This window comes from Aotus nancymaae, unplaced genomic scaffold (assembly GCF_030222135.1).
Source record: "Aotus nancymaae isolate 86718 unplaced genomic scaffold, 86718_ANA_hifiasm-v0.15.2.pri h1tg000040l, whole genome shotgun sequence".
Lineage (NCBI taxonomy): Eukaryota > Metazoa > Chordata > Mammalia > Primates > Aotidae > Aotus > Aotus nancymaae.
The window spans coordinates 30446612-30518700 of record NW_026988454.1 but is presented as its reverse complement, the minus strand read 5'-3'; the positions used below and the strand labels follow the sequence as shown (position 1 = coordinate 30518700).

Below are 72089 nucleotides of genomic sequence, written 5' to 3'. Positions count from 1 at the left end.
CTGAAAGAATCTCCAGTGTTGTAGGCTACACACATATATTTTGAAAAAAGCTTCCCAAGTTTCCAAAATTTGAGAAGCCTGTTTGGAAAAAAAGTATTCAAAGTTTGAGAAACATGATTTAGTTAGTAGTAGAATACAGAAAGGCATACTCTCTCATCAGACTTCTTTTCACCTCTTCTGCACTTCTTCCCCTTTTCTTTCCACATCTGGCCACCCCAAAACCAAAGTTTTAAGAGAAACATTTAGGGGGTTTCCAAGTTAGTATGGCTAGTAACAATCTGTTTTATTACTCAGGCATTGCAAAACTCCTTAGCTGTAGTAGAACTTTATAAACAGTAAAAATTTGGGGCAAAAGCAAAAAATGGACATTTCTTGCATGTTAAAAAAGAAAACACAATGCTTCTCTTTAGGAAATAATTTTTTCATGCACAGTTGTACTTGTGTGTGCCTAGATATGCATACATTAGCATAATGATGTGTATGTTTATGCATAGCACACATAGACACATATACATTGGAATCGCCACTTTGGATCAAACTCATGATTTAGACAGTCCAGTATTTTGTCTTTAGTTTGTGTCCTGAGCCACCCTCAAACCCTTCATGAACAAGGAAATAACCGCTTAAACATCTGAAGCTTTCATCTCGATGTCAATCTCAAAGTTACAGGATGAGTCTGAACGATCCTACTGTTCCTTAGTACTCCATTGGACTCTGTTATTCATGAGTTTATTAGATCCTCTTTAAAAGTTACTTATATATTTTTCCTACTTTCACTCTACCTCAACATAGTGCAATAGGGTTCTGCTCCTAAAGACAGAAAACAACACTCCAGGTGATGCCAAGCAATTATTACACAAGCCCCTAAAGCAGCATTTATTTTTGTGTTATTTTCTCTCTCATTGCAGAAAATGTTTCAATACCACCTGAATTTCAGGCAAATGCTTATATAAATAAAAGAATTTTTCCCTAAATGTAAATAGATTTGATTTCCTAAATGAGGAGGAAAATCTTTACATGCTACACTGATGGCCTAGAATCTTCTTATGTGTGAATTAGAATTTCAAACAGTTTCATAACCTAAAAAGTAGAATTGAAGCATACCAAAAACAATGTAAGCGTTGCCTATGTTCCTTCGGCTTGGAGTTTAGAATTGTTATTTCCTTTCAAACTGTGCATTTAGTGCCAAAGATTCAAGGGACTATGTTTCATTTAACAGGTGCATTATGTTAGAAACAGTACCCTGGATCATGGACTTAATAGATTTTTCTAGAATTGGAATTATTATTCAGAAATAGAAATTAGGTGCTTCATAAGATTTCTAGGCTTAGCAAATGAGCTGTGGAATTTAATGGGCTGGCCATGGCCCCTCATTTCTGAGAATGTTATGTAAGTTCACTGTGTGGGCATTCTATGCTCATGCCCAGTTTGATCCGTACTCAGAGCTACAGATGATCCTGTATTAAGATGTCCTTTAAAAACAATGTACACACTGAAATGTTTTGACTTAATAAAATGAATATTAATTAATGTGATGGTTAATTTTAGACATCAGCCTGAAAGGGCTAAGAGATACCCAGATAACTGGCAAAACATTATTTCTAGGTTTGTCGGTGAGGGTGTTTTTGGAAGAGATTAACATTCAAATCAGTGGGCTGAGTAAAGAAGATTCAACCTCACCAATGTCGGCAGGCATCATCCAATTCATTGAGGGCCAGGATAAAACAAAAAGGTGAAAGAAGGAGAGGTTTGCTCTTTCTTGAGCTGGGACGTCCATCTCCTCCTGCCCTTGGACGTTGGAGCTTTCGGTTCTCAGACCTTCACACTCTGGGACCTAGACTAGCAGACTTTGACTGAGTTACACGGCTGGCTTTTCTGGCCTTCAGAGTCACACTGAATTACATCATCAGCTCTCCTGGTTCTCCACCTAGTATCGACCATATTTTGTGGAACTTCTCAGCCTCCATAATTATGTGAGCCAATTCTCATAATGAATCTCCTTTTATATATCTATATATATCTTATTGGATTTGTTTCTCTGAAGAACTAGGACTAATATAGTTAACATTTAAAAATCTTCCAGGTTTCAAGATTCATATTCCTTATTCTATTCAATACAGATTTAGTTTACCTGTTCATTTCAACCTTATGACATTTATTTCATCACTGATAATACCTTTTTTCCTAGTGTCTCTCTTCACTCATGTATATTATGCAAGTCAAAGGTTGGTAAACTATTACCCAGGGGCCAAATACAGCCTTCAGTTGTTTTTGTACAACCCGTGAGCTAAGAGTGATTTTTATATTTTTTAAAGGTTTTGTGAAAAAGAGAAGAATATGCAAGAGAGCCTATATGTCGTCCACAAAGCCTAAGATAGTTTCTGTCTGGCTCTTTACAGAAAAATTGGCCTACCTCTTTGCTACATCACAGTAGAAACACACACACACACACACACACACACACACACACATAATTACACATGAGGCATATTCCTATTTTATTGAATGGACTGAAACTGATAGGGATACAAACAAAAGAAGAAAAGGCTTTAATTGTATCCGATTACACTTTTATTTAAGCTATGTTGGATCTTCCTTCTCCAATCTTTGACAACATCTTAGGCAAATCCTGTAGCTTTCCAGACAACTTCAGGTATTAAAAACTCTAACTTATTCTCACATATATGTCAGTTGTCTTTTGACAAGGGTGCCAAGACATTCAATCAGGGAAAAGGCAGTGTTTACGACAAATGATTTTTGGGAAACTGGGTATCCATGTGCCAAAACATGGAGTTGTACTCTTCTTTCCACTGTATATAAAAATTAACTCAAAGTAGATTTCAGACCCAACTATCAGAGCTAAAACTATGAAACTATTAGAAGAAAATATAGGGAAAGTATAGGCAGCAAAGAAAAAATAAATACATTAGTCTACATCAAAATTAAAAACTTCTGTGCATCAAAGAACACAATCAACAAAATGAAAAGTCAGTCCACAGAATGGGAGAAAATGTTTGCAAATCCTATATGTGATAAATGGTTAATATTCCAAATATATAGAGAACTACAACTCAAAAACAGGAAAACTAAAAAACTTGATTAACAAGTGGGAAAAAGACCTGATAGACATTTCTCCAAAGAAGATATGTAAGTGACCAATAAGCACATGAAAATATGCTCAACATCAGTAATCTTTAGAGAAATGTCAATCAAAACCATGTAACACTTATATCCATTAGGATGGCTACTATTAGAAAAAACCAAAAATAACAAGTACTGGTGAGAATGTGAGAAATTGGAATGAAGCACTGTTAATGGGAATGTAAAATGGGGCAGCCTCTATGGAAAACAGTATGGTGGTTTCTAAAAAAATTAAACGTAGAATTACCATATGATTCAGCAATGCCATTTCTGGGTGTACACCCAAAAGAATTTAAAGCAGGGACTTGAAGAGAGATTTGTTCACCCATGTTCATAGCAGCATTATTTGTAATAGCCAAAAAATGGAAGCAACTCAAGTGTCCATCAACAGGTGAGTAATTTGTAAAGCATGTTAGTGATTTCTTTGCTCCTATAAGGCTATCTATCCTGCACAATTCCTTGAGGAATTATCTATCTAATCCACTTATCTATTGCTGCATAGCAAATGATCCCTAAAGGCAGCAATTTAAGACAACAAAAATTTGTTTTCTTGTATAATTGAGAGTTAGGATTTTGGAACAGAATTAGTTGGGTGGTTCTGGTTCATGAAGTTGCATTCAGGTTGAGCTGGGGATACAGCCTTCTTAAGGCTTAACTGAGGCAGGCGGATATAAACAGAAACCCAAGCTCATTCAGATGGTTGTTGGCAGGAGGCTTCAGTTTATCACATTATGGATTTCTTCACGGGGTTGCTCATGACATGGCAGCTGGTTTTCCTTAGAGGAGTGATCTGAGAGCTAGAGATAGAGATAGATAGAGACAGAAGTATAGATATGTAGATATACAGTAGTACCCTCCTATCTGAGTTTCCCTTTCTGTGATTTCAGTTACCACTGCCAATGGCAGGCCAAAATTCTTAAATGAAAAATTTCAGAAATAAACCATTCATAAATTTTCAATTGCATGCCATTTTGCACAGTGTGAGGAAATCTTGCACTGTCCTGTCATCCTGCCTAGAACATGAATCATTCCTTTGTCCAGTGGATTCATGCTATATGTGCTGCCCAGACATGATTCACTTAGTAGCTGGGTCAATTATCAGACAGAAGAAACATAGTGTATATAGGGTTCCATACCATGCACAGTTTCAGGCATCCACCAAGGGTTTTCCAGTGGGGGAGCAGATACTTGGTGGATAAACAGGGGTGGGGAATACTGCATACAGTGTCTTCTGTAACTCAATCTCAAAAGTGACATGCTCTCACTTCTGCTATAATGGTCAGGTCTTGTATAATAGGAGAGGGGACTACACAGGGTGTGAATAGCAGGAGGCAGGGATTTGGGGGACAATTTTGGAATCTGGCTACCACACGTACTGACGCTTTGTGATTTTTTAAGTTTCAGCCCTCAGCAGCCTACCCCCTACAGCAATTTCCTCCTGGAGTCCTCCAGCTCTAGTAGCCCTCTTGTGTTGAGTTCCTTCAAGACAGCTCATATCCCACTACCTAACTCATCTCATGAGAAAATCGCTGTCTTTGCCATATTGATTGAGTGATAGAATCAGACTTGTGCTCCTGCTTCAATTCTGCCCTTGTGCTGCCATCACTGGCTGCTTTAGCAGAGTCTAGAAAATTCCCATTGTTTATTTTCTTTAACTATTTTGCTATTATTTCCAGATAAGTATTATACTTGATTAAGTAGACATATAATATTACTCTCTTAAGAACATATCGGTGCTTTCTGTTGGTGTTTACTTGTCTTTGTTTAATGCTATTAACTGACTGCCATTTATTCAGTTTTTTCAGTTTAATAATTTTATGTGTGCAAGTGATGTGTCATGATCAGTAATTACTTCTTCATTTAATACAGAATGTGAAGTTGCAGGGATTCTGTCTGAACTGACTAAGCTGTACATTTGACAATAATCTTTCTCTTGTTTTCTTCAGTAATTAATTTTTTATGAAAGATTTTAAGGTCTAGTTTCTCTCATTGTTTTCAGATTTTGGGTTTAACCATTTATTTAAAGATGTTCTTATATATCTTTTTCTTTTTACCTCCCCCATCTCCTTATTTAAATTTAAATTTTAAGTTCTGGGGTACATGTGCAGGATGTGCAGGTTTGTTTCATAGGTAAATGTGTGCCATGCTGGTTTGCTGTACCTATCAACCCATCCCCTAGGTATTCAGCCCAGCATGCATTAGCTATTCTTCCTAATACTCTCCCTCCCACTAACCCACCCACCCCAACTGGCCCCAGTGTGTGGTGTTCCCCTCCCTGTGTCCATGTGTTTTCATTGTTCAGCTCCCATCCGCCACCGCTTTGATATATGTTTGATCAAGTTTTATCATTAGGCAGATGAAAAAATTGTATTAGATTTGTTTTATATTATGAAATCCAGATGATCAATTCCTACCATATTCTTGATTTGTAGTTATTCTCAATGATTTAGTATTAAACAATATAATTGTGTTCAGGGGAATTTAAATATATTTATATCTACCAATAATTAAAATAAATGAAATATAAAAATTATAATATTTTCAAAAAGTTATTTTTTTCACTAACATATTTGGGATATGTTGTTAAAATAACTGGTAAAATAAAAGTATAATAAGTTATACCTACAATTCATGAGATTTTAGAATCAAGATGATGTAAACTGAAACAACATTTTGTAATTTTAATTAAATTTTACCACAATTTTAATAAAAACAACACAGTTTACAATTCCAGTGTTCCTTCTTGCTTTAGTTGTCTGAGTAAGTAATTGAGATATTACATCCACACCTATTAGATACAATTTTAAGAAAAAAATGAATTGTTCAATATAGAAAAGTATTTCTTAGCTGCTACTATGTGCAACTGCTGCACATCTCACGCTAATTTGGAAAGCCTCTAAAACATGTTTTGGAGCGTGAACAGAAGCAAGTAAATGGAGTTTCTGGAACATGGTGCTTCGTGATGCAAACATTTATTAGTTTAATGCTGTAAGGAGGGAATGATTTGGAAATAGATTTTTCTTCTCTGTTTTTAAGCACTTCTATCTCTCAAGTCCTCCTTGATGTCTGAAGCTGTCTCTCTGGCATACTCCGTAACAGAACCCATCACTCTATCCCCTACTTTATTCCCAGACATAGGGCAACAGGTGTGAACCACAGTTATTACTGTGGTATAACTGGTATTGGTCAAGAGAGCAGGTGTTTTGAGTTATGGGTTACACATGCCAGCACATTGGATGTGGTGTACAATCTATGTTCAATGTATTTTTACTGAGTCAAATAATCTATAGTAATTAGGTCACCTTAACTGAGACTGGATCTAGTGCTGCTGAGGCCATGAGACTCAGAGCAGAAGGAGGTTGATAGACTCTTTAATGTCCTAGGAGCTTTAATGTTTGAAGAAACTATGTTCTTAATGGTTGTCAATTGTTTAATGTTCAATTAATAAATAATTTTAATTTATTAACCAATTGCCCCCATTTTTTGAGACGGAGTTTCTCGCTCTTGTTGCCCTGACTGGAGTGCAATGGTGCTATCTCTGCTCACTGCAACCTCCACCTCCCAGGTTCAGGTGATTCTCCTGTCTCAGCCTCGCGAATGGCTGGGACTACAGGCACACGCCACCACGTTGGGCTAATTTTTTGTATTTTCAGTAGAGACGGGGTTTCACCATTTTGGCTAGACTAGTCTTGAATACAGGTATACAGAAATACAAGTATACAGGTCTTGAACTCCTGACCTCAGGTAATCCACCTGCCTCGGGCTCCCAAAGTGCGGGGATTACAGGCGTAAGCCACGTTGCCCAGCCAATCAATTGCCATTTTAAAAAAGGCGGCATTTCCCTAAAGAATTCATGGCACTTATACAAGAAATAAAAAAGTCTTATGAGAGTTATCAATTAGATTTCTCCAAACATTTAAACGTTTATTAAAAATTTAATTAAAGACCTTTTACATTTTAATTAAAATGAAGATGTGTAAGTACTTTAAATCCCGTAAGAAACACAAATGTGTAAAATATTGCAAAGTTTACAAAACCAATGAAAGCTGTTATACCAAAATGATTATGAACAGAAGAGATAAAATATTACATTTTGTTCTTATCCTGCACATTCCCGGGGTTTTATTTTTTACATTTTCTAGGAGTTTCAATAATCCTGCCAGCCATTGTTTTATTATTAGCTTGTGATTTTTGTAACCGTACCAGACCTAATATTGCAGCTTCTTGTGTAGAAATCACAAGTTCTTGGGTGGCAAAATCCAAGACAATTCAAACCCAAGTGCTGATAACAGGCTGAGTCTGTTTTGTAAAACTATTTGTACTCATTTTATTATGGGACTCCTAGGTCCTTGCCTTTTATGAAGGTTCTCAGTTTTTGAGATGTACCTTTCTTCATATGGGATATTCTTTAAGTTTTGTGAGAATAACTGTACATTTTGGTATACAGACATAGATTGCTGATATTTTAAAAAATATAAGTATTTATCATTAATATTTTATTAAAATTAGTAGCTGTAATTGGTAGAAATTTTCCTTTCCTAGAAAATGGGAGATTGAGTTTGTCTGGGTAGTTTCCTTCTTTAGAACATTTGGTGACTGTGTCCTTTCGGAAGCCTCCTGCTGCCTGTCTTTGTAACTGATCTTACTATGAGAACTCACAGGTGCTGGGCCTTCCTCTCCTGCCTGTTGTATAAAATCAGCAGAGCCGATCAGACCTTCCTGTCCTTGGCATAGCTCCTACGTTTCCTGGGATTGTTTGGTTCACTCACATGTTTTTGTTCACCCTTTCCGTTTACATAGGCAAAAACAAATCCATATATACAGTTTGAAATATATAGAGATGCTTAATTGAAGAACAAAGTCTCCATGAATATCAAATTTTCAAATATTCATGGAGATTTCTTTAATATTTTATGTTTGTATTTAAATATATATTTAATAAATATTTTTATATTTTATATGTTATATATTTAAAAGTCATTAAAAATTAAAACAATCAATTATTTTCATTTTTATTATTACAACCAATTTGTTGTGCATGTTATCTTGACTTTTCTCTTTTGAGCTTTGTTTTGAACTCATTCTCAAATTGGCATAACTTGGCTGATGAGAAGCTGCCTTCTACTTCATCCTTTTAAGCTCTGCCCCTGATTTTTTTATGACAAAAATCGTGTGCTCCAGATTCATGTAGGTTTTTTCTTCCATATGGACTCTTTGGAGAGTCCTATATCTTTGAATCTTTGAATTGGAGGTTAGTGTTAGAGACCTAAATCTGAGGGTGAGGAGGCATCTGAGAATTGTGAAGGGTGAGAGCTGTCACTGCTACTATGGATTGAAAAAGAGGTAAAGATATTTTTAAGGTTATGGCTCCACATTAATCTTCCAAATTTATCATAACGCCATACCTCATTTTCATTATAGTAAATGGTTTTATGACCCATCAAAATATCCTTTAATAGGCTGGGCACAGTGGCTCACACCTGTAATTCCAGCACTTTGGAAGGCCGAGGTGGGCAGATCACCTGATGTCAGGAGTTTGAGACCAGCCTGGCCAACATGGAGAAACCCCGTCTCTGCTAAAAATACAAAAATTAGCCGGGCATGATGGCACACGTGCCTGTATTCCCAGCTAGTCGGGAGGCTGAGGCAGGAAAATTGCTTCAACCCGGGAGGCAGAGGTTGTAGTGCGCTGAGATCTTGTCATTGCATTACAGCCTGGGTGACAGAGCGAGTCACTATCTAAAAGCAAAAAAAAAAAAAAAAAAGGAAAAAGAAAAAAACAAAAATTAGCCGGCATGGTGGTGCACGCTTGTAGTCCCAGCTACTCAGGTGACTGAGGCAGGAGAATAGCTTGAACTCGGGAAGTGGAGGTTGTAGTGAGCTGAGATTGTGCCATTGCACTCCAGGCTGGGCAATAGAGTGAGACTCCATCTTAAAAAAGAAAAAGAAAAAAAAAAAGAAAGATCCTTCAACAGTGACAAAGCAGAGCTCAGTGAAGAGTGTGCTTTTTTTTTAGGGGTTAGTGAGATCCTCTATCTGGGTCATCTAGAGGAAAAGATTTACATATGTATGCTGTGTTTGTATGTGATATGTGTGTGTCATGTGGTCTGTGGTCTGTGTGTAGTATGTGTGTGTGTTACGTGGTATGTGAGTATATGGTGTGCATTGTGTGTGGTGGGTGTATGTGTAAGGTATGTATGTGGTGTGGTATGTGGTGTGTGTGTGTGTGTGTGTGTGGTGTAGTGTGTTGTTTGGTGGGTGTATATGTATGGTTTGTGTAGTGTGGGGTGTGATATGTGTGTACAGTGTATGTGTGTATTATGTGTGTAGTGTGTTGTATGTGTGATGTATGTGCACGGATATGGTCCGTATGTGTTGTATGTGTGCGGAGTGTGTTTTCTGTGTGTGGTGTGTGGATGTGGTGTATGTGTGTGTAGTGCATTGTGTGTGGTGGGTATATATGTATGGTATATGTGGTGTGTGTGTAGCATGGTGTCTGCATGTGTGTGTGTATCGTGCATTGTGTGTGATGGGTATATATGTATGGTATATGTCGTGTGTGTGTAGCATGGTGTCTGTGTGTGTGTGCAGTGCATTGTGTGTTGTGGATGTTTATGTATGGTGTGTGTAGTGAGGGTGTGGTGTATGCATATGGTACATATGGTATATGTGTGTGGTGTGTGCATAGTGTGTTGATGTGTGTGGTGTATGTGTGTGGATGTAGTGCGTGTGCGGTGTGCATGTAGTGTGATGTGTGTGTGGTGTATGTGTGTGGATGTGGTATGTGTGTAGTGTGATGTGTGTGTGGTGTATGTGTGTGGATGTGGTATATGTGTGGTGTGAGTGTAGTGTGATGTGTGTGTGCTGTATGTGTGTGGATGTGATGTGTGTAGTGTGAGTATAGTGTGATGTGTGTGTGGTGTGTATGTGTCTGTGTGGTGTGCGTGTAGTGTAATGTGTGTGTGGTGTATGTGTGAGGATGTGTGTGTGGTGTGTGTGTGGATGTGGTGTGTGTGTGGTGTGTGTGCAGTGTGTTGATGTGTGTGGTGTATGTGTGTGGATGTGGTGTGTGTGTAGTGTGATGTGTGTGTGGTGTGTGTGTGGATGTAGTGTGTGTGGCGTGCATGTAGTGTGATGTGTGTGTGGTGTATGTGTGTGGATGTGGTATGTGTGTGGTGTGAGTGTAGTGTGATGTGTATGTGGTGTATGTGTGTGGATGTGGTATGTGTGTGGCGTGCATGTAGTGTGATGTGTGTGTGGTGTATGTGTGTGGATGTGGTATGTGTGTGGTGTGAGTGTAGTGTGATGTGTATGTGGTGTATGTGTGTGGATGTGGTATGTGTGTGGTGTGTGTGCAGTGTGTTGATGTGTGTGGTGTATGTGTGTGGATGTGGTGTGTGTGTGGCGTGTGTGTAGTGTGATGTGTGTGGTGTATGTGTGTGGATGTGGTGTGTGTGTGGTGTGTGTGCAGTGTGTTGATGTGTGTGGTGTATGTGTGTGGATGTGGTGTGTGTGTGTAGTGTGATGTGTGTGTGGTGTGTGTGTGGATGTGGTGTGTGTGTGGTGTATGTCTGTGTATGGTGTGTGTGTATGTCTGTGTATGGTGTGTGTGTGTAGTGTGATGTGTGTGTGGTGTGTGTGGATGTGGTGTGTGTGTGGTGTGCATGTAGTGTGATGTGTGTGTGGTGTATGTGTGTGGATGTGTGTGTGGTGTGTGTGTAGTGTAATGTGTGTGGATGTGGTGTGTGTGTGGTGTGTGTGCAGTGTGTTGATGTGTGTGGTGTATGTGTGTGGATGTTGTGTGTGTGTGTAGTGTGATGTGTGTGTGGTGTGTGTGTGTGGATGTGGTGTGTGTGGTGTATGTCTGTGTATGGTGTGTGTGTGTAGTGTGATGTGTGTGTGGTGTGTGTGGATGTGGTGTGTGTGTGGTGTGAATGTATTGTGATGTGTGTGTGGTGTATGTGTGTGGATGTGGTGTGTGTGTGGCGTGTGTGTAGTGTGATGTGTGTGGTGTATGTGTGTGGATGTGGTATGTGTGTGGTGTGAGTATAGCATGTATGTATAAAGTTTTATTTTCTCCTATCTTTTGAGGTTGATTGCCTAGTTCCTTGCTGATCCTGGTTCCTTGCTGATTTGACTGGGGGATGGGATGGCGGAGGCAAGGCGTTTCTTTCCTTTTTCTGTGTGGTCATCCTCGGTTTTTGTGTTCCACGGGGTTTCTGCTACTCCTCTGATGTACTCTGGCATTCTCCTTTAGTTATTTTTATCATAATGTAGTTGTTTATTTGTTGTTTTGGCTGTCTTTGTTGGGGGAATGAGTGGGAGGGGCTTCTAATTGGCCATCTTGCTAACATCACTCTCAGCTACTTTTAAGGCTAGTGTTAATAATTTTTATGGCATCTTGACCTATAAGCAAAAAAAAAAAATCATAAATTTATTTTGTAAATTAAGTTCCAATGCTTTCATGGCAAAAAAGAAAAAGAAAAAACCAGCTTGATAAGATGAAACCTGATTTAGAATAAACTCTATCCAAGCCTTTTAAAATCATAACCATCTTGAAATTCTTGCATTAAACTATATGATTTCCTTAACTTAGGCCATTTACCCAGAGAAATAAGTGAACTAGGTGAATAGAACTTTTCTTATTGTTGTTCTTGTGGAGTTCCTTTTATTTTATCCTGCTGGTTGGGATTATATTGCCTGGAAAGGAAATTAGACCTTTGTGTCTAAACAATGACAAAACCACTACATAGTCAATTGCTAGATGTTGCTTAAGCTGAATGACAAAAATTGATATCTACAAAGTGAGGGCTGCCAAGGAGAAAAACCTTGCCTCTGATGCTTCAAAGGTATCATTTTTTTTTTTTCAGCTGGGATCTCAATCTCTTCTAATACTTCTTCGACAATAGCTAGCCTCTCTTTACCCATGGTCCTTGGCCGGATGTGGGGCAGGGGCTGGCCCACTGACATTCTTCCCTCTGGGGAACCATTTGCCTTCCTTCTTTCTGACTCTCAGTCACATACAGAAAGCAGCCAGTTACGCTTGACTGACATTCTCACAAATGAGCCCATCCTGCCAGATTTTTACATTTGGGGCTTTTTAGCTGTAAAAGGTTAATTTGGAATGAATCGCTTTGCCCTGAGGGAAATTGATTCCAGGCAATGCTGTGTAACTGGAAATATACGTTTTAAGCAGAAAGGCCCTTCACCCTTCAGCTGAAATGATACTGTGCCCAAAGAAGATGGTCCTGGAGATGAGTCTGCTTATTCTTTTTAGGGGTCTGAGAAGGAGAGAGCTGGGTGAGAAGAGGCAGATGATAGATCTACCCTGTTTCCATATGCCTCCCTCATTTCATTCACAGCCCCAAGATTGAAACATGATAGCCCGCAGAGCTTTGCTGACTCTTTCCCTTCCCTGGCCCCGTTTGCCACCTTGTCAAAGGGGTCTTCCCGCCTCCCAGCCCACCACACATGCAGGGCAATCATCTGATGGGACTTGACTCAGGTGGGTCAGTTAGAGCTATTTCAAATATAAACGTTGAGAAGAGCAGCCAGCTGGCTCTCTCCTCTGGAGTCATGCACTGTAAAAATCTGTTAGGCTCAGAGCTGCTGCAGGCAACTTTCCCAGCAAATAGAGAGAACCCAGTAGAGGATAAAGCCAACATGAAGGAAAGCAGAATAAAGACAGGAAGAGACAGGTTCCTGACAACATTCAATTAAATCAGCTGTGCCGAAAACCAGCTCACCTTCTGAACTTTGACTTTAAATGAACATATAAATTACTTTTTCCCCTTACTTTACTTTGACTTGAATTTCTATCACTTTCAACCAAAAAATCCTTGACTAATGGAACAACAACAACAAAAATAACAATTGTGTGTGGCATGAATTATGTTTTGTATTAACAAAAGTGAATTTTCTGTGTTCAATTTGCACTAATTGTATCATCTGCAGAAAGATACACTTTCCAGCAATGTTCTTCTCAATATTTAAAAGTTACACTTAGACTTTTTAAAAAACTTTCCCAGCAGTTGAAGAAAGCCCAGTAGAGAATGAAGCCAATGTGAGTTATGAAGCCCAAGTTACAGTTTAAACTTTTTTAAAAAACTTTGAAATTCTGACCTTTAAATATTAAGAACATTGCTGGAAACAGCATCTTTCTCCAGATGATACAATTACTGCAAACTGAGCACAGAAAAGCTCTACAGAAATATGCTTGGTTATTCTGGACAGGGTTTTATCAGAGACTATGTCAGCCAACATCTACTGTTGTCAGCAAATTCTCATTTTGCTTATATCACATGGTTCAATTCACAACTTCCTGGTACTAAATACAATTTTATTTCTACTCATTTTTACAGCAGCAAATCAATGTCCCATCTGATATTCTTTAGAAGTCATATGACTGTATGAATACTCTTTTTTTTTTTAATTGCATTTTAGGTTTTGGGGTACATGTGAAAAACATGCAAGGTTGTTGCATAGGTGCATACGTGGCAGTGTGATTTGCTGCCTTCCTCCTCTTCACCTATGGCATTTCTCCCCATGCTATCTCTCCCCAACTCCCCACCCCCCACTGTCCCCCCCACTCCCCTGCAACAGACCCCAGTGTATAGTGCTCCCCTCCCTGTGTCCATGTGTTCCCATTGTTCAATACCCGTCTATGAGTGAGAACATGCGATGTTTGATTTTGTGTTCTTGTGTCAGTTTGCTGAGAATGATGGTTTCCAGGTTTATCCATGTCCTTACAAAGGACGCGAACTCATCGTTTTTGATGGCTGCATAATATTCCATGGTGTATATGTGCCACATTTTTCCTGTCCAGTCTATCATCGATGGGCATTTGGGTTGGTTCCAGGTCTTTGCTATTGTAAACTGTGCTGCAATGAACATTCGTGTGCATGTGTCCTTATAGTAGAACGATTTATAATCCTTTGGATATATACCCAGTAATGGGATTGCTGGGTCAAATGAAATTTCTATTTCTAGGTCCTTGAGGAATCACCACACTGTCTTCCACAATGGTTAAACTAATTTACACTCCGACCAACAGTGTAAAAGTGTTCCTATTTCTCCACATCCTCTCCAGCATCTGTTGTCTCCAGATTTTTTAATGATCGCCATTCTAACTGGCGTGAGATGGTATCTCAATGTAGTTTTGATTTGCATTTCTCTAATGACCAGTGATGATGAGCATTTTTTCATATGCTTGTTGGCCTCATGTATGTCTTCTTTTGTAAAGTATCTGTTCATATCATTCGCCCATTTTTGAATGGGCTTGTTTGTTTTTTTCTTGTAAATCTGTTTTAGTTCATTGTAAATTCTGGATATCAGCCCTTTGTCAGATGGGTAGGCTGCAAAAATTTTTTCCCATTCTGTTGGTTGCCGATTCACTCTATTGACTGTTTCTTTCGCTGTGCAGAAGCTGTGGAGTTTGATAAGGTCCCATTTGTCTATTTTGGCTTTTGTTGCCAATGCTTTTGGTGTTTTGGTCATAAAGTCCTTGCCTACACCTATGCCCTGAATGGTTTTGCCTAGGTTTCCTTCTAGGGTTTTTATGGTGTTAGGTCTTATGTTTAAGTCTTTAATCCATCTGGAGTCAATTTTAGTGTAAGGTGTCAGGAAGGGGTCCAGTTTCTGCTTTCTGCATATGGCTAGCCAGTTTTCCCAACACCACTTATTGAACAGGGAATCCTTTCCCCATTGCTTGTTTTTATCAGGTTTGCCAAAGATCGGATGGTTGTAGATATGCTGTGTTGCCTCCAATGCCTCTATTCTGTTCCATTGGTCTATATCTCTGTTTTGGTACCAGTACCATGCTGTTTTGATTACTGTAGCCTTGTAGTATAGTTTGATGTCCGGTAGTGTGATGCCTCCTGCTTTGTTCTTTTTGCTTAGAATTGACTTGGCCATGCGGGCTCTCTTTTGGTTCCATATGAAGTTTAAGGTGGTTTTTTCCAGTTCTGTGAAGAAGGTCATTGGTAGCTTGATGGGGATAGCATTGAATCTGTAAATTACTTTGGGCAGTATGGCCATTTTCACAATATTGATTCTTCCTAACCATGAACATGGAATGTTTCTCCATCTGTTTGTGTCCTCTCTTATTTCGTTGAGCAGTGGTTTGTAGTTCTCCTTGAAGAGGTCCTTTACGTTCCTTGTTAGTTGTATTCCTAGATATTTTATTCTCTTTATAGCAATTGTGAATGGCAGTTCGTTCTTGATTTGGCTCTCTTTATGTCTATTATTGGTGTATAGGAATGCTTTGATTTTTGCACATTGATTTTGTATCCTGAGACGTTGCTGAAGTTGCTTATCAGTTTCAGGAGATTTTGGGCTGAGATGATGGGGTCTTCTAGATATACAATCATGTCGTCTGCAAATAGAGACAATTTGACTTCCTCCTTTCCTAATTGAATACCCTTTATTTCTTTTTCTTGCCTGATTGCTCTGGCTAGAACTTCCAGTACTATATTGAATAGGAGTGGTGAGAGAGGGCATCCTTGTCTAGTGCCAGATTTCAAAGGGAATGCTTCCAGTTTTTGCCCATTCAGTATGATATTAGCTATTGGTTTGTCGTAAATAGCTTTTATTATTTTGAGATACGTTCCGTCGATACCTAGTTTATTGAGAGTTTTTAGCATAAAGGGCTGTTGAATTTTGTCGAAGGCCTTCTCTGCATCAATTGAGATAACAATGTGGTTTTTGTCTTTTGTTCTGTTTATGTGGTGAATTACATTTATAGACTTGTGTATATTGAACCAGCCTTGCATCCCCGGGTTGAATCCTACTTGATCATGGTGGATAAGCTTTTTGATGTGCTGTTGTAATTGGCTTGCCAGTATTTTATTGAAGATTTTTGCATCTATGTTCATCATGGATATTGGCCTGTAGTTTTCTTTTCTTGTTGAGTCTCTGCTGGGTTTTGGTATCAGGATGATGTTGGTCTCATAAAATGATTTGGGAAGGATTCCCTCTTTTTGGATTATTTGGAATAGTTTCAGAAGGAATGGTACCAGTTCCTCTTTGTATGTCTGATAGAATTTGGCTGTGAACCCATCTGGACCTGGGCTTTTTTTGGGTGGTAGGCTCTTAATTGCTGCCTCGACTTCAGTCCTTGTTATTGGTCTATTCAGGGTTTCGACTTCTTCCTGGTTTAGGCTTGGGAGGAGGCAACTGTCCAGGAATTTATCCATTTCTTCCAGGTTTTCTAGTTTATGTGCATAGAGTTGTTTGTAATAATCTCTGATGATGGTTTGAATTTCTGTGGGATCTGTGGTGATATCCCCTTTATCATTTTTTATTGCATCTATTTGGTTATTCTCTCTTTTCTTTTTTATTAGTCTGGCTAGTGGTCTGTCTATTTTGTTGATCTTTTCAAAAAACCAGCTCCTGGATATTGATTTTTTGTAGGGTTTTTCGTGTCTCTATCTCCTTCAATTCTGCTTTGATCTTAGTTATTTCTTGTCTTCTGCTAGGTTTTGACTTTTTTTGATCTTGCTCCTCTAGCTCTTTCAATTTTGACGATAGGGTGTCAATTTTAGATCTCTCCTTTCTTCTCATGTGGTCACTGATTGCTATATATTTTCCTCTAGAGACTGCTTTAAATGTGTCCCAGAGATTCTGGTATGTGGTGTCTTCGTTCTCGTTGGTTTCGAAGAACATCTTTATTTCTGCCTTCATTTCATTGCTTATCCAGTCAACATTCAGGAGAAAGTTGTTCATTTTCCATGAAGCTGTGCAGTTCTGGGTTGGTTTCTGAATTCTGAGTTCTAACTTGATTGCACTGTGGTCTGAGAGACTGTTTATTATGGTTTCCATTCTTTTGCATTTGCTGAGGAGTGATTTACTTCCAATTATGTGGTCAATTTTAGAGTAGGTGTGATGTGGTGCTGAGAAGAATGTATATTCTGTGGATTTGGGGTGGAGAGTTCTGTAAATGTCTATTAGGTTTGCTTGTTCCAGGTCTGAGTTCAAGTCCTGGATATCCTTGTTAATTTTCTGTCTCGTTGATCTGTCTAATATTGACAATGGTGTGTTGAAGTCTCCCACTATTATTGTGTGGGAGTCTAAGTCTCTTTGTAAGTCTTTAAGAACTTGCTTTATGTATCTGGGTGCTCCTGTATTAGGTGCATATATATTTAGGATCGTTAGCTCTTCTTGTTGCATTGATCCTTTTACCATTATGTAATGTCCTTCTTTGTCTCTTTTGATCTTTGTTGCTTTAAAGTCTATTTTATCAGAGATGAGAATTGCAACTACTGTTTTTTTTTGCTCTCCATTTGCTTGGTAAATCTTCCTCCATCCCTTTATTTTGAGCCTTTGTGTATCCTTGCATGTGAGATGGGTTTCCTGGATACAGCCCACTGATGGGTTTTGGCTTTTTATCCAATTTGCCAGTCTGTGTCTTTTGATTGGGGCATTTAGTCTGTTTACATTTAGGGTTAATATTGTTATGTGTGAATTTGATCCTGTCATTTTGATGCTAGCTGGCTGTTTTGCCCGTTGGTTGATGCAGATTCTTCATTGTGTTGATGCTCTTTACCATTTCGTGTGTTTTTGGAGTGGCTGGTACTGGTTGTTCTTTTCTATGTGTAGTGCTTCCTTCAGGAGCTCTTGTAAAGCCAGTCTGGTGGTGATGAAATCTCGGAGTACTTGCTTGTTCACAAAAGATTTTATTTTTCCTTCACTTATGAAGCTTAGTTTGGCTGGATATGAAATTCTGGGTTGAAAGTTCTTTTCTTTAAGGATGTTGAATATCAGCCCCCACTCTCTTCTGGCCTGTAGTGTTTCTGCTGAGAGATCTGCTGTGAGTCTGATGGGCTTCCCTTTGTGGGTAACCCGACCTTTCTCTCTGGCTGCCCTTAGTATTTTCTCCTTCATTTCAACCCTCGTGAATCTGATGATTATGTGCCTTAGGGTTATTCTTCTAGAGGAATATCTTTGTGGTGTTCTCTGTATTTCCTGGACTTGAATATTGGCCTGCCTTGCTATGTTGGGGAAGTTTTCCTGGATAATATCCTGAAGAGTATTTTCCAGCTTGGATGCATTCTCTTTGTCGCATTCAGGTACACCTAGCAAATGTAGATTAGGTCTTTTCATATAGTCCCATATTTCTTGTTGACTTTGTTCATTCCTTTTTACCCTGTTTTCTCTAATCTTGCCTTCTCGTCTTATTTCATTGAGTTGATCTTCGACCTCTGATATCCTTTCTTCTTCTCCGTCAATTTGGCTGTTGAAACTTGTGCATGCTTCGTGAAGTTCTCGTGTTGTGTTTTTCAGCTCCATCAATTCACTCATATTCCTCTCTAAGTTGTCATTCTTGTTAGCATTTCATCAAGTCTTTTTTCAAGGTTCTCAGTTTCTTTGCATTGGGTTAGAACATATTCTTTTAGCTCACAGAAGTTTCTTATTACCCACTTTCTGAAAGCTGATTCTGTCATTTCATCACATTCATCCTCCATCCAGTCTTGTTCCCTTGCTGGTGAGGAGTTGTGATCCCTTGTAGGAGGAGAGGTGTTCTGGTTTTGGGTGTTTTCATACTTTTTGCACTGGTTTCTTCCCATCTTTGTGGATTTATCCACCTGTCGACTTTGTAGTTGCTGTCTTTCTGATTTTGGTAAGTTTAAGTCTGCAGCAGCCGAACTCATAAACCCCCTTTTCTTCCCCCCAGGTGTTCTGTCCCAGGGAGTTAGGGCTTTATGAATTTCCACTGTGCTGCTGCCATTTTCCCTGCCCACAAGGTGGCAGCCTAGTCACACTCAGCCTGCAGAGGCTTCACTGAGCTGCTGTGGGCTCTGCCCAGCTTCCGTGTGAACTTCCCTGCAGTCCTGTTTATATGGGTGTAGTTAGAACTGCTTCTGCTATGTTGGCCCGCCCCTGTAGTGACGGAGTCTCTGTAGTGGTGGGTTGCCTTGGTTATGGCAGATTGCCCTGGGAACTGCAGGGTGCCTCCGTAATGGAGGACGCCCCTCCTCCACAGAGCTGGACCGTCCTGAGTTCAGTTGTGTTTGCTGTGGTGCTTTTTCTGCCTGGGAATCTCCTGGCTTGGCTCCCAGTTTCAGCTCCCCTTGCTGGCTAAGAGGGGACACCGTCTCGTCTGCTCTGCCCCAGGAGCCGCTGCATCAGCTGAAGCCGCAGCTCTGAGATTCATGGCGCTTTTTTGCCCGGGAATCTCCTGGCCTGGCTCCCCGTTTCAGCTCCCCTTGCTGGCTTAGAGGGGACTCAGTCTCACTCACTCTGCACAGGGAGCCGCTGTGCCAGGGCACAGGCCAAGCAGCCGTGCCAGTCAAACCAGTGGCGCTGGTGACCCGTGGGGCTCCTCCGCCTGTGAATCTCCTGGTCTGTGGGCAGTAAAAATCCGTCTGGAAATGTGGCATCCACTCACCCTCTGTGCTTTCTCTCGGAGCTGCAATCCCGAGTTCCTCCTAACCGGCCATTTTGGATCTCCCCCCGGTTTTTTCAGATTTCAGATTTTCATAGATAGTTTACATAAGTGTTTTTATGTCTCATAGGCACCTTCAATGCAGAGCTCGGAAAAAAAGCTAGCAGCTCATGGGTTTTGATCTGGAAGTTCTAAGTGTTGCCTTGTGTCTTCCCCTGGTCTGGCCACGCAGTGAACGGCAGGGCGATCCCTGGGACCAGCACGTATACCTCAGGAGCTGTATAAATACTCTTAACAAAGCACCAATATCTCCCTTTTGTCCTATTAATATAAACTTCAAGGACAAAAGGCAACTTTAGAATGCTCCAAGTTCAGGCCAGGAATATTTACTGACATCCTAATACATGGTCAGTGCAATGCTAGTGACCAAAACTCTATTAAATGCACTGCAACTACAATGTCTTCAGTACTTGTTTCAAATGCTTGCTGCTTTTGCTCTCTTTCCCTTTCTATTTCTTTCTCTCTGTTATACACACACACACCCCCCATACACATACAGAGTTAGCATCTACCATTGTAGTCTCCTAGCATGCCATCTCTACTGTTTTGAGAACAGGGTTTTTAAAAAATAAAATAAAATAGCCCTGCCTCTAAATGTAGAATAATAAGGGCGACTGCTTCTTTAGTTGACTCCTTAATCTAAATGCCCACTAAGAACAGGCTTTCTTTCCTGCCAGTCAGGCCAATACCTGATTAATCATTTCCCTTTATATTTGTGCGAAGAACAACATTTTACATCATTTAAAATTAATCTGCTTTTGTTTTCTGTTTTTTTCTCAAAATAAGTGAGTTTCATGCTAGGGATAAAGGGATGGTTTAACATTTGCAAGTTAATAAATGTGATATACCATATAGATAAAATTAAAAACAAAAGTCATATGATCGTCTCTATAGACACAGAAAAAACATATGACAAAATCCAGTATTCCTTTGAAAAAAGGTTTGGCGAAATGCTAACAAGAATAGACAATTTGGAGAGGAATTTATGTGAATTAATGGAGCTGAAAAACACAACACAAGAACTTCACGAAGAATGCACAAGTTTTAACAGTCGAATTGATCAAGCAGAAAAAAGGATATCAGAGTTCGAAGACCAACTTAACGAAATAAAATGAGAAGTCAAGATTAGAGAAAAAAGGATAAAAAAGAATGAGCAAAGTCTCCAAGAAATAAGGGAATATGTGAAAAGACCTAATCTACGTTTGATAGGTGTACCTGAATGTGACGAAGAGAATGAATCCAAGTTTGAAAATACTCTTCAGGAGATTATTCAGGAAAACTTTCCCAACCTAGTAAGACAGGACAATATTCAATTCCAGGTAATACAGAGAACACCACAGAGATATTCCTCAAGAAGACCAACCCCAAGGCACATAATCATCAGATTCACTAGGGTTGAAATGAAGGAGAAAATACTAAGAGCAGCTAGAGAGAAAGGTCAGGTTACCCACAAAGGGAAGCCTATCAGACATACAGCAGATCTCTCAGCAGAAACCCTACAAGCCAGAAAAGAGTGGGGGCCAATATTCAACATCCTTGAAGAAAAGAACTTTCAACCCAGAATTTCATATCCAGCCAAACTGAGCTTCAAAAGCGAAGGAAAAATAAAATCTTTTGCAAACAAGCAAGTACTTAGAGATTTTACCATCACCAGGCCTGCTTTGCAGAAGCCTCTGAAAGAAGCACTACACATATAAACGAACAACCAGTATCAGCCTTTCCAAAAATATATCCAGCTAGCATCAAATGGCAGTATTAAACTCATATATATTATTAACTGGATAAAAAGCCAAAACCCATCGGTACGCTGTATCCAGACCCATCTCACATGCAATGATACACAAAGACTCAAAGGGACAGAGGAAGATTTACCAACCAAACAGAGAGCAAACATAAATAAATAAATAAAAAGCAGGAGTTGCAATTCTCACCTCTGATAAAATAGACTTTAAAGCAACAAAGATCAAAAGAGGCAAAGAAGGACATTACATAATGGTAAAAGGATCAATGCAACAAGAAGTGCTAACAATCCTATATATGCACGCACCCAATACAGGAGCACCCAGATACATAAGACAAGTTCTTAATGACTTATAAAGAGACTTAGCCTCCCACACAATAATAGTGGGAGACTGTAACATCACATTATCAATATTAGACTGATCAACAAGATAGAAAATTATAAAGGATATCCAGGACTTGAATTCACATCCGGAACAAGTAAACTTAATAAACATTTATAGAACTCTCCACTTCAAATACACAAAACATACATTCTTCTCAGTACCATATCACACCTATTCCAAAAGTGACTACATAGTTGGAAGTAAATCACTCCTCAGTAATCTCATAGCATTTCATAGGTTTAAATGAAATATTGGTCGGCTGCTTGTTTGTTATTTTCTTCCCTTATTCCTTCCTGTCTCCATTGTTAAGCACAATTATTGGCATAAAAGAGGTTTTCAATTCCCATTTTTAGACTGCATTCTAGCCTGGGCAATAAAGCAATATTCCCGTTCTCTCTCCCTCTTTCTCTTCCTTTTTCTTCCTCTTCTTCATTCTTTTTTTTCTTTTCTTTTTTTCTTTCTCTCTTTCTTTCTTCCCTTTTCTTTAAAAAAAAAAAAAGAACAAAATCCAGTATTCCTTTATGATTAAAACCCTCAGCAAAATTGGCATAGAAGGAACATACCTTAAGGTAATAAAAGTCATCCACGACAAACCCACAGCCAACATTACACTGAATAGAAAAGTCGAAAGCATTCTCCCTGAGAACTGGAACAAGACAAGGATGTTCACTTTCACCCCTACTATCAAACATGGTTTTGTAAGTCCTAGCCAGAGCAGACAAGAGACAGAAATAAAGGGTATCGAAATCAGTAAAGAGGAAGTCAACTTGTCTCTGTTCACTGAGGATGTGATTGTATATCTAGAAAATCCTAAAGACTCATCCCAAAAGCTCCTAGATCTGATAAATGAATTCAGATACAAAATCAATGTACACAAATCAGTAGCACTGCTATACACCAATAGCAACCAAGCTGAGACTCAAATTGAGAACTCAGCTTTTTACAGCAGCTACCAAAAAATACATACATATATATATATATAGAATACTTAGGAATATACCTAATCAAAGAGGTGAAAGATCTCTACAAGGAAAACTATAAAACACTGCTGAAAGAACTCACAGATAACACAAACAAACAAAAAAAACACATCCCATGCTCTTGGATGGGTGGAATCAATATTGTAAAAATAACCATACTACCAAAAGGTAATATTTAGGATTTCCATCAAAATGCCATCATCATTCTTCACAGAACTAGAAAAACAGTGCTAAAACTCATATGGAACCAAAAAAGAGCTTGCACAGCCAAAGCAAGACTAAGCAAAAGGAACAAATATGGAGGCATCACATTATCCAACGTCAAACTATACTACAAGGCTATAGTTACCAAAACAGCATGGTACTGGTATAAAAACAGGCATGTAGACTAATGGAACAGAATAGAGAGCCCAGAAATAAAGTCAAATGCTTACAGCCAACTGACCTTTGACAAAGCAAACAAAACATAAAGTGGGAAAGACACCCTATTCAACAAACGGTGCTGGGATAATTGGCAAGCCACATGTAGAAGAAACTGGATCCTCATCTCTCACTTTATAAAAAAATCAACTCAAGATGAATCAAAGACTTAAGTCTAAGACCTGAAACCATAAAAATTCTAGAAGACAACGTCAGAAAAACTCTTCTAGACATTGTCTTCTTAAGGAGTTCATGACCAAGAATCCCACAGGAAATGCAACAAAAACAAAGAAAAACAGATGGCACTTAGTTAAACTAAAAAGCTTCTGCACAGCAAAAGAAATAATCAGCAGAGTAAGCAGACAACCCACAGAGTGGGAGAAAACATTTGCAACCTATGCATCCAACAAATGACTAATATCCAAAATCTACAAGGAACTCAAACAAATTAGCAAGGAAAAAACAAATAATCCCATCAAAGAGTGGGCTAATGACATGAATGGACAATTCTCAAAAGAAGATATACAAATGGACAACACACATATGAAAAAATGCTGAACATCACTAAGTATCAGGAAAATGCAAATCAAAACCACAATTTGATACTACCTTATTCCTACAAGAATGTCCATAGTCAAAAAATAATAGATGTTGGCATGGGTGTGGTGAAAAGGGAACACTTTTACACTGCTGGTGAGAATGTAAACTAGTACAACCACTCCGGAAAACAGCGTAGAGATCCATAAGGAACTAAAAGAAGATCTACCATTTGATCCAGCAATCCTACTCCTGGGTATATACCCAGAGGAAAAGAAGTCATTATACGAAAAAGACACTTGCACACGCATGTTTACAGCAGCACAATTTGCAATTGCAAAAATATGGAACCAGCCCACATGCCCGTCAATCAATGAGTGGATTTTTTTTTTTTTTTTATGAGACGAAGTCTCGCTCTTGTTACCCAGGCTGGAGTGCAATGGCGCGATCTCGGCTCACCGCAACCTCCGCCTCCTGGGTTCAGGCAATTCCCCTGCCTCAGCCTCCTGAGTAGCTGGGATTACAGGCACGCGCCACCGTGCCCAGCTAATTTTTTTGTATTAGTAGAGATGGGGTTTCACAATGTTGACCAGGATAGTCTCGATCTCTCGACCTCGTGATCCACCCGCCTCGGCCTCCCAAAGTGCTGGGATTACAGGCTTGAGCCACCGTGCCTGGCCAATGAGTGGATTTTTAAAATGTGGAATACATATACCACGGAATACTATTCAGCCATTAAAAGGAACAAAATGGCATTTGCAGCAACCTGAGTGAAATGAAGACCATTATTCCAAGTGAAGTAACTCAGGAATGGAAAACCAAACATCATGTGTTCTCATTCATAAGTGGGAGCTAAGCTGTGAGGACACAAAGGCCATACGAATGATACAATGGACTTTGGGCACTCGGGAGAAAGGATGGGATGGGGGTGAGGGATAAAAGACTACACACTGGGTACAGTGTACACTGCTCGGGTGATGGGTGCACCAAAATCTCAGAAATCACTGCTAAAGAACTTAGTCATGTAACCAAACACTCCCTGTTCCCCAAAAACCTATTGAAATAAAAAATAAAAAATTTTAAAAGTAATAAATCTTATTCTTTTAAGGAAAAGGTAGATGTGATTGTGTCTCCTGCTTTTTAGTAAAAGAAAAAGTAAATCCACATCATTCTGCAAGGAAAATAATTAGTCAAATACTAAGATCTGAACCTATTCTCTCAGCAACTACACTCAGAATGAGCATAGATTCCTTTGCCCTCCCCCAACTGAGTGAGGAAATACAACCAATCTGATAGGAAAGCAACTCTTAAGAATTTTCTTCACTACCACAGTGGCCAGTACACTATGGGCATGCTTTAAGTATTGGTTACTTGTTGAATTACCTCACCTCTACAGACATTTGCTATTCTTCAAGGATGCTTCATATCACAACCTCTGCTTGATGATTGAGTCATCGCCCTGGTTTATGAAATAGTAGCAGATGTTCTCTCTCTCTCCCAACCTTTCTTGCAACTAAGGGCAAGTATTTGCCAATCAGATACTCCTGGCCCAGACTTTAAATTGCAAGCTGGGTCACAAGTGAGCTGTTCTCTGCAGAATTCATTCTGGCAGGGTTCAGGGAGCGGGGGTGGCTCAGATACAGCTGTGGCTGTAGTTTAAGTGGTAGATTCTGACATCTAGTGTCAGAGCTCTATGGGACATAAGTTGCAGTGCTGTGGCCAGTGGCAGCAAGGGGGTCATCCACAGCCTACTCTGTAACACAACAGAAATGTTTTTCCTGACTACTTAGCCTCAGGATCTGGTCTTCTGTGCCACCCATCCTCCAGAAATCCTGTAAATTACCCAAAATTGATTTTAAAAATTAAGTTATAATTCACACACAGAAAAGAGCACAAGTCTTAAGAATGTAGGTCAATAATATCTTACATATCTACTTCCCTCTGTAACCACTGCCTATATCAAGATATAGAGTATTTCCAACATGCAGAAGGCTTGTTCATAGAGGGCTCTCTCAGTATTTCCTCAGGAATGGCAATCCTGACTTCTTTCCCAGAGACAAGTTTTTCCTGTTGTTGAACTTCATATAAATGGAATTACACAATATGCAGTCTTCTATGCCTAGCTTCCTTCACTCAACATTGTGTCTGTAAAATCCATCCATTCATGCCTCTATTGAAGCATGTATCCGTAGATCAGTTTTTAAATTGATGTCTAGATTTCCATTGTGTATTTATAACACAATTTATATAGTTTGTTGATGAACATTTGGTTGCCCCCAATTTTGGGTTATTACAATTAAAGTTTCTACACAGCTTATTATGTACGACTTTTGGTAGACAAAAGTCCAGATTTCTGTTAGGTATACCCAGGAGTAGGTCATTGGGTTTAAGTATGTTTAAATTTAGTGGCTACTCAGATTTTTCCAAAATGATTGATTTATATTCTGACCAGCAATATGAGAGAATTTTAGTTGTTCTATGTTCTTGTAAATATTTGACATTGTTAACATTTTAACTTTAGCCATTTTGGTGGGTATTAAGCCATTGTTCATTGTGATATATTTGCGTGTGTGTGTGCATGTGTCTTTGACCACATATTAAAGAAACTTATGAATGAGGAATCAAAAGAAAGATAAAGCTTGTTCAAAGGACTAAAGGAAAGACAGAAATACTTATAGTAATTAAAAGAAAAAATGTTACTTTAGATAAAAACTTGCTTAATGTCCAACAGGTAAATGAAACCATAATCTTTAGTGTTATCTTTTTTACTGAGACTCATTTACATGTCTACAGAAAAAAATCAATTGCATTGTTCTAGAGAATAATTTACATGCCATTCAGTTTGCTAAAAATTAATGTCGATCTGGATGTACAAATTTAATTATTTTATCCCTGCAGAAGTTGTATGTTGGAACCCTACTACCCATGTGATGGTATTAGGACGTGGGGCCTTTCAGAGGCAAATACATAATGAGGGTGGAGCCCTCATGAATAAGATTAGTGCCCTTATAAAAATAGACATGAAAGAGATTATCTTCCTCTCAGCCATTAAGGCTACAATGAGAAGACAGCCATCTGTGAACCTGGAAGTGGGCTGTCACCAGACACTGGATCTGCCAGCACCTTGATCTTGGACTTCCCAGCCTCCAGAATTGTGAAAAACAAATATTTATTGGTTAAGCCACCCAATTTATGTTTTCCTGCTATAGCAGCCCAAACTGACTAATATCTTAACAAATAGCAACTACTGAGTCAAAGAAGGACCTATTTGACAATGAAAGGACATGCAGTCATCCTCTTCTCTTTACAAGTTATGGACATTTTTCATTAATCATTCTTTCATTGCTATTATCAAGGATCTCATGGTGGTTTAGCCTTGTACACTTACATAGATGCAGCAAGAAGCATTAATTAATATTTAGAAAACAACTTGTGGTGTATAACCAGGAAATTTAGAGCTGTACCTACTTAAGACCAGAAGATTAACTTCTATCTAAAGATGTCGTAGAAACAGTTTTTCAACAGTCTCCATTACTCCAAGATGTTTTTAGTTACTCTTCTATTCTAATGTTAGAAAACCAAACCCAATAAATTCATCTCCATTAGATTTTACCTGCAGAACCTATAAATGTGGGTACATTCCTTTGTTTTCAAGGTCTCAAAAATCTTCTGAAACCATGGGCCCGCAAGAAAGTGACCTTACTTCCTTTAAGGCTAGGTCTCTATAAACCATAGAATAGACACAATACCGGCTTCCTAGGAGGTTTTTTTTTTTTTTGAGACGGAGTTTCGCTCTTGTTACCCAGGCTGGAGTGCAATGGCGCGATCTCGGCTCACCGCAATCTCCGCCTCCTGGGTTCAGGCAATTCTCCTGCCTCAGCCTGTTGAGTAGCTGGGATTACAGGCACGCGCCACCATGCCCAGCTAATTTTTTGTATTTTTAGTAGAGACGGGGTTTCACCATGTTGACCAGGATGATCTCGATCTGTTGACCTCGTGATCCACCCGCCTCGGCCTCCCAAAGTGCTGGGATTACAGGCGTGAGCTACCACGCCCGGCCCCTAGGAGGTTTTTTAGACATTGGTTTCACATGTGAAGTACGACTCTTGTTTTTTTAATGGTGGACTAGTCATAATATTTAAATAAATTTATTGGCACTCTAAAAAATAAAATAATTTTGTATTTGTCAATTAATTTGTAAAATTAATTGTTTGTTAAAAAGGCTTTGTTGAATCTATGTAAGTAACTACATTGCCACTAAAAGAAAAGAAATTCAGTAAAAATAATTGTTGCTGATTACTGAAGGATCAATGAGAATAAGATATCCTTTTTAAAATTTCCTACTAAAATAAGATTAGAGATAAGAGTTGAGAATAGATTAAGTAGCAATATCGATTATATACCTATCAAAAATATAACATTGGTTGGGCACGGTGGCTCATGCCTTAATCCCAACACTTTGGGAGACGGAGGTGGGTGGATCACCTGAGGTCTGGAGTTCAAGACCAGCCTGACCAACATCAAGAAACCCCGTCTCTACTAGAAATACAAAAAAAAAAAAAAAAAAAAAAAAATAGCCCAGGGGTGATGGTGCATACCTGTAACTGTAATCCCAGGTACTTGGGAGATTGAGGCAGAAGAATCACTTGATCCCGGAAGGCGGAGGTTCCGGTGAGCCAAGATCGTGCCATTGCACTCCAACTTGAGCAACAAGAGTGAAACTCCGTCTCAAAAAATAAAAATAAAAATAAAAAATATATATAAAACATTGACATGTAACACTTGCAGGGAACTAAAAAAGAAGAAAAAGATATAATATCAAAACTAATGCTAACATTATTTCAATAAAAAAATTGCAGTTTTGTATTCTCATCAGTTCATCATTTTTCTTAATTAAGTTTTGCTTCACTAGATATTGGGGAGCAGTCTAGTTTTCAAGAGTTCATGTCTTTCTGGACTGGAGGGAGTTCTGGAAATCTTGTCCCATGGGACACTCTGACAGTTGCCTAAGCAATGTCCGCTCAGAAGCCATGTATGCATGAGTCTTTTCCAGTAAATTTCTGAAACTATCTTTGTTTGATAAAGATCCATTTTTAGAATTGTAGCTTATAGCAGAGCCTTTGGGCAAGTATAAGACAAGGACTGAGCCCACTGGTTTATGAGAAGACAGACTGGCTGCAGTTATTGTAATAACTAACAAAATCAGAATGAAGGAAAGTAAAAATTTTCAGTAGGGTATGGTATATAATTACTTTCTGAGGATTTGATCAATGTTTCCCCTGAAGGTAAGAATAGCCTATGAACAGTTAGAGTTTTTAACGAATATCCAGGGCTTTCCAATCCCTCCTGCCAAATTGTAACAAGCTCTGAAATACACATCAGTAAGACTTTACCAGCACAGAACTAACCTAGGAAAACTGAGCCTCATTTATTTGACCTTTTCCCATGTAGCTTTATAATAATGTTGAAAGAGTTAAGAAAAATAGATCAACCTGAAGCTAATTATTTTTAGCCTCCCTCTTTTTATAAAGTTAAAGAAACAAACAAATCAATTTTTAAACTGGGAAGAACTTCAGAGGAACCACACAGTTTGTTTAGGTGCAAAACATTTTAAGAAAAGAAAATTATGAATCTAAGATCTGATCTTGGGAAAGAAAACTGAATCAATTAACACAGGTACATGGTTTCTTGGTTCAGAGCACAACACAGGGGCTAGTGATCAGTGAATAGTTGTAGTGGGTGGTGTGGTCACCTATTAATAAGGGGATCCTGTAGCATTTAAAAATAAACCCAGTAACACCCTTGTAGGAAAATTTAGCTTATTCAGAAGTAACTTTTATTCTTTGTTTGCTTGCTTACTTCTTTGTTTAATAATCAAGAACAGGATGGGTACAATGACTCATGCCTATAATCTAAACACTTTGGGAGGCTGAGGCAGGAGGATTGTTTGAGGCCAGGAGTTCACGGTTACAGTAAGCTATGGTCATGCCACTGCACTCCAGTCTTGGTGACAGAGCAAGAACCTGTCTTTTTTTTTTTCTCTTTTTTTTAATTTATTTTTATTTTTTTTTATTTTTATTTTTATTTTTTTATTTTTTTTATTTATTGCATTTTAGGTTTTGGGGTACATGTGAAAAACATGCAAGGTTGTTGCATAGGTGCATACGTGGCAGTGTGATTTGCTGCCTTCCTCCCCTTCACCCATATCTGGCATTTCTCCCCATGCTATCCCTCCCCAATTCCCCACCCCCCCGCTGTCCCCCCCACTCCCCCACAACAGACCCCCATGTATAGTGCTCCCCTCCCTGTGTCCATATGTTCTCCTTGTTCAACACCCGCCTATGAGTGAGAACATGTGGTGTTTGATTTTGTGTTCTTGTGTCAGTTTGCTGAGAATGATGGTTTCCAGGTTCATCCATGTCCCTACAAAGGACGCGAACTCCTCGTTTTTAATGGCTGCATAATATTCCATGGTGTATATGTGCCACATTTTTCCTGTCCAGTCTATCATCGATGGGCATTTGGGTTGGTTCCAGGTCTTTGCTATTGTAAACTGTGCTGCTATGAACATTCGTGTGCATGTGTCCTTATAGTAGAACGATTTATAATCCTTTGGATATATGCCCAGTAATGGGATTGCTGGGTCAAATGGAATTTCTATTTCTAGGTCCTTGAGGAATCGCCACACTGTTTTCCACAATGGTTGAACTAATTTACACTCCCACCAACAGTGTAAAAGTGTTCCTATTTCTCCACATCCTCTCCAGCATCTGTTGTCTCCAGATTTTTTAATGATTGCCATTCTAACTGGCGTGAGATGGTATCTCAATGTAGTTTTGATTTGCATTTCTCTAATGGCCAGTGATGATGAGCATTTTTTCATATGCTTGTTGGCCTCATGTATGTCTTCTTTTGTAAAGTATCTGTTCATATCCTTCGCCCACTTTTGAATGGGCTTGTTTGTTTTTCTCTTGTAAATCTTTTTTAGCTCGTTGTAAATTCTGGATATCAGTCCTTTGTCAGATGGGTAGGCTGCAAAAATTTTTTCCCATTCTGTTGGTTGCCGATTCACTCTATTGACTGTTTCTTTTGCTGTGCAGAAGCTGTGGAGTTTGATTAGGTCCCATTTGTCTATTTTGGCTTTTGTTGCGAATGCTTTTGGTGTTTTGGTCATGAAGTCCTTGCCTACGCCTATGTCCTGAATGGTTTTGCCTAGGTTTCCTTCTAGTGATTTTATGGTGTTAGGTCTTATGTTTAAGTCTTTAATCCATCTGGAGTCAATTTTAGTGTAAGGTGTCAGGAAGGGGTCCAGTTTCTGCTTTCTGCATATGGCTAGCCAGTTTTCCCAACACCACTTATTGAACAGGGAATCCTTTCCCCATTGCTTGTTTTTATCAGGTTTGTCAAAGATCGGGTGGTTGTAGATATGTTGTGTTGCCTCCGACGCCTCTGTTCTGTTCCATTGGTCTATATCTCTGTTTTGGTACCAGTACCATGCTGTTTTGATTACTGTAGCCTTGTAGTAGAGTTTGATGTCTGGTAGTGTGATGCCTCCTGCTTTGTTCTTTTTGCTTAGAATTGACTTGGCTATGCAGGCTCTCTTTTGGTTCCATATGAAGTTTAAGGTGGTTTTTTCCAGTTCTGTGAAGAAGGTCATTGGTAGCTTGATGGGGATAGCATTGAATCTGTATATTACTTTGGGCAGTATGGCCATTTTCACGATATTAATTCTTCCTAACCATGAACATGGAATGTTTCTCCATCTGTTTGTGTCTCACCACTCCTATTCAATATAGTACTGGAAGTTCTAGCCAGAGCAATCAGGCAAGAAAAAGAAATAAAGGGTATTCAATTAGGAAAGGAGGAAGTCAAATTGTCTCTATTTGCAGACGACATGATTGTATATCTAGAAGACCCCCTCATCTCAGCCCAAAAGCTCCTGAAACTGATAAGCAACTTCAGCAAAGTCTCAGGATACAAAATCAATGTGCAAAAATCACAGGCATTCCTATACACCAATAACAGACTTAAAGAGAGCCAAATCAAGAACGAACTGCCATTCACAATTGCTACAAAGAGAATAAAATACCTAGGAATACAACTAACAAGGAATGTAAAGGACCTCTTCAAGGAGAACTACAAATCACTGCTCAACGAAATAAGAGAGGACACAAACAGAAGAACCTGTCTTTAAAAAACAAAAAAACAAACAAACAAATCAAAGTCAGCATAAAGCATAGAAAGTTATTTTGATTAGCTATATAATCTCTGCCATTTGGGATAACACAAAGGTAAAGGATAATTTACTATCACTTATTAAGCACAGATTGAGGACTAAAAGTCCAACTTGTCATTTTTAAGAGGAAAAATAATTATAGTCTTGCATTAACACAGTATTCATGAGTTTTCTTTTTTTAAAAAAAATCTTACAAATAAAACCGTCAAAATTGAGCCAACTTTGCCAAAACTTTTAGCAATTTTATTGCTTCTTTTCAGATTCATTTATCTTTAGGTATTAATCCAAGGCAAATAAAATTCTCTTTCTGTAAACCTTCTACAAACTTTAAATATTGTATCAGTTTTTTTTCTGTATTGCTTCTCTAACAAGATGCTCTCCTTTAAGAAAATCTAGTCTTTCTCTTCCTTGCTAAATAATAACTCATCCCATTATTACTAGCTTCAACATTCATATCTCTGTCTCCATTGTACTGAGGATAGTCTCAACCACATAGAGTTATTATAACTTTTTAAACGAAGTAATTAATTCCTCTTTCATAGAAAACTCTAGAAGATAGGACATTGAGAACTGCCTTTCATACACTAGCATTTTAGCAGACCAGCAAAGCTCACATTGTATAGAAATGCCTAAAAAGAATAGATCCTTGTCATCCCAACAGAGGTGACAAAAGTCAGTGCATAGAACCAGATCTCCATTCACTGCTGCCACGAAAGGAGAGTAACACAGTAGCTGTGCACCAGCCAGACTCATATGTACACAGGGTGGCGATCTCAGTAGAGACAGGCCAGGTATGTATTAATACTAGTCCCTGAACTTCCATGAAAAAATAAATATGGACCACATTTAAATTAGACAAAGTATACTTGGACAAATAGATGTAGCCCAGAACCAGAAACAAAAACAAAAAAAGACTCCAAGAAGGGAAAAGAACAGAGAAACAGAACCAGCAGCGGTTAAGTGTGTACTGCTGTTTGAGATTGTCTCCAAAAGCCCAAGAAATACCTGGCATCCATCAGTGCAAAATTCGGTGCAGCCTAATTAATTTTAGAAGGGGGTTTACTAAGACATCTATGTGGACTCTCCAAAAATTGTCAAAGTACAACATTCAGTCAAAACAGATCTCCCAGCCTCATAAATTTAACACATTAAAGACATATTAAATTCATTATTATGAAGGAATCAGCAGAAAGGTAAAGCTGGTTTCTTTCCGGCTTATGGTTTTAAATTGCTTTTCTCTAATCAACATCCTTTTAATACCTTCCCTTTTCTGTTCAAATTATCTAGATTTGGTTTCTGTTGCTTTCACCTAAGAAACCAGCCTACTACATAAATTAGTACCATCACTGGTTCCAAATAACAGACCTTGAGAGAAGAAGAAAATTTGTGTGTATTTTTTAGCCTTGTTAGAGATGAGAGCAGTGAAAATATAGCTAAGAGATGGGATACTAGAAGCTAATGCTTGCCTTTAATCAACTTTCCTCTATCGTACCTAGAATAAAATCTCCCTTGAAGTCAAGGCTCTAGGGGAATGAAGAGAGGTATTGTCTCTAGAAGATTTAAAAGCCTTCATACAAACAAATATAAGTTCATTTGAATTTTATTACCATGTGCCTGCACACCCATTCACTAGCTTTTCCTGGCTTGCAAAAAGCAGGTGGGTTTTGGAAAATGCCAGTAATTGATTGTTATAGCTGCTGTTGAAAAAACACACATTGGCTGGAAAAAGCCAACGCAGCTCCTGGAAAGCAGTATGCAGCTTTTCATCAGGCAAATCTATTTTTCTCTATTTTAATCAATATAGAACACCAGAACACACCTTCAGCAGGAAACTGGAATGTTCTACCATCCACAGGACACAGCACTGTCTACTGCTCGGAGGAGACTGGGCTGACAGAGCTGGAGAGTCAGAATTAACCCTCACCCAACATGATTTAGTAGGATACGTGTGTGCCAGAGTGTAGGAAATAAACTTCATAAAATTCAGGAACCTACCCAATCAGTCAAGTCCTGGGGCATTCAGCACACTTGAGATACCTTCTGAATTAAGTGACATGTTCTATCCTTTTTACCATGTACCATTAAAAGAGGTCACTTGGTGGACCTCTTCAGGGTTTGGAGGCAATATTTGGTTTACTGTCCCTCTCATTTACCAGATGTATTGAAAATTTTTGTATTTGAATTCAGCCCACAAAAGGAGATGGCTTTTCTAGTTCATGCTGCCAACAAGCAGCTCAGACACTTGATTCTTAAGGCCCAGAAGAACTAATTCACTGTATTCTGTGGACAAGTTAAAAATTAACAACTGCCAACACACCCTATAAAAGTGTTGAGGTAAGAAATAGAAAAGAAAATTAAATATCTATATCTTATATATTCAAACATATATAATGTTATATATATATTTATATAGATTTTATATAGATTCCTGTAATTAATTTTTAATTCTCTTTTTACGCTTAAAAATATATATGTTTACATACACATATATGTGTAATATTAGATTGGTGCAAAAGTAATTGTGGTTTTTGCCGTTACTTTTTATCTTGGTCTCTGCTGAATCCTCAAGACCTGAAACCAGCACGTAATTGTGCTTATTAAATATGTGCTGAAGGATTGTGATCGAACAAATTAACGTTCAGATTTTAGCCAGGGCCAGATTTCAATTTTAGAAAAATCACTCTGGCTGGACTATGAAAGTCTGGTGGAGGAGGTAACACTACGGAAGAGACCAAGCGGGAAGTCGGTGGCGAGCCCTGACCAGCAGACACACAGCCACGGCTTCCAGGGTTCTAGACTAAAATCTACCCTCTTCAGCAAATAACTAGACTCATTCTGGAAAACGTCTATTGGCTTATTACTCAACCAGAGGGAGGCTGAAAGCCTGATGCGGGGTTCTCTGTGACCATATGGCCTGCACTTCTCATGAGGAATGGGTCTTCTCTGCACCATCGAGCCATGAGGCAGGAGGAGCATAGCAAGACTGGATCCAACCTTACAGCACAAATAAGACTGCAGGATGTCAGGATCAGTGGACAAGGTGACCCGCTCTGTGGACATGTGACCTACTCAGTCTCTTTCCCAGACACCCTGGTGTTTTCTCAATGTGCTTGAGAACAAATGTCCATGCAGTAGGGACAGGGGTCGCACATGGCTTGGAAACTGGGCCTCCTCTCACTGAGGCTGACCTGGCTGCTGGAGGCCTGAGTGTCCCATCAGGAAGTGGCCTGTGAATACCTTGGATGTTAGCATAACTTGGAGGTGGCAGTGATCTGTCCCCAATGGGACAGACACATCCAGATTTGGGTTCACCAGCCTAGCTCATCGTGTTTCTGTCTGGGCCAGGTCCTGTGGACTTACTGAGTGACTTATTGGCCACCATGATTTACCACGCATCACTGCTTCTAATAAAAGAACTCTTACCACAAGGAAGAAGTACAGTAATATATCTAATTGTCTACTGGACATCTCCTTTTGGATATTTAGGAGGCACCTCATGCTCAACATAACTAAACCCGTGTTCTCCCAAAACCCAATCCCCTAAGTGAATGGCACCATCACCTATCCAGGCACCCAGACCAGAAATCTTGACATCATCCTTAGCACCTCCCTCTCATCCTTCATATCTAATTTGTTTCCAAGTCCTATTAATTTTCCCTTCTAAATATTTCTTAAATCCATCCAGTTCTCTCTATTTCCACCATTTATCCTGGGTAGAACTTTCAAGAAGATTTTAATTACATTTTTAAGTAGGTACTGCCACAACTTTCACCCTCACCTCTTCCCCATAGTTCCTAATAGAAGAGTGGACAGAAAGCATCTTGTGAGGTGCAGAAAGCATCTTTTAACCCTGAGGCAAAAAGAATAAGGACAAAAGCCCCTACATGCCGGAGAACGTCAGAGTAGAAAGACAAGATGTGCCCGGATTTCCAGGGCTTGTTGCACTGCCAGGATGTGCCTGGCCCGCCTGCCTCCATGCACAAAGCCCTCCTTGTATAAATTTCTGAATGTGTGTAAGTAACTTCATTGCCACTTAAACTAGTCTCACCTTAGCTCCCCTCTAACTTCTTCTCTGACTTGTGAAGCAGTGGTCATGAGGGCTTATGTTTTGCTAATTCTTAAGGAATGAGAATTTTGTTTTTGCTTCAAAAGAAAAAAAAAAGCTGGTGAAGAAAGCATGTTGCTGGTACACTGCTTGTTCCTTTGACTCAAGCTAAAATGCTTCCAATACTAACACACTCAAAAGCAATACTAACCACTACCCTAATCAGCAAGTCTGTTTTTTCCATCTTCTTCTGCGTGCTTTACTCTAGCTGCACTGACAGCTTAGACAATGCCCACCTAGATTGAGGGTGGGTCTGCCTTGCCCAGTCTAACTTAAATGTTAATCTCTTTTGGCAACACCCTCACAGACACATCCAAGAATAATACTTTGCATCCTTCAGTCCAATCAAGTTGACACTCAATATTAACCATCACATAAGGCATGCTGGTTTTTCATGCTTTTATCTACTTGCCTCAACCTTTTTAGAGGAGACTCTGAAATTCGTTTTTGTCGATATGGATATGTCTTTTTTCCAGACCCAATCTTACTCCCTCTCTCCTTTTGAAGAAAATCTGGGACAGGACTTTTGGACTTGACCACCAGCCAGGGAGAAGAAACAATACCTCGGAAGTGACACTCTGTTGGAGGAAGAATGATGATTCTAGAATAGCCCCCTGCTGTGGCACCAGGACTGCACAAAATCTGGTCTCTGCACGTCTTGGTTTCTGCATCCCGGTAAAAAATGCCTCTTTCTCACACTTACCCATGGAGGAAGATGAGGCAGCAAGTTGTAAGAAATTACAAGAAAAGCCTCCCTCCGGGTCTCCTGACCCACCCCTCTCATGCACTCAGTGCTTCTACTCTTCATTAATTTATCCAACAAATACTAATTGTCTACTAGGTACCAAGTTCTGTTATAGATAATGCAGATATGGCTATGGAAAAAGAACCAGAAACCTGCCTTTTCATTCTAGTGGAAGAGGAGGAAGATAATAAACAAGGTCAACAAGTAAACTACAGCATGTCAGGTGATTTAAGTTCTGGGAAGGAACCTGAGGGGTATAGATCATTGCAAAGAGTAGGTTGCAATTTTAAATTGAATAGTGAAGGTAGCCTCACTGATAAGGCAGTCTTCCTTGAAAGATCTGACAGAGGTGAGGAAGTGAATCTATGGAAACATGGGGGTACAGCCTTCCAGCAAACAGCAGGTGCAAAGACCTGGAAGCCTAGGGCATTTGTATCTGAGGGCGAGCAAGAGCTCTGTGTGCTGGAGCAGAGTGAGCAAGGTGAGAATTAGGGAGTGAGGTCTGGGAGATTATGAGGAAAGGAAACAGATCATACAGGGCCTTGGAGGCCATTATAAAGACTTTGTTTTCTTTTACTCTTATGAGATGGGAAGCCATTGGAGGTTTTAGAGCAGAAAAGTGACATGATCACATTTATGTTCCAATGCTCACGCTGGCCACCCTGTTAAGCCTAGACTGGAGGGAGGCACGTAGAGTGAGGACACACCAGTGAGGTGGCCACAGCGACCATCCAGGGGAGAAATGATGGCGGCCTGGAAAAGGTAGTTCTGAGAAGTGTTGTGTTTTGGAGGTAGATCAATAGGATGTATTGGTGCATTGAATATATATGACGTGAACGGAAGGAGGGAGACAAAGATGACCTCAAAGCTTTTGGCCTGAGCAGCTCTAAGACTGGGATTGCATTCTATCACAGGGCAAGCTCATTCCGGCTCAACACTGCTTCTTCCTGATTGGAACTTCACGTGGACCTGAGATGTTTACTTGGAATTTCATCCGGTGGACTTAAACATTGTATCCTTCTTTTAAAAGCTCAAATAACAAACATTCCAAAATGCAAAGCAAATAATTAAAGATTTATTGAAATAGTGTGAAAATATATCCCCAACACAATGAAGAAGATGACAATGATGATTTTCACAGAGTATTTTGTACTTGCCTAAGCACAAAAGCAAAAGCAAGGCAAACAACATGCGAACAAAACCTGATGTTATCTAATCACTTTCATGAAAAAACTGTACGTGAATTTTGGTTTTTTTTTTTAAGTCAGGCTTCAGGACTCCTGAATTGCATTCACTAAAATGCTGTTTGAAATTTTACTTACTCCCCACCCACCCCACTGCTCTTGATTCATCACCCTCCCCACAAAAGGCAAAAAAGGTAGTAAGTAAAACATAAATAATAAGAATTCAAAAACAGAGATAAAAGTAAATTTTTTTTTCAGTCCCCGCATCTGTGCTCAAATCAATGTTTTTTGACCATACAGGGAAGCAAGGAAACCAGTTCTCTAGCTCTTGCTCCTCCGCCTCTTATTCTCCCCTACCCCCCAGTACATTTTGGAATATTTTTTAATCCACTCATCACTGAGTACTTGTATATAACTGGAAGCACCGACTACATTGTTATCACACTTTGGAACAATTTTCATGGGGAATTGTATAAATGTTCCCTGATATGTATCTCCGCCCTAGAAAGACAATCTTAAACATATACAATGACTAAGTCTCAAGTGAAGGAGGCAGCTTTCTGTTGACCATGTTGAGCCTTAGGCCACCAGATAGCTACTCAGGAGAGGCAGATGGGCAGGAGGGGCCAGTTTGGAGGGCTTTGTCTAGCTCTATAGTCTCTGTAGGCACCTACCAACACCAGTTCTTCTCCTGCTACCCCTGTGTGCTTCCAGCTTCAAGCTGAGTTCTCTGCTTAGACTTCAGCAGTTCCCAATAACCACCATTCATGGGATCTTCCTATGTAGAGATGAGGAAGGCACCACGAGCAAGATAGTCTTGGCCAGAAGGGTTGAGTAATGGGGTTTCTTTTCTTCTTTGTCGCTAAAAAGTATTACATTTAATTTTGAGAATAAAGATAAATTCTTCTAAGACAGGATTAAAAACTAAACAAAGCAAAAATAGAAAAGAAAATCTTAATGTAGGTCTTAAATGAGGGACAATTGTGTTGCGTAGACTTCCTTATTGTTGATAGTCTTAATTCAGCTATCAATCTGGAAATCATGAGTTTTTTTAGCCCAAAATCTGTTCTTATTTAGATAGAATAGAATTTGAAACAAAATTTTGATTTATTAAGTAGAAATATTTAATAATAATAAATACATATATAAAAAGTATATTCATAGAAAATAGAAATATATGAAAAATATTCATCCATATAGAAATTTTAAATTGGTATAACAATGCCAATTTAACTGGCTCTATAAGAGAGTGAAAAATGATTGCTTCGGGACTGCCTCAGTCTGTAATGCTATTTTCAAAAAATTATTTCAACATTTTCTTAAATACTATTCCTTGGTTGTTAAATTTTTATTTTGCTGTCTTAGAAGAATGAAAGTTGTTATTAGGGATGTTACATTCAGAAATAAAATTCTGAATTTCATAGAACCCTTTATTCTCTGCCTCGTCTTTTAAATTTTGATTTTTGGAGAGAATGTTGCTCAAATATAGTTTATAAATGAAATATAAAGGATGAAAGAATGGATAAACAAAGAAGTCCCCAAGGTGTAACAGTGAATATTGCTTTAAGAAAATACAAAAACAACTTTAAATAAGATCCTTCAAACATAGTCATCCCATTCTCAGGGAGCTTGAGCATTTCCACATTGTTGAGTGCCCACAAGTCATGGAGTTTCCACACATCTCTCTTCGCTTCTCTGACTTCTGTCTAACATGGGCTGATATATTTCAGCCACTACACAGTAGCTGGAGTGTGGTGTTAGAGCTTCAATTTCAACAACTCTGTGAGTCCCTTCATAAACCTTTTTCTCCTACACACAAGAGAGAAAAAAATCAGATGACAAGTGGTTGCCATTAAATCAGAGCTGTATTTTTGTATAAATTAACAAGTTGTATATGGTCACAGTTGTGGCTGGGTTGTGGGATTTCTTCCTAGACACACCCTTCTTCCCTAGAGTCCTAGGCCATAGCTTGGTAAAGGGACAGGGCAAGTAGCTGTGTAGGTGAACTTGACTTCTCTTTGAGGGCTGGGAGCTGGTTGACCCCGTGGTTAGAGTCTTCTTTTTAAGAATTTTGTTTGTTTTTTTGAGACACAGTTTCAGTCTGTCACCCAGCCTGGAGTGCAGTGGCACTATTTTGGCTGACTGCAACCTCTGCCTCTCAGGTACAAGGGATTCTCATGCCTCAGCCTCCCGAGTAGCTGGGATTGCAGACGTGCACTACCATGCCCGGCTAATCTTTGTATCTGCAGTAGAGATGGGGTTTCACCAAGTTGGCCAGGCAAGTCTTCAACTCCTGACCTCAAATGATCTGCCTGCCTCGGCCTCCCAAAGTGCTGGGATTACAGGCATGAGCCACCCTGCCTGGCCATCTTTTTAAGAATTTGAAGTGTGAAATGAGAATGGTGTAGATGAGCAGAGCTGACTGTAAGCATGCAACTGTGGCCGCAGAGAGACAGAAAGTCTGAGAGACAGAGCAGAATCCCTTAGGACTACTTCCGTTTCCCTTCTCAGTCACCGCTAAGCCTGCGGGCACTCCATGTCCTGCTTCTGTCCCTGAGATTGTTTGCCTATCTCCTAATAATCCCTCCCCTCCTCTTTTGTTTCTAAACAAGTTGAACTGGGGTTTCTGCACCTTACAATAAAAAATCCCTCATCTTAGATGATGCCAAAAAAGGAACAAATTCAATTATCCACCAAATCCAGACCGAAGTACTGATGGTGGATTAGAATACCACAGCAAGACAGGGTATGGTGGCTCATGTTTGCAATGCCAGCAGTTTGAGAGGCCAAGGCAGGTGGATCAGTTGAGCCTAGGAGTTCAAGATCAGCTTGGCAACATGACCAGAACTTGTCTCTACTAGAAGTACAAAAAACATAGCTGGGGATGGTGGCGCACACCTGTAGTTGGTGTGTTACTTGTAAAGCTGAGGTGGGAGGATCATTTGAGCCCAGGATGTCAAGGCTGCAGTGAGCTGTGATTGCACCACTGCACTCCAGCCTGGGTAACAAAGCCAGACCCTGTCTCAAAAAAAAAAAAATAGCAAAAATCACAGCAAAACACATAAATATATAATCATGTGATTCAAAAAGTAAGGTGTGAGGCTGGGCATGGTGGTTCATGCCTGTAATCCCAGTACTTTGGGAGACCGAGGCAGGGGTATCGATTGAGGGCAGGAGTTTGACACCAGCCTGGGCAACATGGTGAGACCTTGCATCTCCAAAAAAAAAAAAAAAAAGCTGGATGTGATGGTGCAAGTCTGTGGTCCCAGCTACTCAGGAGGCTGAAGCAGGAGGATCACTTGAGCCCAGAAGTTAGAGGCTACAGTGAGCTGTGATTACCACTGTACTCCAGCCTGGGTGACAGAGTGAAACCCACTCTAAAAATAAATAAATAAAATAAGGTATGCAAAGTCCATACAAATAAATATTTGTGACAGTCACATGGGATTCGATACTGTTAATACCAGTCTTTAGATGCGCAGGGAAGACTGTGGAGACAAACCGAAGGACCAAAAGTGCACTCACACATTCTAATGGTGATGCCAGCACAACCACGGATTAATGCTGGTTGAGAGCAAGAAGGAATTAAAGATAAGAAAAAATAAGAGGAGGCAGAGTAGCAGAAGAGGACATCTACTATGACCAAAATATTGGCTAAGGAAACAAGAAAAAAACACTAAATAAATCTATTTATCTGAACTTACCTTTTCTAGTGAATTGTTAATTATAAAAACTCGGTATACTAATTCATAGTAATCTTCTATAGATACATTTTTTTCCTTTTGGTATCTATATGGTAAATTTGGAGCATGGAGAATTACCAACAACGATCCATCGACTTGAGTTATATTCATAACTGGAGGATCTATTTTTGCTGGAGAAAAATAATAAAATTTTGACAAATCGTCAAAGGAATGTATTATATACAGACACATTATGTATAGTGACAAATCAACATTAATTCAGAAATCTGACTTCATAAAAAATTATTATGAAGAGATACTACTGACATCTAAAACACAAATATCTGAGAAGTTTCTTTGAAGATAATTTTTTATTTGCAAAGACTAACACTTTCTGTTTCAGCTTTAGAAAGACATTTATCAACAGTTTCCATAGCTCTCAGTTATTGTTTTGGAAAGTGAAATATGAAAATCTATTTGAGGAGAGGTCATAGACTAAGGCAAATATTATATAGGTCTTCAAGCATGTAAAATTTCAAAGCAGCTCTAAAACCATTTGAAGACTTGTAGCTATAAAATTAATTCAACAGGATTATGTCTCATACTCTGGAATAGTGTTGGAAGAAACAAAAGAGAGAAACTTTGGCTCATGCATTTTATTACCAATAATCAAAATCATTATAAAATAAGAAAGAGAATTAGATAGTCACTTTAATTGTCCCAGATTCACTATAATACTGCTAAGTATGAATCTGTGGTTTTCTTGTATGATATTTATTGTACTTTCTATTTATAGATTCACATCTTTTATAATTCTTTAAAATGAACCATTCTTTCTCCTCTCTGCATCTCTGCCTCTTTCTCTCTCTATGTGCATGTGTGTGTGCGCACACGAACACACACACATACACACATGTGTAGATACATGCTTTTCTTTTGGAATTTCAATTCATCATCTGTTAGAATTTCTTATTCTGTTTTCCATGTGTCTTAACCTTTTTAAAATTTGTTTCATCTGTCTTCCTAGTTGTTGCATTTTGACTGATTTCTTCGGATCTGCCTTCCAGCCCACCAATTTGTTCCTGTTATGAAAATAAATATTTTAAAAAACATTTTAATAATTATGTATTTTTCATTTCTGTGGGATTTATTTGGATCTCTTTCAATCAACCTGGTCTTGAAACCAATAATATTTTGTCCTTTGATTATGATTTTATTCCCTCTGCTATAAGTTTAAACATATTCATTTCATTATCTGATTCTAAGTTTGCAAATATTTGAAGTGTTGTTCAGGTTAGTGTTTGTTTCTTCCAAACTTGCATATGGTCTTTGTGTTTTTCTTGTAAGCACACGTTAAAAGTTGATATTTTCTTTTTTGTAGTTTTGGTTTGAATTTTTAAGTTTTAAATAATTTTTGTTGACCTATAAGATAGATACAGACAAATAAATATAGATTTGACTCAAAAATCTTTACAAACAAATACTCCTGTATAGGAAACACCAAGATCAAGAAAGAACATTACAAACAGCCAGAAGCCTCCTTTATGTTTTCTCCAATTACTCAACTCCAGGAAGGTAGCCATAGTTACTCCACTGAACTGCACCATGGGTGTAAATCAAATGACCACATATGTGCTGGCTTGCTCTGAACTCTGGTTTAAGAATTTGGCTTTGCTTCCGCAGGGTGTTCTGTGGCACCATCAACCTGGAACAATCTTAAGTTGATGTTTTCTGAAACATGAAAATTGTATATGTAGGCTGGGTGTGGTGGCTCATGCCTGTAATCCTGGCACTTTGGGAGGCCAAGGTGGGCAGATTTCATGAGCTCAGGAGTTTGAGAGCAGCCTGGGCAACATGGATAAGCTGCATCTCTACCAAAACAAACAAACAAAAAAAAAAACAAAAATTAGCTGGCATGGTGGCATGCATGCCTGTAGTCCCAGCTATTCGGGTGGCTGCAGTGGGAGGCTCACCTGAGCTGAGGGAGGCTGAGGCTGCAGTGAGCTATGATCATGCCACTGTACTGCAGCCTGGGCAGCATAGTGAGACCCCATGTTAAAAAACAAAAACAAACATAAAACATAAAAAAAGAAAATTGCCATATACACCATGGAATATTATGCAGCCATTAAAAAGGAGGAGTTCACATCCTTCGTAGGGACATGGATGAACCTGGAAAACATCATTCTCAGCAAACTGATACAAGAACACAAAATCAAACACCACATGTTCTCACTCATAGGCAGGTGTTGAACAAGGAGAAAACATGGACACAGGGAGGGGAGCACTATACACGGGGGTCTGTTGGGGGGGAGGGGGGATAGTGGGGGGGTGGGGAGTTGGGGAGGGATAGCATGGGGAGAAATGCCAGATATAGGTGAAGGGGAGGGAGGCAGCAAATCATACTGCCACGTATGCACCTATGCAACAACCTTGCATGTTATTCACATGTACCCCAAAACCTAAAATGCAATTAAAAAAAAAAAAAAGAAAAAAAAAAGAAAATTGCACATGAATTTGAATCTCAAACCTTTATGAATTTAGGGGGCATTAGATTCTTAGCAGAGTAAAGATGGAAACACACAAATGACTTTTCTCTCTTTATTGGAAGGGCTTTTTTTAGTCTCCCTTTTTTTGTTTGTTTGTTTGGTTTTGAGTTTTTTTTTGAGACGGGATCTCATTAGGTTTCCCAGGCTGGTCTCGAACTCCCGTACTCAAGTGGTTCTCCCTCAGCTTCCTGAGTAGCTGAGATTACAGGTGCATGCCACCAAACCCAGGCTAGTCTGCCTTTTTATGGACAGGGTAGCCCTTGGAGGTTCTAAGATTTTTGTTGGGGTATTTGTTGTAACTAACTCCCTACCTTGTGCTGGCCTAAAACCTTGTCTTTTGTCCTAGGAGTGGATGTTACCACTCAGGGTCTAGTTCCCACGTCCAGCACATGCCCTCAGGGCAGCTCGGGCTTCACTGTGTTTATCCTCTTCTTCCCCTTTATTTCCGTTTACTTTGCTTTGGCCCCCGAGAATTCCCTTTATTTTCATTTTTGCTTCTCTGTGGAGTTTGGAAAATATGTTTTATTTTATCTGGAATTTCTTAGTGTTTTAGAAGAGGAGAGTTTCCTACTCCCAGGCTATTTAATTTAGAACCACAGCTTTTTAAATCACTTTCCAACTATATTGGACATTTTCCTAATTGCTCGAAGGAAAAGGAATTCTCCCTTTGTTTACACTAGAATCCTCCGAACCGGTGGGTATTTAATCTCGTTTGTGCTTCCCATGCTCCAAATTCAGCAGACCACCATAGAACACTTACCTACCACTTGTGAGGTGAGATTGAATCACTGCTCAGTTTCGTAGGAGAATATCATGTGTGATCAATTTTCTCCCAGATAAAAACATACTTCTAACATTCTTGTCACATATTTAGCACCCAAAAAACTGCCTTTCTTGTGTGTGACTCAGGTGTTTAGAACTCAATTGGTAGAAATTCGCTGAAGATAACTATGACAGGATTAAATACTATTGTGTATTTTTTTTCTAAAATATTTATATTTAAGCCAGATAGCATCTTCCCCTTCTGGCCCAAACTATAATTACTGAAAATTTTTCTTTTATTATTTTTTAAAAAAATCATTTACACATATTTTATTTTCTTGTTTGATATCACTGGGGAACTTCCTAATTATGCATGGATTAGGATAATATTAAAAAAAGTTTTTAAAGACCAGGCATGGTGGCTTGGTGTAATCCAAACACTTTGGGAGGCCAAGGGAGAAATAGAATTGCTCAAGGCCAGGAGTTTGAGGCCAATCTGGGAGAGGCCCGGGCGAGACATCATCTCTACAAAAAATTTTTGAAAATTAGCTGGGCAAAGTGGTATGTACCTGCAATCCTAGCTACTTGGGAGGCTAAAGCTAGAGGATCACTTGAGCCTAGGAGGCTGAGGCTACAGTGAACTATGACCATACCACTGCACTCTAGCTTGTGCAATAGAGTGAGACCCTGTTTCTAAAAAAATGATAATTGGCAGGGTGTGGTGGCTCACTCCTGTAATTCCAGCACTGTGGGAGGCTGAGGGAGGAGGATTGCTTGAGCCCAGGAGCTCAAGACCAGCCAGGGCAACACTGTGAGAGATCATCTTTTGGATTGGAAATGTTTCAAGATCTTTTTAATATTACCAATTCTACTGCAGCTACAGCCACAGTCTTTCAAGATGTTTATCAAGTAGTATGAAAAAAGACATTCTGAAGAGAAATTGCTTTTAAAATTTGCTTCTAGGCATACCAATTTCCATTCCTTGACAACTCCTCACTGCAAGCCTGCCATCTTGTTTCCAAGACTTTTCTTTTAATCATGTGCATATGGAACCTGTCTTTTGAATGTATGAATTCACGATCTTACATTTCAATTGTTTAAATATGATAGTTTACTTTAAGTACACATCCCTTTTGTAGTGAGGCACACATTTTAGACGTTGACCTATCAGTGAGTCAGCCTGTGGACATCACAGGGTTCCTGGTTTGTGATCTGTGATGCTAGATTTTGCAACTGATTGCAAAATCAGTTTTGCAATCAGTTGCAAATTTCTTGACTCATTCACCGGATTGTGATTGTGTTACAAGACCAAGTCAGAATTATTTGACCTCATAGCACTTTACTCTTTAACAGCTCTCTCCTTGAAATATTACCTTTTCACACTATTCATGGACATATCAGCCCACAGATTTCCTCCCACATCTTTGGCTATTCCTTCTCAGCCTTCTTTTAAGATTTTTCTTACTCAGGCATCTTTGGGTGAGAGTCCCGCAATATCTGGTCTTACTCAAAACTATCTCTCACTCAATACTCTCTCCCTAAGCAGTCCTATCAATGCCCACTGTGCTATGTGCATGAAATGACTCACAAATTTTTGTCTCTAATAGAGACTTTACCTTTGGGTCTTGGATCTGAAGAGATAAGTCCAAAAAAGCATCTTAAACTTAACAAACTCAAAACCAAGCTCATAATCTCTATTACCTTGCATTCCACCAAACTGGTCTTTAAACCCCATCAAAAACATCTCAGCGATTCATCTAATTATGCATTCAAGGAACTTAGAGGTCTTCTTTGACGTGTTCTCTTCACCATTACATCTGATCTAGCACCCCGTCTTGAAATTTTTCTTCCTAAATGTTCCTCCAGGAATAAATTTTCTCTAGTCCTTTTCATCAACCAAATTCTGTCTCCTGTAGATAATTATTAGTAACTCACGACTTCACTTATCCACATCCAACCTGCTCCCCAAATATAGTCAAAATGATCTTTTCTATACACAAGTCTGATCATGTGGCTCCTAAGTAAAATTACATTTTTCTGGAGGAAGTCACAACTCCTTAAAAATTTTTTGTACCTGGCCTACCTTTCCAGTCCCAGCCATTGTGGACTCCTTCCTGCATGCTCTTATTCACTACACCCGTTGTATGCCAGAGGGCCTTTGCAAATGCTGTTCCCTTTGCTTGGAATGCTCTCTTCTTTGCCTCAAGTGATCCTCCCGCCTTGGCCTCCCAAAGTGCTGGGATTACAGGCATGGAGTCACTGCACCTGGCCTTCACATCTATTTTTAATCCAAGCAATTCTAGAGTCAAATAATATTGAAATTTCACTAAGTATCAAATGCTGCTTTTAACTCAAGAAGGCTTATTTTATTTTATCTTTAAAATCTGCTTTGTCTCTAGATAGACACCATAAATCTGAACTTCTTAATCTAAGATAACATCATGCTGCTCAAATTGGGTGTCAGAGGAGCCAATGCATGCAGCTGGCTCATTAGTCTATATCACAGATGCCAGGAACATGCTGTACTGAGGACGTAGAAACATGTTTTTTGAAATATGTTCTTCAGAAAGCCTTAGGAGCTGTGGTAAGAGGATGCAAAGCCGGGGATGAGGAGGCAGCTGAGCGGATGGTTCCCCTCACTATTGCATCAACAAGAGTAGCAGCTATTTATAGACTGGGTTTCTTATTCTTCTACTAAGAGGCCCTGCAATAAAATAAAATGGCTTTTTAAAGGACCTGGTCTAAAGCTTTTTCTTTTCTTTTCTGATTCTTTTTTAGGGAGAATAGTCATATAGAGAAAACACAAACCCTTCTTAACACTATCCCAGTTTAAATAGAATTGAGCTAAACTGTGTCAGCCAATGTCTTTGGCTATTCATACCTGGCTGGCTTAATGGCACAGACTGGAGAGGGCTTCGTTTGATAAGTAAATCTGAATGTGACCCTATTTCTAAGCTTGAATATAAGAATCAAACTGATGTGTGAACTTCCCCCACTGGTGTTCATCAGTTTAGTCATGAAATCTCCTTTTCCTCAGCTAGAGAATTGCTAGTTGAGTGTATTGACCTTGAATTTCAATTTATCCAAGAAACAATGTGAGAGTTACCATGAATTAGTTTGCTCAACTCTGTTCCACCTCCTGCTAATTAGAGAGTTGGGGGAAAATGCCTTTTTCTGAGTTCAATTGCTGGCTGAAAAGAAAGTGAATGTTGAGTTTGTAATGAGGGAAGAAGTTATGAATATTAATTACGGCTTCGTGATGAGTTGCAATTACAAGGATTGTGGTAAATCCCTTTATATTCTTTCCTGTTCTGTTTATGCACATCTTTCTACCTACACATTGAACCCCTTCTCTCTCTTTCTTTTCTCTACTATTTTATACAAGGTCTGTTGGTAATGGTTAATTTTATCACCTACATCTTAGATTATATTATTCTATGACTGTGACTAAACCAGATGAGGAATAAATATCATTCAGGATGGATACTGAGAGAGCATTTTTGGTCTGCCTTTTTGGGGAGGTGACTAAAAGTCTTAATTTCCTCAACAGAAAATTCTTCTAATATGAGTATTTTCAGGAACTTAACCCTCGTGTTTGGGAAAGGACGAGGGCACTGTGACAAATTCTGCTGTTTAAAAATACTTTTTTGGGGGCTGGGTGTGGTGGCTCACACCTGTAATCCCAGCACTTTGGGAAGCCAAGGGAGGTGGATCTCCTGAAGTCAGGAGTTTGAGACCAGCCTGGCCAACATGGTGAAACCCCATCTCTACTAAAAATACAAAAATTAGCCAGGTGTGGTGGCACACGCTTGTAATCCTAGGCACTCGGGAGGCTGAGACTGGAGAATCACTTGAACCTTGGAGGCAGAGGTTGCAAGCTGAGATTGTGCCACTGCACTCCAGCCTGGGTGACAAAGGGAGACACACACACACACACACACACACACACACATACACACGCAGTAACAAATTGATGGAGTGGAGGCTCTGCATTCAGAGCAGCAAATCTGAACCTGACTTGGATAATACTGGCCATGAGATTTGATCTTGATGTTCTGGACTGGAAAATTAGGATAATAAAAGCTATCTCCTAGAGTTGCTCTGAGAATTAGACCAAATGGAGATAATGATGTAGACCTCAGCAAAGCACAAGGCCTGGTGGTCACTAGTCATGCTTTGGGAGGGCTGTCCAAAAGCAGGAAGAGCAAGGGCAAAGAAACTCCATGGAACTCACTTTCCCACCAGGGAGTGAACCGTGGCGTCAGGCTCCAGTCTGAGTAGCTCCCAGCTGAGGCCGCCTTCACTCTCCCGTAATAAGGTTCCTGTATGTCTGAGGTTTCATTGGTAAGGTCACAAAAGAGTTCTTCAATACCCCAACAGTCCTCTTTATTTTTCCATTGTCTCTGTCCATACCTGTAGCAGGGAAAAGGCAAAGATCTGAGTTTCTTTTCTCCACTCAAGGAGTCTTCAGTATTTTCAGACGAATAATTCTTTATACCTGATGCTCGTATCAATATCACCATGAAAGCATATGGCTGCTCTTCAGAATCTTTAAAAATATTCCTTCTTATTAACTGTCTCAGTCCATTTTCTGTTGCAATAACTGAATATCTGAGACTGGGAAATTTATAAAGAAAAGGAATTTATTTCTTAGAGTTTTGGAGGCTAGGAAGTCTAATGTTTAAGAACCATATCTGGTGTGGACCTTCTTGCTGATGGGGACTCTCTGCAGAGACTTAAGGTGGCACAGGACATCACAGGGGTTCAAGAGAGATGGCTTTTTTTTAAAATAACAGACCCATTTTTGTGATAACTAGCCCACTGCCTCAATTACGCATTAATTCGTTAATCCATCAATGGATGAATCCATTCCTGGGGGCAGAATCCTCATGACCCAATCATCTCCCCAAAGTTCCACCTCTCAACATTGCTGCATTGGGGATCAAGTTTCCAACACATGAAGTTTTGGGGGACACATAGAAACCACAGCATTAACTAAAGTGCTGTCTTGCTGGAAGATAAACATCCTCCTCTATCACTAACATAGGGTTTTATTTTATTTGTTAGTACTTGGCGAAATGTTCTTTCTGGAGTGTGGGCTGACTTCCATTTTTGAATACTCACTCTCCACGTCCTTTCTGAGGTTTTGGCTGTTTGTGGTTTTTCTCCACTTCTCCTCAGCATGCTGTTGAATAATGTGGCTGCTTCTGAGAAGTTGCTACCACTTTCCATCTCAGGTGTCACTTACCCAAATATACGCTTAATCTGTTTATTGAAGACTGATGGGAACTTGTAGTGAGGACTATATATGGAGCCCTGTAATTAGGGGTTGGGAGATGGGGAGGGAAACCCCTGAAAAAAGGTAATGAGGCCACAGGCAGAGAGGTTGACTCAGGCCACCGGGTGTTGTAATAGCCAAAGAGAAGATTCACTCTTCACTTCCTTACCGGCCGTGAATCAGACCACTGCAAAAAGTGATGGTGGGGAATGGAGAGGGAATTAGAGGCTGGGGAGAAAGGTTTTTCAAAATATTTATTGAAAGACTTGAAATCTAACTTTCTAGACAAATAATAAGGAAGACTGACAGTATCTGTACTCAGTAATCTACATGTTGACAGCAGTTTCATTCTATCACAATTAAGGCAGAACCACAACATGTATTGAGCATAATTTGATGTTTTAAAATTATTATTTATTTACTTATAATAAGTCTTTAACTTAGCTGTAATGACTGACTTCTTTTTTAATATAATATCTCATTGTTCATCCTATTCTAAATGGAAGGGATATAACAGTATAGCTCATGAACTGGATACACTAAAGTGAAAGTTTTCACTCTTGAAAATCCCTTAGAGACAGGAATGGATTCAGGTATTCTGGAGTCTGAAATTTATATAATCTTAGTCCATTTAGCATTTCTATAACAGAACGCCTGAGGCTAGGTAATTTATAAGGAAGAGAGGTTTATTTAGCTCATATTCTGCAGCCTAGGAAGTTACAAGAAGTGTGGTGCCAGCATCCACCTGGCTTCTGGTGAGAGCTTCTCATGCTGCCTGAGAACATGGTGGAGAAAGTCAATGGGAAAAACCGATCGTGGCAGATGCAACACTCAAGGGGCATCCTGGCTTTACCACAATCCACTCTCATAGAAACATTGCATGTGAACTAATTCAGTCTTGCAAGAGTAACAACTCACTCAACTTCAGCAAGAATGGTACCAAGCCTTTCATGAGGGCTCCATCCCCATGACCTGCTTCCAACACCACCACACTGGGGATTAAATTTCAACGTGAGTTTTGGTGGAGACAAACTCAAGCCATAGCAGCTTTGGAGTCCTCTTTAAGAAAAGACTTATAAATATAAAATCCTTCCATGGGGTCCTGAAGTTTAATCTTCATTAGATTCCTGGTAATACAGTTTCTAATCTTCTTAGTACGTAGGACCACAAATAGGTCCATTTCTGACCTATTTATACTGCTTAAGGGGAAGTATAAAAAGCGTACCAATCTCTACGTCCGACGCGCTGAAAGTATCTCCAGCGATGCACAAATCTACTTTTGTAATGGAGAAATGTTCATTGTAAAGTTTTGTAAATTTCGCAATCCCTACATAGAATATGTAGAGAGAAGTAGCAGTGGTTAAAGATGGAGATGCTTCTGGGGATAGTCCTTCTGAAATTAATTAGCAGAAAAATCCAACCTAGGACCTGCTCCTTGCTGGAGAGACATGGATGAATTTATGGGACAAAAAATACTATTCTGGCCCATAGCTGCATTTGATTTTTTGAATTTCTAGTGAAAAAACATGAAAGCTAAACTGTAATATCTCCTGTCTCACTGTCAGAGGAGGAAGAGCCTCAACTCCCCTCACCCCCCAGAAATATAGGAGTGGAAAAACCTGCCATTTTCAAATCAGATGTGTTTGTTTCCAGGCCTTGAGCCGGGGAAGGAGTAGATTATATCTGAGCTTTGGTAACGATCCACAGGAGTAGCCTGAAGATCACGCGAGGGGAACATGCAGCAGCGTGCTCCGGTTTGTGTTCATGCTTAACGGGAGTCATTAGTGTTTGAAAACAATTTTCTAAACAGTAAATCCACCTGAAAGTGACTTTTAAATTAAAAACTTATTTTACACATTTACCTCCACGTTTGCCACACCTTAACTTCTTTTTCAACTAGTGACAGTTTCACTCATTGAGTACTTGCTACGTGCTAAATAAACTGCTTCCAACATTCTCTTGACAAATCTATTGAGAACCCACCATGTGCCAGGCTCCACCATGGAGGCAAAGGCTGAGCCTGTGAGGTCTTGGTGCAGGTCTAGGGCTGAAGTAACTGCCCAATGCACTGCACACCATCATGCGTTTGGAGTCCCCAGGCAACCTTCAGGGGAGACAAGTCACTGCTATCCCACCTTGGCTTCTTCTCAACCCGTCTGAAACTGAGAAAAAGCTCGGATCCTGACACTCCATTGCATTCTAGAACATGTTATCCCAGTGCTGTCTCTATCAGCTGAAGGAAGCTCAATTTACTTACATTTTGTACTGCACAAAATAGACACTGCTGTTGCCAGTAAGCTCCCTCCCAGGCTGCCACTGCAAAATGTTGTGAAAATTTCGGGACTGAAATCGTACCCTCTGAGGCTTCAGAGAGTCATGGGCTGGCTGAGTTCCTAAGATAATAGAAGGAAGAACATTGACCATTGTTTGGAGTACCGTTATTCCCAGCAGTAGTTTCCAATGGAATACCCGCATCAGGATTCCCTAAAGTAGTTGCTCTAAGCGCAGATAGTAGAGATGGAGCCCAGAAATCAACATTTTGAATTTCCAATGCAATGATTTTGAGGCACGCTAAAGTCCTAGAATGATGAGTTCCAGATCCTAAACATGTACATGATATCTTCCCACCCTATTTCCCAAGCTGTAGGGGAAGTAAGTTGCAGTGAAAAAATATTGTTCTTATTTGATTCCCAAATAGTGATGGAATATAATGACTGAGAGGAAGGACCCACACTAAGACCACCAACCATCTTCTTAGGAACCTCTACACTAGCACTACGCAAGCTAAATTTGCTAGGGACCAATTCTGGCTCCAGGCCCTCAGCCCAGCACTCAGTCCCTCCTTTCTCAGGTTCTTGCTCAATCTCTGGGTCCTGCTTCCAGGTAGGTCTGCCCTTGCTGTCCCACTCCTTAATGGCTGTATTTACCTGCCTGCATGCTGGCTCCAAGTCTCCAAGCATAATCCCTCAGATGACATGGCCATGCGAATGAGGAAAACTGCCCAAGACCCTGCTGGGGACCTAGTGTTTCTGAGACTACTCGTGGCAGGAGATGGGATAATTTTGCACTGGTATGACTTATGCTTTCTTCCTCAAATCATGCGACATAGGTGGGACAACCTCACTTGCCTTTAGTTGCACAGAGGCAAGAGAACTTCGGGAAAATCTGATTTAGGGTTCAAGGTTTCTTCTAAGGGATAAGAAGTTGGGCAGAAGGAGAGGGAGTTGGGAGGCATATCTCGTGTTTCCTCCCTGACCTCATCTTCTGTTCACCCCGACCCCTTGTGTTTGCAGCATTGACTCCTTCACTTGCTCCACCATGCCCCCATGACCTCACCTTAGGGCCTCCGCACTGGTCCTTCCCTTTTCCTGGTCTACTCTCCCCCTGGATTTCACATGGCTCATTTCTCCACCTCCTTCAAGTCTTTGCTCAAATGTATCACCTTATTGAGATGGTGAAAAAAAATACTCCCAAGCCCATGGTCTCAGCTCTGAACTTTCAAGATTTGTTATTTTGAAGTGAACAAGGCTGTTTCCTCGGGCCTTTATTCTTACCAACCAAATAGTGTGAATACTGTTATTTGTTGTTTAATTTGTTTTCACTTGTATTTTTTGGACCACCTTCAGTGCATCAAAGGGTGTTGTGTACTTGGAAAGAGTCTACAGCCACATTGATTTTGCTCACAAATATCACTGCCTGACTGATCATCTTTAGAACCTAAAAATTCCAGGAATTTTCAGGAGATAACAGGCACCATTTCCTGAAGGCCTGCCTAGAATTGATTTGCTAACATGAAGAAAGATGGCTTCATGCACTTTATCGCTCTGTCTATGGATTGCTTCTCCCATTTTTGTAACATCACTGCTACCATTAACAGTAAGAACAATTCGCTCTTCACCAGGCACCGAGTGACTTTATCTGCATCAACACATTTAATTTGCCCAGCTCTTCTACGAGGAAGGTACTGTGCATCATGGTCTTCCTCTTACAGACTGAAAAAACCAAGGCTGGGAGACCTGAAGGAGCTTTCCAGGCAGCAAATGGTGAAGCCAGTCTTGTCCTCCAGACAGTCTGGCTACAGAGTCTGCCTCTTTCCTCCAACAGAAAACCAAGAGCAAAGCCATGGGAGAGAGCAGCCAATGAAAGAGGCTGACCAATTAGAAGCTTAGGGTATACCTTATCTTCTTCCTTCTTCCCTCCTCCTCCTTCTTCTTGCTGACATTCATCAAACATCAAACATATATGAACATTATATTAAGTACCTTGTTCAAAGCTTTGCAACTTAATTCCCACAGCTGCCAAGTAAGGTATTTTTATTATTGCATTCTACAGATGAGGAAGCTGAGGCTTTAAAAAATTGCATCTCTTACTCAACGTTACAGGCTTGGTAAGACGCAGAGCTGGGAACATTTTGGTAGCATTTGAATTCTTGCCATATTTTGCTAAATGAGTCCTTGCTGTTACCAAGGACCAGAGGCACAGTCTTCTCAAATCCAAACATTTCTGGAAGATGAAGGCTGGAATTGCTTTAATGTATTAGTCACTGGACAACTGTACCATCTTGGCAAGTTACTTGAATCGCTTACACTGAGAGATACCCGATTGTGAATTTGGATTCTTATGCTTGCTCAGAAGTATGCGGTGGTGATAAGATGCTCTACATGCCTGAAGTTTCCTCCAAGAACACCAGAAGCTAATTCTCACATGTTGTTTGTGGTCCCTATTCTGTGCCAGGCACTTCTCTAAGCACTTGGCATATATTAATTCATTTAATCTTCACAGTGACCTAGAATCCCCATTCTCCTGATGAGGAAATTGAGGCACAGGGGTGTTAAGTAAATTTCCCAAGTTTTCCTATATGGTAAAATGGCAGAGCTGAAGTCCAGACTATGACAGTTTGGCTTAGGAGCCTGTGCTGGTAACCACCATGATATAGTGTTCCTTCAAGGTAAAAGACATTCTAAAGTGAGTGGGAGCCAGAGAGAGAGAGAGAGAGAGAGAGAGATGTGCATTTGTTCTATATGAAGTCTCTGCACGCTCTAGAGTGCCTTTTCTTTAGTGGGTACTCACTAAGTACATGTGGGGTCTTTCAAGCTGCAGATAGACACTAACCCCATGCCTCTTCTGGTCATTTAGTGACATCAAAAGCTGTAGCCTTTATAAAGTCCAAAAAAGCACGAGTGCCATTTCTAACGGATCCTTGATCGGACTCAGATGACAAAGCTATGAGCAATTAAAAAGAAACGAAGCACTTACCTGCTACACCAGTCAGGAAGAAACTGATGAGGAAGCCTAGAAAGCAATGTTTAGGCGTCATGGTTGCAAGTATGACTGTTCAGGCAACCAGTGTTCCCTTTAATGAGAGGACAGCTCAGGACCAAAGAGGAAACTATAAATCCGCAAGCAGACCATCGCTCCTGGTTTAACCAAAGGCAGACGGTTCCGTGAAGCAACTACAGTTTTATTTCAATACTACATTATATTATTTTATTTTAGGAGAATTAGGAAAGTATAAAAACCACTTCAAAAAACATTTGCTGTCACTTTTATGTGGAAGCTCGTTTTTATTGGGAAGCTTGTTTTTTGTTGGGACTTCATTAGCTGTGGAAAGGCAAGATACTGAGGATGGGCAGACCCGAAGGGCAGGGCAGTGCAGGGATTGTGCAAGTGACAAGCAGGTGGATGAATGAAAAGACTCGTGGAGCCTTAAGGGAATCTGGCCTCAGGAAGCGGAGAGGCTGCCAAGGACGAGGAATTGGCTGCCAGGGTGATTTGTTTTTGTTTTTTTTTTGAGACGGAGTTTCGCTCTTGTTACCCAGGCTGGAGTGCAATGGCGCGATCTCGGCTCACCGCAACCTCCGCCTCCTGGGTTCAGGCAATTCTCCTGCCTCAGCCTCCCGAGTAGCTGGGATTACAGGCACGCGCCACCGTGCCCAGCTAATTTTTTGTATTTTTAGTAGAGACGGGGTTTCACCATGTTGACCGGGACAGTCTCGATCTCTTGACCTCGTGATCCACCCACCTCGGCCTCCCAAAGCGCTGGGTTTACAGGCGTGAGCCACCGGCCAGGGTGATTTTGAGTTATATGCTTGGCAGTTGCAGCTATCAGGGCCCCCTGGCAGTGATTCAACTCAAGAGGGGTCTCTCATTGATTCTTCCTTTTCCTCCCATTTTGGTAGCTCCCCAGTTAATCTCCCTGCTTTGCCCTATACCCTCCCGCTGCCTCTGGCTCTCCCTGGGGCTCCCTGCCGAACGCTTCAGCCTTCCCCACTCCATGGTGGTCCTGGGCTCCGTTTAGCTAATGCCTTTTCCTCTTCCATTTCCACACCCAGTCTCCAGCGAGCTGGAAAAAGATTTTGAGCCTGTCAAACCGCATGATTCCTTAAAAAGATGAGTGGGGAAGACACTCCTTTTGAACTACATTAGATCTTTTGCACATTGTCTCTGAAATCTGATTGAACCGGGTCATCTGTATCATTCTTCTTACCATTTTTTTCTGACTACATGTGTTTAGAGGTACTAAAATGACACATGAAAGCACAAAAAAGTCATGTTCCATAGTGAGCTGGTCTGTGCAAACCTACCCTTAAAGTCCAAGGAAGCTGAGAGGCCAAAGAAAGAGGCTGATATATCCAGTTTCTCAGAAAGCAACATTTAATAGGGACTTATGAACAGCCATGTGTGTGTCCTGGACAGTGGCCAGACAAGATGATGGATCCCCACCCCGTTACCCTGTAGACCCAGGGCTTATATACCATGGGGAAAGGGCCTGCATGATTCAGAAGGGATGTGGGTGACAACTGAAGTACAATAACATCGAGGTTGTTTTGACCTACAGACAGGACTTATGACAAGTATATGCTCTCATAAGGAAGAATAGATAAACCAGAAATCTTAGAAGCCTCCTGGAACAGGGATTAATCAGAAGTCAGCATGGCAGATTAGCATCTAAGATGGAGTTGCTTTGGCTTCCACGAGTCATAAAGGTTTTTTTGTTGTTGTTGTTGTTGTTAAAAAGAAAGGCTCTTTAAATCAAAAGGCGAAATGTATACTGGCTTCTATTTTCTCTTGTACAGTCTCTTTCAAGTTCTTGGTAGAATAGCTCCTTTAGTAGGGAATAATGATGGCTGCTAAGCAGTATCCATCTGTCCACCCATCCAATAACATTTAACAAATATTTGTTGTCCCACCGTAAACTAGGAATTGTCTCAGCAGCAAGGATGCAGCAGCAGATAAGACAGACATTGCTCTGCCTTCTGAAGCTCGCTTCTAAAGGGAAAGTAGACAATAAGGAGCTACGGCAGGATTATGACTTCTCTCCATCTAACCTTCTCTCTTTCTTCTCCTTCTTAAATGGGAGACAAAAAATTTCAGAAGCGCGTTGCAAAGCCACTTTACCTCCCACCCTCCACCACACCATTAACCAAGACTAGAATGTAGAAGGGGAAGTGGGGCAAAATAAAAGCACTAAAAGGAGAGGGCTGGGTGCTGCTAATGTGGAGGAGGCAGAGTCTTCAAAGAGAGAGGGAAGGGTGGGCCTTCCGCGTACAGACAGGAGCAGAGGAGTTGTTCTCAAGTGTAGACCCTCCATCCCCACCCCATGACTCAGCACCTGTGAACATTTCTAGACACTTGAGTACCTGAGACTGTGAGGTCTTGGGTGGAGCTGGGGCTGTGCAGGGAAAACCTCATTCCTGATCAAAGCTTCTTAGAAGAGAGCCTATCATCTAGAAAGTTCCTAAGAAACCAGATCCCAGTGGGCCTGGCCACTACCATTTGTCATTTAACAAAGTTCAGTTATTGGAGGGCAGTTGCGATGCATGCTTTCTGAGGCATGGAAAACCTTGCATGGAAAGGTTTGTGAGGCTAACGTCGGGTTTCCCAGTGCCTCAGTTCTATGTCAGACTTCTGAAGTCAGGCTTGTATCTCCTCCAAGTGAAGTTTTTGGTGCTTATAAGGCAGCTTCTGCTTTGAAAGAAGAAACATGCAGCGCATTTTATGCTCCCTTTTCACCTCCTCAGGCTCCTTAGCTTGCAACCTTCTCAGCATTGTGATTCACTTCCCTGCTAACTGAGCTCTAGACTTCAAATTGACTTTGGTATTTTAATGAGGGGTGATAATCCGGGTTTGAACTATTGATGTTCAATAGGTTCGATACCAATAGATCTCATTTTGCTTCAACCAGATTGCTCCAAGTTCCAGCAAAGAATAAAAGGAAAATATTTAAATTCAGGGTTTTATGATGAGAGCAGCAGAGAATGAAACTGAGGTTTCCACTGGGTTGCTGACTTTGTCAAACAAATAAGGGGAAATTAGGGGGAAGTGGGATAAGCAAAACATATTTAAGAAGTGAATTCTCCCCAAAATGTGAGCTTTTGTGCTCTGTTAAATTTCAGAAACCAGGCCAGTCCTGTCGCTATTCGATTAGCTCTAATTGTGTAATAGAACCTGCATAAAAGCCAATGTTGTCAACAAGGCCTCAAGGTAGATGAAAAGATAAAAGTAAATTCTAATTTCCCATCACTCTGGAAGCAGAGGAATTTGTACAGAATTGTTTCAGATGAAATACCATTTCATTTGGGAAATAAAGTTTTGATCACTAGGGGATTTCCGTTCCGCCTCCTTTTAGGCGCGAAAAGTTGGCTTCATTCCCTGCCCTCCCCCAACTCAGCCCCACCCCGCAGCAGGGAGAGTCCACCTTGACAGTGACAGCGGGTATTTCGTCGTGTTGGGTCTGGAGAGAACTTGCCTAAGCCGCTGCCTTGAACAGACTTGATTCTCTTCTTCCTTTTTATCTAATGAAGGAATCATTATTCATTATTTGTAGGTGTGATATGGAATGTTGGTTATCATTTTTATTATTTTTTTAGAGCTACCTATCCGAGTGTTACAGATGAAATGGCATAATGTCTGGGATTGGCTTCAAAATAATACAAAGGGCTGGGAGAGGGGATGACCGTCTACAAGCTGATAATTGTTGGAACTGCGTGTCAGGTTTATTATACTCTACTTTTGTATATATTTAAAATGGTTCATAACAAAGAAAAAAGATTTTTAAAGTTTATCTACAAGATGTGGCCGGGCGCGGTGGCTCACACCTGTAATACCAGCACTTTGGGAGTGGAGGTGCGTGGATCTTTTGAGGTCAGGAGTTCCAGACCAGTCCCACCAACATGGTGAAACCCCATCTGTACTAAAAGTACAAAAATTAACCAGCCATGGTGGCACACATCTGCAATCCCAACTACTCGGGAGGCTGAGGCAGGAGAATCGCTTGAACCGGGGAGACAAAGTTTGCTGTGAGCCAAGATCGCACCATTGCACTCCAGCCTGGGCAGCTACACAAGAAAGTCCATCTCAAAAATAAATAAATACATGAAAAAATAAAGTTTACCTACAAAATGCTGTCTTTCTGTTGCTAACTTTAATGCAATTTTAGTGTCAATAATAAGATCTAATAATTATGGGACACCATGTTACATTTTTCCCATACATTGCCTTTGTTAATCCTCTTAAGAAGCCTGGGAGGTTGGTATCATTTCATTTGAAGTTACAGATGAAGAAACTGAGACATAGAGAGACGGAGAGAGCTTGACCAGGGCTCTATAGCGAGTAGGGATAACGTGAGGGCTGAAATCAGATCTGCATAGCCTCAGGGCCTGAAGAGTATTATAAAACCACTATTGTGTTATTCTTCGCTTGTAGTAGACATTCCATAAAGGGATAGAGTGATGTCAAAGATTTGTCCATTGGCTTCTCAAAATGTTTATTCACTCAAACAAATGTTTATTGAGCATCTGCTGTATGCCAGGCACTGTGCTGGACATCAGGGATGCAGAAACGAACAAGACGACAGAGCCAGCCCTCAGGGAGCTGACAGCATTTTCTTCAACCAGTTCTTTGTAGCAAAGGGCTACATGCTTCTTACTCTTTTTCAGAAAAGTGTTTAAAAACTGGTGTTCAGTATGACTTTGGTGCTGTTCATTGAAGGGAAGTCAGAGCAACTGTATTTCTCCTGGGCCCTTTCCTTTAGCATATGATTTGGTGGGCAGCGGACATCTTTTAAAAGCTTCGTCGTGAATGATAATCTGAACACCACCCTTCTCCCTCTCTGGAAAACTATAGAGCTGTAGAGCCAACAACAGGGAAACAGCTTGTTCTTTCTTATATGCTGGGCCCTCAGTAACTCCACTGAGTAATACCTGTGCCCTGTAAGCAATTCTGCATTCCAGAAATGATTGGCATGCAAAAATTCAAAATAATTTGCAAACTTGAATTCAGAAAAGAAAAAGGAACGTTGTTATTCAAACACAGGTGATAAGCACAATGACTAATCTGAGTAAGTTTAATTCAGATTAATGTTTGGACTGTGAACACTAATATGTTATTTAAAATCTCCACTCATAGGACATAGGGCCTCATGAGGTTAACCTTTCCTGCTCTTCACTCTTATTTTTCTGGATAAAAGATGCTATTGATTTTGCTTTGACTATTCTTTAAAAAAAATTTTTTTTTGGCCAGGCGCAGTGGCTCACCCCTGTAATCCCAGCCCTTTGGGAGGCCAAGATGGGCGGATCACAAGGTTAGGAGATTGAGACCATCCTGGCCAACATGGTGAAATGCCATCGCTACTAAAAATACAAACATGGTGGTGTGTGCCTGTAATCCCAGCTACTCGGGAGGCTGAGGGAGGAGAATCACTAGAACCCAGGAGGCAGAGTTTGCAGTGAGCTGAGATTGCGCCACTGCACTCCAGCCTGGGCTACAGAGCGAGACTCCATCTCAGAAGAAACAAAACAAACAAACAAAAATTTTTAAATTTATTTCCAAAAGCCAAAACATAAGGAGTGGTAACTTTTAAAATATATTTATGTTTTTTATTTCAATAGTTGTTCAACAGTGCAAGTGGTTTTTGGTTACATGGATGAATTGCCCAGTGGTGAAGTCTGGGATATTAGTGCACCTCTTACTCGAGTAATGTACATTGTACCCAGTATGTAGTTTTGATTATTCTTCACCCAACGTCACCTTGAAACCCCTACCAGATATCATCAATTATTATGCCCATGCACCAGTATGTTCGTGTGTATTGTTCGATCCTGAAAAGATCTTCATGGCATAACCAGAATCCAACTGTTTGTCACCTCCTCCACCACACCCACTTGGGTAATCTGCTATTGTCACCTCTTGTGTGACCTGCCTGTGCATAGCCTCCTGAAGTCCCCCTGCCTGTGTCACTGTCCTCTGTATCAGATGGAGTGTTCCTATTAAATGCCAGAATAGAATCTTTTACTTAGAACCCTGCAATGTCTTCCCCTCTCACTCAGATTGAAAGTCAACATTTTTACAGTCCCTTACTACATAACCACCCCTATATAATCAGGCCCCATTACCTCTCAATTTGTTTCCTACAACTCTCCTCCCAATGCGTGGTGCTCCCTCCCTCCTTGCTAGTGTGGAGATGGGTCTGGTATCTTGCTGTTTCTTGAACATACCAGGTGCGTCTCCACACTAGCAAGGTCCCCTCTGCTCTGATGCTCTCCCTGAGACATCCAGGCTCACTCCCTCACCTCCTTCATATCTCTGCTCAAATATTACCTTATCTATTCTATGACACCCAAAATAGCAGCACTTCTCCCCGCCAACTGTCCCTAGCACCTTTATTTGCTTGTTTTCCAAAACATTTATCATCACTTGGTAGGCTATGTTTCATTTTATTGTTGCTGTCTATCTCCCCAGCTAGAATATAAGCTCCATGAGGTCAGGAATGCTATGTGTTTTGTTCACTGCTTTAACTCCAGAACTTAGGACAAGGCTGAGGACACAGTAAGCACTTTTCACAGGTCTAGTGAATCAATAAAAAGGAATGCGATTTTAGCAACTGAACCAGAAGGGGCTTTTTGCTTTTTATGGTCTGAAGTGGGAGTCCTGAGGGGAAGGGGTTTAAATTCTCTGGACCATGAGGTTACTATGGTCAGATACTCACAAGCTCAGACACTCAAGGGGAACACTGACATTTGCAAAATCATGCAATGTTGCAGTCAACTTGTCAGCTGGATAAATTAATCTGTGTGACCTGGGAATTACCTGCTTCTTAAGGATGGATAGATTTCCCTGAGAAATCATCTGGGTGCTTTTGGAAGTTGGGGGCGGAAAATACAGGGTAGTACTTTTTTGACAATTTTCTAATTCTAATTCTTCTATGGTAATTAGTGTGTTTATATTTTTATCTCATCTAGGTTCAGTTTCTACAAAGTGTATTTTCTTTAGAAGACTATCCTTTTTATTCATGCCTTTAAATTTATTGGTACAGAGTTGCACAAGTTATTCCTTTATGATTTATTCAATTCTCCTGTTTCTGTGGTTTCCCCTGTTATAATTTCCTGTTTTGAAGAATGATTCTTTCCCTTGTTTTCTTATTTTTTTCTTAGTAAATGTGCTGGTTATTTATTTTTAAATTTCTTTTCAAGGAACCAGATTTTGTAGTTATGTATTCTACTTAAAAACAATCATGTCTCATTTTTATCTCCTTTATCTTTAAAAATTCCTTCCCTTTGTTTTTCTGTTAATTTGTTGGATTTTTAAAAAATAAAAACTCCTGAGTCAGACATTTATTTTATTTGTTTTATTCTTTCTTTTATAACAATATGATATTTACACTAGGAATTTCTCTGAAATGTGTAATTTCCCTCATTGGCTCTAAAATGTGATGTTTTCTTTCTTTCTTTTCTTTTCTTTTTCTTTCTTTCTTTTTTTATTTTAGCAATTTGGCAATTTAGATTTCTTTTTCTCACCCAAAAGTTTTTAAGGAAAGAATAAAAAACACAAATTTCAAAGTGAAGGGCTATTTAACTTTAATTCTCATTTTTGCTTTTTCATGATTTCCAGAGAAGAAAAAAGATGCTTGACTTATGTAACCATGCTCAATTTGGAAATACCCTCTCTTATTGATTTGATTTCTGGGAGGTGGATTAGCATTCACTGTTAGATTCACTGTTTAATTTACTCTTTAAGAACAAAGATAAAATGTAGCCAGGCAACTGCTTAGGGGTGTATCAGTCCAACGAGATGTACACTGAGCTTCTAAACAAAATTTAAAAATCTTAATGAGCCTTAGAATTAGAAAAATACCTTTTACATTTTAAAATTGTGACTTAAATTATTATTTTTTACTGTAGCATGTGAGCAGCCACCATAAATAACTTACTTTGTATTTCCAGCTTTGCTTAAGGCTATTTCTAGATGTGTCTGCTGGTTTGTCAAAGTTAAATAAAGCATGACGCATACTGTTCAAAGACAAGTGGAAGGTCTAATGTTTCTTTTTGAAATACAGGAAACTGGAGACATCAGGTTACAGTGGAAAAGCATGAACTTTGGAGAAAGATGAAACCTGAGTTCAATTCTCTCAAAATGTACTTCTTCGAGTTTCATTCATTTGCAATGGGGTCCCCATCCTGGTACTTAAAGGCATGTAGGATGCCATTTCTCATTCTTCTCAAATGCTCCCACACAAATCTAGAGTACTCACTAACTTCATTTGATTTCTGGGATCTCTAGGCTATTTAACTGAACCCACTTAACATCCCACATGCCTTAAAATAGGGGCTTTACCTCAGCTATGGGAAAAATTCCAACCTTCTTCCACATTCATGTTCCCCGCTTAGCCCAACAAGATCCTGGCAGAGGCTCCTGCCCAAGAGCCATGCTGGGCCTTGGGCTCCCCTGTCGGCCCTTAGCTGACTCCTTGGCTTCTGAGCTGTACTTGTTCCAGGCTGAGGCATCCCTCCCTCATCCACAAGGCCCCAGCCCTGCCACCTCAATGTTTTATTTGCTTTCTGAGTTCCTACTATGTTGTATTCCCAAGACATATCTCTTCCAAATTTCTAAATTAGAGTAAAACAACTTCTAAATTTCATGTGTGATATGGTTTGACTGTCCCTACCCAAATCTCATCTTGCATTGTAACTCCTATAATGCTCATGTATTGTGAAAGGGACCTGGTGGGAGGTAACTGAATCATGGGTGTGGTTTTTTCCCATGCTGTTCTCATGATAGTGAATACATTTCACAAGATCTGATGATTTTATAAAGGGCAGTTCCCCTGCACTTGCTCCCTTGCCTGCCACCATGTAAGAAGTGCCTTTGCTCCTCCTTCACCTTCCACCATGATTGTGAGGCCTTTCCAGTCATGTGTAACTGTGAATCGATTAAACCTCTTTTTCTTTATAAATTACCCAGTCTCGGGTATGTCTTTATTAGCAGTATGAGAAAAGACTGTGTCTCAGTTTCCTCACTTGAAAAAAACAGAATACTAGCCTTACCAGATAGTTAGGAAGGCCAATGCAAGAAACTTTGCCAACCATCTGCCTATAGCAGAGGCTCGTGAACATTAGTTCTCCCTTCCATTTCTTTCCCCTTCCTGCCAGAGCTTTTATTTCAATAGCTATGCAATAGTGCAAGTGGTTTTTGGTTATATGGCTAAATTGTAGGCTACTCATAGCTGCTTTAAGGTTTCCCAAACTTGAAAGCAGGAATCAAGGTGTGTAGAGAGAGAGGAGTCTCCATAGGTCCCAGGAGGGAGTCATACCTGATTCTGAGTCCTACAGAGGGGAAATTAAAATATTGGGAAATGAGCAGTTCTACAGATGCTGTAACACAGGTAGAATTGTTGAGATAAACTCAATTCACTGAATTTGGCAAGCTGTTATAGCTGGTTTTTTGTTTTTGATTTTATCTAGTTTTTTGCAATCTGACTATAATCCTGTACTTTTATTCATAAATTTATTGACTTTCAGTCAGTTCTGGCTTGCAAAAATTTCTGCAATTGTTCTGTAGAAGTTTTCAGAATTTCTGGAATCACAGAAAATAGACATGTTTCTCTCTCTCTAATACATAAAATAAATTACGTTAATATTATTGATTATAATAAATAAATATAATAAATTATATTTTATAAGTAAATATAGAAATATATATTATTTTTATAAGTACACATTTATTTATAAGCTGTAAAACCATAAAAAGGAGTAAAACTGACACAAACATAAGTGTTCACTTATGTTTATAATTTATAAAATTTTTTTAAAATAAATATACAAATATATTTTTATTTTTATAAGTACACATTTATAAGCTGTAAAACCATAATAAAGGAATAAAACTGATACAAACATAAGTGAAATAGAGGAAGTTGTATAGACAATACATTTAGTTGACAAATAATATTTATTGAGCACTTGTCCTGTGCCAGGCACCATCTGAAGTGCTGGGAATATTCAGGGATTAGACAAATTCTTGTTCTCGTAGAGCTGATATCCTAGGGCCTGTCAAGAGGACGCAGATAATAAACTGACACATCACTATTTTTTTAGGGATGTTAAGCGCCATGGAGACACAGTAGGTGCAAGGAGAGAGAATAATGGGAAGACACCATTGCAGGTAGGGGGTGAGGAATAGCCTCGTTGGCCAGGGACATGTGAGCAGAGGTCTGAGTTAGGTGAGGCAGGGAGCCACACAGACATCAGGGGAGGAAAATCTGAGCAGACAGCACAGGAAAGTCCCAAGGCTGAGGCCAGATGAAGGAGCAAGAGGCCCTGTGGCTGGAGAGAAGGGAGGAAGGGACAGTGTTAGTGGGGAGGTCAGGGGCCCAGTAGCCTGATCCAGGGGCCTTCAACATGATGGAAGGACTTTGGGTGCATTCTGAAGAAGGGGAAGCCACTGGAAGGAAGGCTTTAAGTAGAAAAAATTGGAAGTGAGAGTAATTATATGTGAAAGTTGGAGTCATAATGGGGTGATGATGAGGCAGGATAGATAGTCAAGGAAGTAAGGACAGTTAACACGATAAGCCCCAGCATTCGCATTGTAATCCAGCTCAGGCAAGCACAGCTATCTTCAGCAGGAAATATTTTGCATAGACAGCATTTGCGCTTTGATTTTACTACTTCTCAAACTGACCCTGTGCTCATTATAACAGTAAAAAACACACCCCTAGGTGGAGATTTAAGATGCTAATGAATTGTGTGATATATCAAAAAGCTTGTACAGCTACTGCACATGTGCACCCAGAGGACCACCGAGAGGATGCTTACTAGCAACACTTTTTCCCACCCTCTTATGAATAATCACGGAGGAGTCCCATAAAAGGATTTCTCCAGCAGTAATCAATGCTGTCCATGCAGTGGCTCATGCCTGTAACCCCAGCACTTTGGGAGGCCAAGGCAGGTGGATCAACTGAGGTCAGGAGTTCGAGACAAGCCTCGTCGACATGGTGAAACCTCGTCTCTACTAACAATACAAAACAATTAGTCAGGTGTGACGGCACATGCCTGTAATCCCAGCTACTTGGGAGGCTGAGGCAGGAGAATTGCTTGAACCTGGGAGGTGGAGGTTGCAGTGAGCCATGATTGTGCCACTGTACTCCAGCCTGGGCAATAGAATAAGACTCTGTCCCCTCCACCCCCCAAAAATAATGATAAGAGCCAACAACAATTGCACCAAATTTTAATTTTTTCCCATAGTATTGTCGGGGTGGCACAGCTGCCTGCCCTGGGTTCATCCTGTCCCTCAGTGGGACTCTGGGGCTAAGGGACTCAGAGTTGAAAGACTTACAGCCAATTAAATGTTCTAGGCCAGATGTCCAATGAAATGGGCATGGACAGGCATTCACTACCCTTTAAATTGTTTTTAAGTAAAAAGTCAACAAACAAAAAGTCAAAGGCGAGGTTACAAAACTGACTTTTCTTTAATTTCTATGCTACTGTAATCTTGGGTTTAGTTATAGACTTACAGCAATTATTTATACAAAACATAAGCATTGTTCTAAAAAAATTTTTTTAAATATGTACCTGCACGACTCATAACTGGTAATATTATACCAGGAGGCTTTGCCACTTGGTATTTTTATCCTTTTACTTATTATTTTCTTTTAATTCTACAGGAAGAAGGAAATTCTTCATGGTTGGAGTAGATGAAGAGGTGCCATGTAATAGCTCAGAAGGCAAAGTCCCTTGTTTTACCAGCTGTTTAGGCATCTGTGTACCCATTCTTGATTGGAAGGGTCTCAGCTAGTTCTATCCTTCCAAACCAGACATTACATTCTCATGTGCCCACCTCTTCTCCAACAGTTCCTGGGCCTAGAGGGAGGGTGCTTGCAATGCAGGATTTTTTGCATATTTCTGGTGGCTCCACCCCATTCTCCCAGTGCACATGTAGGTCCTTAGTCTGAGCCCATTCTACATTGATTTATTTCCCTTACTGAGCATGTGTTAAGGGACAGAATTTTTCACCATGGGCATGTTTAGGCAAGCCCCCTGTGCACGATGACCTAGATGGCATTTGGCTGTCTCCTGCCTCTATCATTTCCCTCTCTAAAGAATTATATCTAACTGTCATTAGTATAAGGATAAGGATAAAGAGGAAGCCCAATCTTAACCACTTCCTGCTGACAGAGGGCAGTGCTTAGGAAGGACAGCAGTCAGGTCTCCCTCAGAGGCCTATCTAAGGGTCCCCAGTAAAAGGGGCCATCATTCTAGGCTCTGGTTGCATAACTGTTTGGTATTTGATGGCCTGAAGGTGAGAAGAGACAAACCAGGTTATTAGAAGACATGTACCAACATAAAATGGGGGAAGGCTAAGAGCAGTTCAGAAATCTGAGGCCGCTGACATGCCCAGATAACCAGTGGCTATAGTTATGGCTGCTAAGATTTGGGTGCCTGGAACTTGGGTTTTTGGTTAGCTCCCTTCATTTATTTTCCCAGAAAAAAAAACCTCTGGGTTATGGGTACCCTATTTACTCCTGTCACCTGGCAGGATTTGTAAGATAATTGCTCAGAACTAGAATATTGTTCCAGATTTTTAAATTACCCATGCCTTTTATTTCTTCTGAGCTGCAGCCAGAGATCACTGGTTGGTTCACAGGAATAAACAGGGTTAGTTTAAATGTAGGTGAAAAACTTAAAAACAACTAATGAGTCTAGAATTTAATGACAAATGCATGATAAGTTTTGAAACATAATTTCTTTCTCCCCAGTCCTTGTTTTTGTTAAAAAAGCAAATCATAACAGCACTGAGTTGCTTGCAAAATAAACTTTAGCCTTACACTTGGTCTGATTATTTGCACAAAGTGCAACAAGAATAATTATTTTTACATAGGCTTTTAAAATTGGTTTTGATGGAACTCTGTTCCACAAGGAGTCTCAGATAGGACTTCTTAAAGATGAGCCCAGCCATGGGTTTGTACCCTCAAATACCTACAAATTGGGTGAATTCCTCTCTTCTTGAGGACCCAAGAATATGGGGTTCCTAGGCCTGTTAGAAAGTGACATTCTTTATTCACCACAAGCTAGGAAGCCTGTATGGGGACTGTGGAGACAAGGTATGAGACCGATTTACCCAAAGGGCTTTTATTGGTTCTGCAAGTTTAGCTTGATTCTTTAAAGGGAATCATACCCTTCCAGTCAAAACCTTGGTAAAACAACCAGTTTCTCCAATTGCATACTGTTGCAAAAGTAAATGGATTCTTATTGCACTGGTGCAAATAACCATATTGCTGTAAGTTAAGAATACTCACAGATAGTTTCCAAATTCTAGAGGAAGCAGGCAGAGAGAGGAAAAAAAAAATGCCAAATTTTGTTCACAGGAGTTTATCTTACTCAATTATTAAATACTGTAAATACCTCAAAAAAAATAATATTTTAAGTGAAAGTTTAAAAAAGGTTACTTCAATTTTCTACTAGTTCAGTCTATTCAGTTAACACTTGTTCTGCTTAATATTCATGAACATTTCAGCTCTTCATGAGTCCTGTACGTTTTTCCTTTATTCCAATGTCACAATCTCCAAAGTTATCAGAAACCTGCATTTGAGATCACTCGTTAAAGTTCTATGATTATAAATCCTCTTTTGAAGAAGATCAAAACAAAAAAGTTGTCTGTGAATAACAAAATATCCACGGTAGTTACAGTCAAAAACAAGACTGATAAATAAATTTTATTATCTCTGTGGTTTACAACAACTTAATGTAATACTTTTAATTGTGATTGACAGCATATACTCAGATATTAGAATTTTAGAAATCCCACATAGTTTTGGATCATACACTAATATTACTAACTAAAATACAACCCAAAGAAGATTAAATATCATTTTGGCAATCCCACGTACTTAAGCATGTCAAATAATCCTGTTTGCCTCTCTTCTGGATGCTCCAGGGATGCTAGGGTTAGGAAAGACAACCTTGAAGCTGAAGTTTGATTTTTGGAAGCTCATTAAATATGTTAGAGACTTAAAACACTCAATGTTATGAGGTAGAATTTGATTACCATAAATTATCTATTTTGCCAAAATGATGACTCAAAACTTTTAAAACAAGGCAAAAACTTTTACTAAAAAACTTAGCTTGCCAAACAATTTGTCTCCTGTCTTCACTTTCTTTTTCTTGGCAGTCTATCTGCAAGGCAAACTGAAATATTTCATTATCCTTTACTATTACATGAAAATCTTGTATAAGGGAGAGAGCCAAATTTTACCCTCACATTGGTTTACTATTAATGTCAATCCCAATTTTTTAAGTTACCTTATAGACAATTCTATCCAATCTTAACCAGTTTGATCATGAGATAAGATTCTTATAAACCTTTTATAATACTTTACAAATTACTAATTTACTAATCTGCTAAAGAGCAGATTAGGGACTTAAGAAAACCTTGTTGTGCTTTGATTTCAATGCTCAATTTACAGAAAAAAATATATAATACGCTTTTGAATGTAGTCAACGTTCACACAGAATTTCTTTTCCAAGATTAATTTTTAGAACTCTTCCACAACTTGTTTAAATCTTTAGCTTTAGCTTATCTAATTTAAAACAGTCCTTTAACCCTAAGCAAAAATGTACATTTCTTTGCCTTCTTATATCTTTGACTAATAACATATTTTACTATTCTTACATATCTTGCATGTAAATCTATTGTCAACGGTCTCAATTACATGTTATAATGGTACCTCTTAGCACTTTTTAATTTTAGTGTAAAACCTGGTAAGTTGTTTTAATTATGCACTAGGTGCTTGATAAAATTTGGTTCCTTCCAGTATAGCTAAGGGTGTGGTTAATTCCATATGTTCCCAGGCCTTACCAAGTTGTAAAGCAGGCAGATTGAACAGTTCTCAGAGGCCAAAGAAGCAGCTTACAACCTTAAAACATTTAGCAAACCTAGTATCTGATGTGCATAATTTAGGCCACCTAGTTACATTTTAAGAACATTTGCATTTTACCAATTATCTTTAAGACTGTTTTTATTTCTCAAAGATTAAAGTCACATGAACTAAAAGGGATTACAGATTTTATATTTCCTCTAAAACTATTTGATCTAAGTGCTTATTTTTCTTTAAGCCAATTAATTAGAGCTCTTTTTTATGAACATCACACACAACACATATGTAACTACATAGACAGACAACAAGATCCAGTAGTTATAAGATTTTTCATTTGCCAATCTCCTAATTGGATTATTGGTCTCTAGGTGGGGCCCTTTAAGAGCAGGGCTAGGAAAGCATGCAGTTTCCAGGGCCTAATAAACAGGCATAGTTGGAAGACAAAAACAGATTTTGAGAGGATCTATTTGCCTCTAATTCCTGGAGTTCCATGAGGAAAGCAGAGGTTTCTCCCAAAATGGAATTTGTGGTGCTTTTTCTATTTTTCCCAAGGAGTCCTAGGCCATCAGAAATTATCTTAGGGCCCCTTATGTGTATATTAAAAATGGCAAGACAAAGTGGAGAAAAGTAATTTAGTCAACTGAGAAAAAAATCATTTTTCCATAAGAACAAGATCCAAGAAAAGAAAAACATAAAGGCCTTTCAAATATACCTATAACTTGAATATCCACTTTTAATTAAGCCAAGCGCTCTTTAAGAAAGTCCTTTTAAATCCCATATTACCTGACTTTAGCCATGCCAAGCGGCCAATATTTCTGGTTTTGGAATTTTATCACAAGTAACCTCACAGGCGAAACCAATAAGCCTCAATTAAGACACACAAAGCACACCAGATTGGCTATAGCTTAAGACCAACCTCATAAATCCTTTTTCACTTATCAAAACTTTACAGGGAATATAAACACTGATTCTTATTATTCTTTTTGCCAGTTTGCACAAGGAGAGAGATGCCAAAAGTCTGACTGCTTAAAAAAACTTATCCTTTTGCTGGCATGTCAGGCTTCTGGGTTCCCTTCCCCTGAGCTCAATTCTAAGCCAACCAGTTTAAGGTTTGGGACATTAACTTTTCTCAGTTTGGGGGATGCATCCTAGGGGAGTGTCCTTTCATGTGGGAACACAATTACCCATTTGTGAAGAGAGGTCAAAGAAGAAGGCTCCTGAGGGGTTCAGGATGCATTTGAAAGGGGGACAGACTAAAGATGAATGGCTACTTGTCTAGAAAGCAGGGAGCTAGGCATCCCTGGTTCCTTTCACTTTCCAGGAAATAGCTGGGGTACATGAGGGAGAGAAGGAAAAAGCATCCTTTTTTCTTCTTCTGTCTTTATGTCCCAAGTCCTGGCAACCTCAACAGGATGCCACCCATGGGTGCCAATGTGGCTTTCACCCATACTAACGGGGGCTTAGGTGGTGGAATTATCCACTATCACCCACAAACTGCCTCTCCCCCTGCTGTCAGTAGCCTTCAAGTGCTCTAGACCTCATTTATGCCACTGATACTAGCATGACCTTTATCCGTGAAACAGAAGGCTTGGCTTAATCAGCAGGAATAAGTCATGCTCACCTGTGCTGTGCTTTTTAATTTTTGTTGTTGTCTGTGTCTGGATCCCTCAGATCCAGTTTTTCTTTCCGAGGGCTTCAACCTGAAGCTTGGAATTGAGTTTGGGACAAAAGAACTGCCTACACGGGTCCTGGTCTA

At 39.7% G+C, this 72089-nt stretch overlaps 1 protein-coding gene across 2 annotated transcripts; it reads right to left on the bottom strand.

Annotated features, from left to right (window-relative positions):
- Positions 1-37784: 37784 nt before the first annotated feature.
- IL22RA2 (interleukin 22 receptor subunit alpha 2) lies at positions 37785-55576 on the bottom strand. 2 transcript variants are annotated; one of them, XM_012474370.3, is made up of 5 exons: positions 55444-55576; positions 52445-52580; positions 49144-49322; positions 41620-41789; positions 37785-39724 (listed from the first exon to the last, which is right to left on the bottom strand). In XM_012474370.3, exons 1-5 carry the CDS (start codon positions 55502-55504, stop codon positions 39578-39580), a joined length of 693 nt encoding a protein of 230 aa, XP_012329793.2. In that variant the 5' UTR covers positions 55505-55576; the 3' UTR covers positions 37785-39577. The 2 variants fall into 2 exon arrangements, with proteins under 2 accessions (XP_012329793.2, XP_012329794.2); XM_012474371.2 differs by having other exon boundaries at positions 38183-38777.
- Positions 55577-72089: the final 16513 nt, after the last annotated feature.

Bases quoted from the DNA above. Each gene is read 5' to 3' on its own strand.
- IL22RA2 (XM_012474370.3), bottom strand. From the start codon at position 55,504: ATGACGCCTAAACATTGCTTTCTAGGCTTCCTCATCAGTTTCTTCCTG. The intron at 49,323-52,444 runs GTAAGTAAATTG...TCCCTGCTACAG, and splicing joins TATTTTGTGCAGTACAAAAT to GTATGGACAGAGACAATGGA. The intron at 39,725-41,619 runs GTAAGTTCAGAT...TCTTGTGTGTAG, and splicing joins TTAACAATTCACTAGAAAAG to GAGAAAAAGGTTTATGAAGG.